The sequence below is a fragment of the Mesoplodon mirus genome (assembly GCF_964341445.2).
Source record: "Mesoplodon mirus genome assembly, chromosome: 16".
Lineage (NCBI taxonomy): Eukaryota > Metazoa > Chordata > Mammalia > Artiodactyla > Ziphiidae > Mesoplodon > Mesoplodon mirus.
This window is the reverse complement of record NC_138992.1, coordinates 17255580-17327668: the sequence shown is the minus strand read 5'-3', so window position 1 is coordinate 17327668 and position 72089 is coordinate 17255580.

The window sequence follows — 72089 nt, the reverse complement described above, 5'->3', positions numbered from 1 at the left end:
TCTCCACTGGCCTGAGAAAATGTCCTTCTTTTAGCTGCAATAAAAAATAAAGCTCCTCCACACTTCCAACAGTCTTTTTTCCCAGGGTTTACGCTAGTCCAGTCTGCGACTAGATAAGACTGGCCTTATGCTAAGTCATAGAGGTGATAAACTAGAAGATGTTATTTCATCTTCTGCCTCACCTTCCTGTCTTACACATAGTAGGGAAAGCCCTAGAGGGGGAGAAAATGAGCATACAGAGGAAAAGATCAGGAGAGACATGATAGAAGAGAGGGGTTGGGAAAGAGTGAAAATATAGAGAAGAAAATATAGAAATGTAGCATGGTTGAGCAGTCAGACATGGGTTAGTCCTAGTTCTAGCAATGTGTGACCCTCAACAATTACTTCTTATTTCTAAACCTCAGTTTTCTTATCTATAAAATGGGTTTCATAATATGTAACTACCTATAATAGCTTGGATTGTGAAAGTTAAATGGTCTTCCTAAAAGATGGAATAGTTGCCATAGCCGGAAGTGGACTCAGGAGACACAATGATTAAATGCAATGTGGTGTCCTGGGTTGTATCCTGGAATAGATGCAAAGAAATGATTGGAAAAAACTGTTGAAATCTGAATAGTCTATAGTTTAGTTAATGGTATTATGCCATTATTAATTTCTTAGTTTTGGTAAATGTACTGTGGAAATACAAGATAGTGACATCTGAGGAAGCTGGGTGAAGGACTTTCCAGAACTCTCTGTGCTATCTTCAAAACTCTTTAAAAGAAAATAGAGTTCTTCTGATAAACACCCTGCCTTCTCTTTGCAACCTGTTTCAGTCCTATTTGTCTTGCAAAGCCCAGCTCATGTTATGTCCCTAGTCATGTCTTGCCCAGCTTCTTCAAGTCATTCCCACCTTTTCCTTCAGTTTCTTTGACTGCTGTATACCCCAAAGCTTGAAGTTCTTCATTTCTATTGAATGCCTGATCCAGTGCTCATTAGAGATTCATCTGGATAAAAGACAGGTGATTTTGAAACACAAATTTATTGGACAGAGTGAAAAGCTGTCAATCATTCATGTCTGAGGTTGAGTTGCTTTGATGGGATTGGAAACTCCCCAATACGTCACTAAGAAAAGTCAGGGTATGGTTAATGAAGGAGCAAAAGGAGGAAGGGGGCACCTGAAGAAAGGAGACCGAGAAGTCCAGAAGGAGGAAGAAAGATGAAGAAAGGACACTGCAGGGCCACACATGTAAACATGGCTAACAGGTTCCCTTCCACATGCCTTTGAAAATAAGTTCAGCTGTGAAGTGTTTTCTAGTTTGGGTTTCCCCAGAAAGTTACCATGCCTCAAGCAATTTCTGTGAGAGGTGATTGCAAGAAATATACTCATAGTGAGGTGGGGAAACAAGACAAGGATGTCAGTTGATAAAGTGTTCAGAAAACCAGTTACCAGCATAAATAGCAGGAGTTTTATACCACTGGAGACCTCTGAGGGTCAGTAATATATGAGCCTCAGAGATTTCCCACCCAGAAGATATTGGAGTTAGAGTATATATACACTGCCTGCCATCATCCATCATCAGCTGTCTGCTTTGTGTGGGGGGCAGGGTGTCCTTTAGGACTCCTAGCTTACCAGGGTGCTGCCATGGAAAGTTCTTAGACAGGGCAGTAGCCGGCTTGCTCACAGAAGAGGGGATACAGATGGGTACCAATAGCTTCTGCTACAGGGAACCAATCGCTTGCTCCAAATTTCAATTCTTCCAGTTGTCAGCTGGGAGAGCTTTAACAAGTCCCATTGTGCCCTTTTCCTAGGTTTGCTGTGAAAGTAAGAGCTTGATTGTGTAACAGCATTTAACTCATGGTCTCTGACCTGAAAGCTACTCAGTGATATTCTTTCCCCACCCAGGCTCTCTTCAGACCATACTCATTCCACCTGTGGCACAGACCCAGAGCTACAACCTCAAAGATCGTACCGGGGTATGGAAACCATGTACACCTATGACTGCATAATTCCAGGCTGATACAGGAGATGTTTCCCTTCATTTAAAAGGGGAAAATGAGGATAGAGGAGGGAAGAAAGTAGCAAACAGAAACCAACATCATGGCAGTTAAATGACTCTTTCATTGGATTTTTAAGGCCTATGTAAGGAATCAGGGAAGTCTGTTTCGGTGAGTATCTTTCCTATGGGGTCTCCCGGGGATCATTCCCACATAAAGAAGGCCTCATTAGCCCCTAAACATATGCATTACATATCCCAGCCTGTGAATCTGAGGCATCAAGATATTTTTAATGAAGTGCATTTATGGTGTTTTGCCAAATGCAACTCATAGAAAAACTAATATATTTTCCATTTCTTGGGTCCTTAGGGACAGATAATGTTATAAACCATTATCCAGAGCTTCTTCTTAAGACTTTCCTAGCTTGACAGCCCTTTCAGTTTTGTAATCTTTTCCTTAAAGTCTGGGTTTTGGTTGTTTATGCACTAGTGTTTTCTGACATCCTCCTTTTCATCCAAAATCCAAGGAGGCTAAAAATGAACCACACATTTTAAACATGAACCTCATGTTGCTAAACTTCAAATAACTGCTACCAAACAATGGAGGATTCTCAAATAACTGAAATTTGGTGAGTAGTTCCTTGAGGAGCAAAGAAGAAACTGTTAAGACATTTATCTGAGAATTTTTTAGCAGCATCTTGCGGGGAATTGTTTGAGGTTTGCTTACGTTCAGTTTCATCTTTCAACCATCCTATATTTACATCTCTATTTGGATGACCCAAAGAAAAATACCAGGCTGTAATCATCAGAAAATATCCTTTTATGCTAACAATAATAATCTACTATTGAAGACAAACAAGTAAGCCAATCCTTTCTCTTTACTTAACTGAGAAAATTATGCTGATGGGCTTTCCCTGGTTAAACCTTGGACTAAACAGGGTTCATTCCACACAAGAGAGGAGCAAGTTATGAGAGAAAAAATAAAGAATTCATTGTACCTAATTAGTTACAAAATGTGAGCCATTTCTCCTTCGAGTGTTTTTTACACCAGCACCTTCCTTTCCACTCTTTTTGCCATCTTCATTTTCCAATTCTCACTGCCACATAATCAGGATATTTCAGTGGATAGTGAACCAATCAACCTGCCTCTATCAAGCAAGACTATTGACTTGATTACTTCAATTCATCATATCTCACTCTTCCTCAGAAATCAATAGCTGTTCTCAGAGGAAAAAGTGGCAACTCTTACAGCTGGGCTGCTTATCCCACCTTAATGTCCACTACTCCCCTATATAAACCTTCACTGTTTTTCAGGCTAATCTCTTTAGAGTCTCCCAAACACATCTCATGATTTCCTATTTCCACACGTTCGACATTTCTTCTTTGCTCTTATTTGAATATCACCCACATATTGAAGGCTGACTAAAATCTCACCTCCATAAACCTCACTGAAGCATAAAAGGCATGCTGAGAGGGAAAGAGGTGGGTAGGGAGAGAGGGGGATAGGAAGAGGCACAGAGAGAAAGAGAGACAGAGAAAGAGGTATAGGTTCTAGAGAAATATTAAAGTGACTTTGAGGCTCACCTTTGCAATTGACAAGCTTTGTGTTGGAAGGGAAAGTTCTTAACTTCTTTGAGTCTCCTTTATGAACAGTTATGAATACTTGATTGAGTTTTTGATTGGAATAAAGAAAGTGAGATGCAAGTTGTCTGGAAAAAGTGAATTGATTTTTTTATTCAACAATTTTTCATTAAGTGCCTCATAAAATTTAATCAATGGGAGCATTGTGGAGCTACTACTGAACTTGACTGTGTGATTTAGCTTCACTGATATTCAGTTATTGAGTAATAACACTACAATATTACTTAGTCATTCCATGCTTAGACATTTACCAAGGAGAAATGAAAATATATGTCCATACAAAGATTGTACCAAAATATTGATTGCAGCTTTACCTGTAATAGCCCCAAAGTGGAAACAACCCAAGTGTTCATTAAAAGGTGAATGATATATTCACCCAATAAAATACTACTTAGCAATAAAAAGGAATAAACTATTGATACAAGCAACAACATGGATGAATCTTACAACATTCATTTTGAATTAAAGAAGCCAGAACCTCCACCCCTAAAAAAAAAAAAAACAGCGCATATAGTATGATTTCATTTATGTAGAATTCTACAAAATGAAAACCAATATGTAGTGACAAAGGCAGACCAGTGGTTGCCAAAGGCAGAGAGTGGTGACCAGGAAGGAGGGAGTACAAAGGGACATGAGGAAACTATCTTGATTATGGTGATGGTTTCATGGACGTATGCATGTCAAAATTTCTCAAATTGTACACTTTAACTTTGTGCAAATTATTGTATGTCAATAAAGCTGCTTTTAAAACTTAGAAAGAGCTGCCTTATTTATTTGGTGCAAATAGCCTGTGGAGCCATGCAAGGAAGAGATATAGCATTTTGACAACAGCTTCATAACCCCCAAATTACTAAGACTATACATCTTTATAGGGATGGATGGTAGGCACAGGGGTTAAAAAAGAATATGCTCTGGAGGAAGAAGGATCTTAATTCTCCTTTAAAATTTTAAGTGAGAAGCCATACACCAGATATTTAGAATTCAGGAAGCCTCTTGGAAAGATTAGAATTACCAAAAAAAATTTTTTTTGTTTATTACAGAGCTTTATAATATATGACCTTCAAATGACATTATTAAATGACTTCCAAAGAAAGTTAAATACTGTTCTCACTTTTATTATTGTTTGAGGGTTTACTTACAATTTATAAAACGTACATCGTAACAGATCTTCCATATTTCTCATTCCTTAACACAGAGGCTCCAAATTCCAGAAAAGAAATGTCCCTATGAAGAAGAAAGAACAGCGAGTAGAATCTACAGAGAGGATTTTGGCTAAACCTCTACAGGAGAATTTTTTTTTAACATCTTTATAATTGCTTTACAATGGTGTGTTAGTTTCTGCTTTATAACAAAGTGAATCAGTTATACATATACATATGTTCCCATATCTCTTCCCTCTTGGGTCTCCCTCCCTCCCACCCTCCCTATCCCACCCCTCTAGGTGGTCACAAAGGACCGAGCTGATCTCCCTGTGCTATGCGGCTACTTCCCTCTAGCTATGTATTTTACATTTGGTAGTGTATATATGTCCATGCCACTCTCTCACTTTGTCCCAGCTTACCCTTCCCCCTCCCCATATCCTCAAGTCCATTCTCTAGTATGTCTGTGTCTTTGTTCCTGTCTTACCCCTAGGTTCTTCATGACCTTTTTTTTTCTTAGATTCCATATATATGTGTTAGCATACAGTATTTGTTTTTCTCTTTCTGACTTATCACTCTGTATGACAGACTCTAGGTCCATCCACCTCACTACAAATAACTCAATTTTGTTTCTTTTTTACAATAGCCAGGACATGGAAGCAACCTAAGTGTCCATCATTGGATGAATGGATAAAGAAGATGTGGCACATATATACAATGGAATATTACTCAGCCATAAAAAGGAGAACTTTTAACATTCAAAAATGTCACTAAGTGTTGTGAACTGCTTCAGTATGGAGTGAATTTCCTGTCCCTGGAACTCTTTGAGGTATGCTAAATTCAGCAAGATAACATCGCAGGGGAATGATGATGTGGGAAAGATCCACAGGGGAGATTGGAACAGGAGGTCTTCTTATTCTGTGGAGATGGTCATCCCAAACCATCACCTCAGCAATGATGCTGTAAAGCTGCAATGGTAGAATTGCAGTAATAGGTTTCTTGTCTATAGCAGAGTTCTTGCAATTTCTCCATAGTAAAGAAGAGGTCCCAGGAGATATGTCATCCTCCTGCAGCCTGCCACTAATTTCCAGGACATTTTCTCCTTACTGTTCATGGCACAGAGTGGATAGTTTTAACATAAGAGAGACATTGTACAAATTGCTCCTCTTTAGCATTCAAGGAAACATACATTTGGCATCTTTCTCAGTTGCAAAGGGGAAAGTGTCCAGAAGGAGTTGGCCAAGCCAACAGAAGACAAGCACTGATCAGTACACTTTCGTGCATCTGTCTTTGGCTTGTTTTACACCAGAGTAAAGGGAAAAGATTCTGTGTGTGCCCTACTAACTACTAACCTTTTCTAAGTGCAAACGTCCCTGGAAAAGAAAACTGAAATCACAAATAATCTGACATCTTTTCCCCTCTTCTCCCTCCCCCATTCCCAGGCCACTTTCTGCCTCAGAGGAGAATCTTCTCATCTGTAATAACAACTTCCAGGTGGGAAAGTTGGCATGTTCAAATCTCTTTCCTCTTCACAACCCCCTACTATATTTACCCCCCCGCATCTGCCTACCCACCTTGAATCTTAATTATCTGGGCTCCCTGAAATATTCATAACCTTAGAATTATTGATGCAGTAATTTTAAATGGGAAGAAAAAAGAGGAAGTATGAAAGGATGGGGCTGTGAAAGAAAAGACAATATCCACAAAAGGATATGTGAACTAGTCTTATTTGCAAACAGTGTCACATAGAGCCCTGAATTCCTTCTCTTGCTGGAGAAGGAATGAAGCAACAGAAAGAGAAATGCCCTCGAATGAGGCTACTTGCTTCTATCCAGTTCTGCTACAAACTGGCTCTGTGACTTTGAGTCATTCCTTTCATCTGTTTGGGTCTCAATTTCCTTATCTGTAAAATGTTGCCTTGAACTAGATAGTTTCCTGAATAATGGAATATTAAGACATTTATGGAAAGAAAAGTAGAAAAGAGTAGACAACAGGGAGGGGGTATTCAGCTACTCAGCAGGGGTGACATTCTATTTAGCAGGATGGTGGAGGAGTTGAAATATTGGCACAAAACTACAAAATTGTGAAAATTTACCAATGTCTCTTTTTCCATGTATGAGGAAATGGCAAGGCATGGTGATGAAAGGGGAAGGGCTTGATGAAGATGCAAAGTAGAGCATTATTAGGAAACTGTAGCTGCTATTGACACTGGTAAAGCATGAAGATGTCTTTGTAGGTAATAGTAACAATTCCAGCTTCATGGCTGTGTTTTACATTGTTTCTGAACTGTCTGTGCCAAAGTTATGATAATTGCTTTATGAAGTAAAACTTACCAGCCTCTCCCAGCCTTTTCTGGGGTAACAATTAGAGGTTTAAATGTGAAAACTTTGCTCTCTATCTCTGTGCATGTGGGGTTCCCATCTGTATCACCCTCTGAACATGTCAGTCTCATAATGAAATACACACACATACATGTCTCACAGGCACGTGTGCGTGCACACACACACACACACACACACTCATAATTCTGGATCAGATTGCTAGCCAAATTCAACTCTTAAATGTCACTGCCTTTCATTACAACTCTACATTTGCTATTCATCTTGTCTTAAGTTAAAAAATAAGCTAAAGCTAAGGCTTCTGACCATCAGAAATTTTCCTGTTTGACTGCTTAGCCAAAAAAAATGTTCTTTATCTAAATGAATCACACCCCAGATCCCACAAAAATCATCAACTCATCTTTGAGCATTTGTGATAGGAATGCCAAGTCTATGAGACTCTTCAAATCTGAGAAATAATATTGCCTTTAAATTATTTTTTAAAATAAGCCTCTGAAATCAAACTGAGGAAGAGAATGATGTAAGGCATGAGGGAAAAGGGAATGAGGAATAAAAAAGGAAGCAAAGATTTCTGCTCAAAAAGAGCCATTAAAATAACCAGAAAGGCAAGATTAAAAAAGAAAAAGACAAAGAAAAAAGCATAAAGACAGGTAACAAACACATAGACGCATTAGCACAAAGCACAGCGCTTAGGTGATGTTTATGAAGAGAGGCTTGTAGAAGTGGGTATGACCTGGCTCTAGTTGGTTCTCCTGTGATTTCAGCTCCATTTCCTGCCACATGGTCACTCCTACACCATATATGCCTACCATCCTGAAGCACCTCCAGGTCCCTCCCCACTGCCCCTTTCTCTATGACGCCCTCTAGGTCCTTTGGCATGTGGATTCTTCTGCCAGAATTCTCTTTACCTTCATGAATGCCCAGAAGAATTCTGCTCATCTGTGCCACTTCCTCTCTGATAAAGACTCCACTCACTAATGAAGGCTCCGTCAATAACTCTTTTCTCATACTCTCCATAGCAATTTCTGCATGGCTCTGCATAAATGCTGACATTTCCACAGTATATTATTATCAGTTGTTCACATGTTGCTGCTCCCCAAACCTCTATGCTCTCACTCTGTCTCTTTCCTGGGAATTCTCATTCACTTCAATCACATCAATGGCCACTTATGAACTGATGCTGACTCATAGACATGTAACTCTGGCCAAGGCCTTACTCATGACTCCCTGGCTGCCCTACATAGATGCATGCTTACTGAGCACTTCCACAGGGATGTGATGGCCATCAGGATTTCACTATTGAACATGGTCCTGTTTATGTATTTATGAGCAGTTTCCTTTCTCACGGAGCCCCAGCTCTCACGGACACTTATTGCTTAAATGAGTGTCTGGCCTGCAGTAGGCACTCAGTATAGATTTTTAAAGTATTTATCCCAACATGAACTCATATCTTTCCTGTGAAGTGTGTATTATCTCCTGAGCTCCCATAACCATTTATCCATTCACTCAAAACGGGAGTCATTTCAAATAAGTCTCAATTTTAGTTCTATCATCTAGCTGGAGACTAAGCACTTCTTAATATTCTCTTACCTCTTTCCAAAATGACTGCCTCAGCACTGGCATTTATTACCCCCTGAAATATGGTAATTATCTCTTAGCTCTCCTTACCAGCAGTCTTGACTCTCTCCAGGTCACCCTCTACACTGCTTCAGAGTGGTTTTTTTGTTTGTTTGTTTGTTTGTTTGTTTGTTTTTGTGGTACACGGGCCTCTCACTGTTGTGGCCTCTCCCGTTGCGGAGCACAGGCTCCAGATGCGCAGGCTCAGCGGCCATGGCTCACGGACCCAGCCGCTCCGCGGCATGTGGGATCCTCCCGGACTGGGGCACGAACCCGTGTCCCCTGTATTGGCAGGCGGACTCTCAACCACTGCGCCACCAGGGAAGCCCCAGAGTGGTATTTTTGAACACCAAATCCTAGCGTATGATTCCTTAACTCTAAACCTTTAAATGGTTCCCCCTTTGCTTATGGGTTAGGCCCTAAGTTGCTGAGTTATTGTGTTTGGAAATGTTAGCTCTAGTCACCTCTCTTGTTTTATTCACTTGGTAAATATCTACTATCTAAATATCTACTAAACCTAAGCATCACCTCCGGCATGAAGCCTTTTTTAAATCTCAGTGTTCCAGGTAGAAAGGAACACTGTCTCCTTTGTGTGCCCACTGGGCTTTGAGTATTGGGACAATGTCCTATTCATTTTTTATCCCTTTTTTTCTAGTACAGTTTGGGCCAATAGAAAGGGTTTTAGAAAAGTGTACTGAGAAAAAAAATTTTTTTAATTTCTTGGCCATGCATATGGGATCTTAGTTCCCTAACCAGGGATTGAACCCACATCCCCTGAATTAGAAGGGTGGCGTCTTAACCACTGGACCACCAGGGAAGTCCCTGGGAAAATGTTGAATTTTAATGGGAAGAGGTAAATTGACAAGGAAAGCTTTTCTGAAGGAGATAAACACAAAGCTGGGAGGATATGAAAGGAAGAGCATGGAGGTATGACTTGCTGCATTATGTGCAGATGATTACAACTCAGTGGACTTGTCTGGAACAGAGAAGTCTTCTAGAGAAGCAATAGAATCAGGATACTGTTAAATCCCCTATCTGGCCCTGTCACCACATCTTTTATAATTTCCCCCTGCTTTTCCATTGCAAAATCAAGATCCTAGACAATTGCAAAAGACAATTAAAATTTCCCCCTGCTTTTCCATTGCAAAAGACAGGTCCTAGGATCTCAACAAAAACTTGGCCTGCGGGGTTGCTGTTGAGACATTGTATTTCACAATGGTAAATAAATCTTTCAGCTAAAGTAGGTGGCAACTTGTCTTTTGAAGGCAGAAAGAGGTTGCTAAAACTTATCTAGCTGCACACTCTTTCCTTACAGCTGTTGATTTTGGTTAGCTGCACAGAATGATTGTTTGCTTTGGCTAATTCTTAATTAATTTTCTCTGGAAGACTTTTCATTTTAGAACCTGTTTTGGACCTACATCCCAATCTGTGGAATGTCGATTAAAAACATGTAAGTCTAAGTAGAGATAGTGAAGGAGTTGATGAATATAACTGTGTATCAAATATTGTGACTAGATTGGAAGAAGACTCCTATATATGGAAAGTGCATTTTTAAGTGCAGATAGACACATTTAATAAGTTGTTATTCATTTAAAAAGGGAATGATTTTATAGCAGCTTTCCCGCAGTATATTCTATGGCAATCAACTGATCCTAAAACTATGAAGCTGTTGTGTTAATCTTCTGGGGCAAGATCTGTGATATCCTTTGTTATTATAAGGTGATACAGACTCAAAAATCAGCTACCATACAGTTTCAAACTAAGGTTTAGAGACACATGGTTTCTTAGGTCTTGTTTGTTTTTCTACCGTATTCACAAATCATCTAACAAAATTTTAAACAATTACTTTCCTTTTTTCCTCACTTTTTTTGCTTGTCCACCTTCCTTTCTGCCTGTCTGCCTTAGTGTCCCTTACTTTCTCCACCTTTGGCACAAAACAGTTCAAGTCTGAAAATTCAGTACCACATTCAATAGGTTATTCCATGCCTCACTCTGAACTCTCTATCTCCATCCCAAGCCGATTCCTTCTGAGTGGTTCCCATATCAGTTGAGGGTGACTCCCTCTATCCACATGCTATCTCTGAAAACCTTGTGATATTCTTGACTCACAAACCCTGTTGGTTTTCTCTCCAGAGCATACCCCAAATGTGTTGTCTTCTCACTGTCCCCACCACCAACATGCTAGTGTAAGCCACAAAGGGACATAATTTGACTTAATTGAAAATCCAAAATAATATGATAAGGTTTATATAAAACAAATTATATGTAATAATTATATTATATAGATAAAATTTTTATATAGAAAAAATTAAAATTGGTTTTTATACTTCTACAACATAGATTCTAAGTTAACTTCAGCATTTGCTAAAATAGACCAATTAACAAAGCTTCATAGATTTAATCAATACTGGGGTTGAAATTATAGCTATACATGGAGATTCCATTAAATTTAAACTTTGTACCTTGTATAATCTTCAAAAGTAACTCAGTCAGTACAAAATAGAGGAAAAAGTAGTTATGCCTCACTTTAACTGTAGCCTTGCCTAAATTTCCCATAGTCATGGTACCTATTGCCCTAATATATCTGCAATGGACTATTTGTGCCTCCTCCCCCAAAATTAATATGTTGAAACCATAATTCCAATGTGATGGTATTTGAAGGTGGGGACTTTGGATGGTGATTAGTCATGAGGGTGGAGTTCTCATGAGCAGGATTAGTGCCTTAAATGAAGAGGACAGAGAGCTTACTCGCTCTCTTTCTGTCATGTAAGAATACAGTCAGCAGTCTGCAATCCAGGGAGACAGTTCTCATTAGAACGTGATGGTGCTGGTACCCTGCCTGATCTCAGACTTTTAGCCTCCAGAACGGTGTGACATAAGCCACCTAGTGTATGATACTTTGTTATAGTAGCCTGAACTGACTAAGACAATTTCTAGGATTGCACATAGGCTTTCTAACACATTCAGTAATAAACTAGGAATTCCCTGGCAGTCCAGTGGTTAGGACTCAGTGTTTTCACTGCCAGGCCCTGGTTCGATCCCTGGTTGGGGAACTAAGATCCCGCAAGCCGCGTGTCACAGCCAATAATAATAATAATAATAAACAACTAAAAGTATAGTAAGTCTTTGGCTCTTACAGACTTGCTTAATAAAATGGGATCTCATGGACCCCAATTTAAAAACCTGCTTAAAACAAATTCCAGGTATATTTTAAGACACCGTGAGAGCAAGAAGAGAGTAGAGTGAAATACTTAAGTGTTGAGAGAAAAACCCCACCAACCTAGAATTCTGCATCCTGTGAAATTACTCAGCCAACGTGAAGGAGAAATACTTTCCGAGACAAAAATTTGGAGGCTTTCTTGCCAACAGACTTGTCTTGTGAGAAATGTTAAAAGAAATTCTTTGAGAGAAAAGGAATATAATATAGGTCAGAAACTGGGATCTACATAATGAAAGCAAGACACTAGAGAAACGATAAGTGAAAGGAAAACAGAAACTTTTATTTTTCTTTTCCTTGATCTATCAGATCCCATCTTGTTCAGAATATTATAGCAGCAATATGTTCAATGATTATAGCTCAGGTATAAGTAAAATAAATGATAGCAATGATCCAAGGAATGGAAGAAGACATTTGGTTTTGATATAATAAAGTACTTGTACTACCCTTAAAACTGTATAGTGTTATTTGAAAGCAGACTTGGATTAGTTGTAATGTGTATTGCAAATTCTATGGCAATCACTTAAAAATATATAAAAAGAAGTATAATTGATATGCTAATAGAGGAAAGAAAATGGAATCATATAAAATGGTCAACTAAAATCACAGAAGGCAGAAAAGAATGGAAGACAAACATAGGAATAAAGAAGAAGGGTAACATAAAAAAACAGTAACAAATATGGGAAATATTAATCCAACTATGTCAATAATTATTCAAAATGGTTTAAATACACCAATTAAAAGACAGATATTGTCAAAGTGGATCAAAAAATATGACCCAACTATATATTGCCTATAAGAAACTCACTTTAAATATAAAGATACATGGAGATTAAAAGTAAAGGAATGGAGAAAAACATACCATGTTAACTCTAATCAAAAGTAAGTGGGAAATGCTATATGAATTTCAGACAGAACAAACTTCAGAGAAAATAAGATCATCAGGCACAAAGAGGGTCATTACACAGTGTTAAAGGAATCACTTCTCCAAGAAGACATAACAGTTTTTAATGTTTATGTGCCTAATGAAACAGTGTCAAAATACATTAGGCTAAAACTGATGGAATGGCAAGAAAAAAATAGATCAATCCACTATAGTAGTTGGAGACTTCAACATCCATTCTGTCAGAAATGGACAGACCTAGCATGCATAAAATTGGTAATGACATAGTAGAATTCAATAGTATCATCAGTCAAGTGGATAATGTTGACATCTATAGACTACTTCATCCAATAATAACAAAACACACATTATTCTCAAGCTCACATGGAACATTCACCAATATAGACCACATTTATGTCCATAAAACACACTTTAAAAAATAAAAAAGAATAGAAATTATATAATACATGTTCTCAGACAATGATGGAATTGAACTAAATATCAACCACAGAAAGTGACCTGGAGATCCCCAAATACTTGAATATTAAACAACACACTTCTAAAAAATATGTAGGTCAAAGAAAAACTCTCAAGAGAAATTAAAATATATTTTGAAATTAATGAAAATATAACTTTATTCTTGTGCTAGAGGAGAATCTACCATAATTTGGCACTAAATTTTATGAAATTGAAATAAGGGGATCAGTGGCTCTTTGGAAGCAAAGAAGTGAAGTAAAAAGGTCTTTGTGCTGGGAGTCAGGAGTCCAAGTCCTAATCTGGACAGGGTGTGCATGAGTCACACAACCAAGGGTGGATCCCATTTTCACATCTGTAAAATAAAGGGGTTTGAACATCAGTAGCTCTTTTTGAAGTCTCACTTTCTGAAATTTTATTACTCTATTTAGGAAAGATTCTAAGAAAGGCGTAACACTTAAATTTTCAAGAATTTTATTTGGTTCAAAGAAAAATGGGTTTTATTAGATTTCTATGGTTTCTGTAACAAATTACTACAAACTTGGTGGCTTCAAACAACAAAAATTTATTCTTTCTTAGCTCTAGAGGTCAGAAATCCGAAATCAGTTCCTCCAGGCTACAGTCAATATGTTGGCAGGGCTACTCCTTGATGGAGGCCCTGGGAGAGAGTCCATTTTATTGCTTTCTTCTGCTCCTAGAAGCTGCCTGCATTCCTCATGCATTCCTCACACGTCACTCCAGCTTCTTGCCTTCATCATTGGATCTCCTACGTTTGTAGTCAAATCTCTCTCTGCTTCTCTCTCATATAAGGATGTTTGTGATTACATTTAGGGCCCACCAGGATAATCCAGGATAATCTTTCCATCTCAAGATCCTTAAATTTTAATCACTTCTGCAAAATCTCTTTTGCCATTTAAGGTAACATTCATAGGTTCCCAGGATTAGGACTTAGATATCTTTGGGGGTTATTATTCAGCCTATAACAAGAGCCATCCCAAGAATCCAATAAATGAAGTCATATTGGACCCAGTGGAGAGAGAGAGGATAGAGGTCTGTTGGCATCAACAGACCTAATTTAAAAGTCAGTAGAAATTAACCTGTCACAGTAGGGTAAAATTAACATCTGATAAAATCTAGTGCTAACATGTGAGTATGGAAAACAGACTTTCTTTTGTAGTAGTTTTGGTAGTGTAAATAGTTATACTCTTTTTTGGGGAGGACAATTTGGCAATATCTATCTAAAATGTATAATAATGTTTGATCCACTAGTTCCACTGTTTTAAACTTATCCTACCAATACATCAGTAAAAAGTACAACTGCCTTTAATTTCAAAGATGCTCGCTGTAACTTTATGGTAGCAAAACTTAGAGAATTCAATATACCATTGCTGGAGCGTTGGCTTATTAAGTTTTGGTATGAACATGCAAAGGAGCACTCTTTGGCTATTAAAATAAATAATGCATTGAAAATATTTACAAGATATATTATTACATAATGAAGTTAAAGTGCACAGAAAAGTGTATATTATGATTCATTTTGTGTAAAAATAAGAGGTTATTTATAAATTGGAATAGGCATAATTTTTTTCTGGGAGCATATATAAGAAACTATCAATAGCAATTTCCTTTGAGAAGAGAGGCTCTAGGGAAGAAAGAATATGTTTCCTTTCTGCCTTATACCTTTCTGTTCAGTTTGACGTTTCTAGCTATGCATATATATATATATATATATATATATATATATATATATATATATAGTACAGTTTTTAAAAGTGCAGCCTCTGATACCAGTCAGCCAGAGTTTGAGGTGGTGCAAATAAGATAACTATCTCTCTGTGTTGCAGTTTCCACAACTGTAAAATAGGAATACTAAGGGTACTTATTCTTAGGCTTGTTAAAAGGATTAAGAAGAAATGCACCTAAAGCATTTAAAACAGTGTTTGCCATATTTCAAGTTCCTAAAATATTATCTATTATGTCATATTGCTTTTATCTACCCAAAGTCAAAAATGTTATGAGACATTTTTGTGTCTTCTGAATACTTTCTGTATTTCAATGAGAGCCTAATAAGTGTTATTTTTTTTTAAATATAGAATAAATTAGCATGAGTCTTGATAGTTTAGGGAACCTTTAGAGGTTTTTGAGCAGAGGAAGCTCATAGCACAAAAGAACACAGATGAAACTTTTCTAGCCTTTGGATTTTACAAAGCACTTTCAGAGATCACTTAATGTTTTAGATTCAAGAGAGGCCCTGCCAGTGGAGCACAGGTAAATTGGAAGACAGGTTGGCGTCAAATGGGCCAGAAGTCGTGTTGGTATTGCAGTTCAGGTATGAAATAATTGGATCCTGACTAGGTGGTGGAAACAGGGGAGATACAATTGGAGAGAATGGGACCTGATAATTAGGGAAAGAAAAGGATGAGTCAAGAATTTCCAGTATGGGAATGTGTTAGGGTGGCGGTATTAGCGAAAAAGAGAAAGTTTGGTGACAGGTAGGAAGGTAGAGACTAGTGTTTGGGACTTAGACATGGGATTGGGATTAGTTTGGACAGAATATTGTTATCGAGAGGTTACACAATTAAAAATTCATAAAATACAAAAGCGAATGAATCAAGTAAAATTTTAGAGCAAGAGAGATCTTTATTATAAAACACAACATCTTTTTAGATGTATCTTGGAGTTGATTATGTTGGTCTGATGCTTTGAAAATCTCAGGTGTCAATATTAGGTGGAACTGTTCTGTTATATAATCAGTAGTAACATGTCACCTGTCATTTAACTGCTTTGAGTCTCACTTTCCTCATACATAAAATGGGGTAATAATACTATCTATTTTATAGGGTTGTCATATTAAACAAGGTAATATTTGTAAAATGCTTAGCTGTGATCATGCTGGATACATTTTAATGGGAGTGACAGTGGGTCCAGGTGGAGGGGTTTATTCTTGCTGCCTTCTGACTGTGTGTAGACTCTCCAACCAATCATCTAAATAGTCCAGACAAATTTCAGTTGTTTCTGTGAGTAGGAAGTCAGGATTTTGAATAGTCAAGAATCACTGTCTTAGACAAAGATCAGTAAAGTGCAGACTAACTGCTGGCTTTTTTTTTCTTTAATTGGAGTATGGTTGCTTTACAATGTTGTGTTAGTTTCTGCTGTACAACCAAGTGAATCAGCTATGTGTATACATATATCCCCTCCCTCTTGGACCTCCCTCCCACTCCCCACCCCCAAGTCCCACCCATCTAGTCATCACAGAGCACTGAGCTGAGCTTCCTGTGCTTTATAGCGGGTTCCCACTAGCTATCTATTTTACACATGGTAGTGTATATATGTCAGTCCTAATCTCCCAATTCGTCCCACCCTTCCTTCCCCCCTGTTTCCACATGTCCCTTCTCTACCTCTGCATCTCTATTCCTGCCCTCTCCTTTCCTTGACAGTTGTAATAATGCAGAATGCTTCTGTTACCTAATATGAACCTGAGTCATTAGCTTCCTGGAAGGGAAGTGTCCACGTGTTAGATGAAAGTTTTCTCACCCAAGGGCTTTCTGTGGAGGCCTTATGGTTAAAAGTGAGCATCTTTTATACAATTATCCAGATGTGTGGACAGCTCAAAGACAGGGACAGTCTTCTGATCCTTGTCACTAGAATTTGGCTGTTTGATCTCCACCCAAAGTTACAGGAAAAGGAACTTAGCAAAACCTGAAGGAGATTAAGAAAAGAGCAGAAGAGAGAATTTTTTCCTCTTTAAAAGTTGACTAAATGTGATCCTTCCCCACCCTTACTGAAGTTTCTCGCGTGTAAAATTCCAAAGAACATTCAGACACCAAAATCTGAGAAAGAACCAAAGAACATAAATCATTCTTTGTTGACAAGGAGATGACTAACTCCATTCCTGCTAGTCCTCTGCATATGAGAAAGCCCAATAAAGCAATCCCAGTAAAGCACTTACACATAGTGTGTTTGCACACCTATACACATGTGCAAATAACTATAAGTATAAAAGTATGAGACCATTCTAGTCCATTCTGTATCTTCTATCTCTGATTCTGTTTTGTCTGAAATGACAGAGTTGGTGAATTTCTTGTGCAGTTTCTGCATTTTTTTCACCCAAATATCAGTGTTCCCTGGCCCCTCGGCAGGCAGGTAGACATCCACATTACTGGTTTTGATGGCACATTTATTTGTCAAAACCAATTATAAAAATGTGAACGTCTGAATATCAATTGACCCATTAAATGACCCGTTACCGTTACTACCAGTAGTGTGTAGGAATGAGAACAAGTTTTATGTTAGAAATCAAGAGACCGAGGTCTCAGGTCTGTAAAACAGGGTTAGTAATTACGTTTGCTCTGAAGCGTGTGATTCCTTCTCCCTTAACCATTCCATTTCATCCCTATCCAAAGCTTAATATTTTCTAATATTTATTTAAAATATCAGCAGACACATTTGAGGCAGACAGATTTGAGGCACACTTTCTTCTTTCAAGTGCAGATAGCATAGATAAAGGATTAGGGTAATGAGGAAATGTGCCAAGACATAGTTTAGGAAACTCTTTCTCAGTATTACCCAATCAACAGAGAGAGTTTGAAAACATGTTTGAAACAGATGTCCGTCGTGAGTACAATGAAATAATATCAAACCCCAAAGAATTTCATGTTCAAATCAAAGAGTGGTAAATGTATATTCATATAAGCCCATATTTTAAAAAGCACATTTTCATCTACCCTTATTCTAAGTCAGGGTAGAAGACCACCCCCATGGCGCCACTCATATCTCAAGTCTGATCGGAGGGCAGCCCATTTATCTCATAGCCACACCACTGGAGGAATACCAGGAGAAAAGAGAGAGTGAGGAAAAAACAGCAGATTTGGGCTTCCCTGGTGGCGCAGTGGTTGAGAGTCCGCCTGCCGATGCAGGGGACACGGGTTCGTGCCCTGGTCCAGGAGGATCCCACATGCCGTGGAGCGGCTGGGCCCGTGAGCCATGGCCGCTGAGCCTGCGCGTCTGGAGCCTGTGCTCCGCAACGGGAGAGGCCACAACAGTGAGAGGCCCATGTACCGCAACAAACAAACAAACAAACAAAAAAAAACAGAAAACAGCAGATTTAGGTGTCATAGTCTGATTAAATGGCAATGATACCTTGGCTTTCTCCAGTTCTTCCTAGTTTTGGAAGTGGAAGACAATTGTAAAAGGAAAAGGGTATGATTTGTTCCTGATCAAGAAAGGCAACTCCTTTTCTCTCTCCCTTCCTTATTAATGTCACATGGTGAATTTATCAGTTTCTTTTTTTTTTTTTTTTAACAGGGGAAAGAACTAAGGATTGGATAATTATGAAAATATGCTCTGCATGTAGATTTTCTTTTTAAGTAAATGAAATTTTAAAAGGTATTTATTTTGCTAAATTGAACACTCATTGATATTTATTGAATGTCATTAATTGTTCAATGCTAATATGATGTGATTTTTAAAAATTAATATTTAGCTTTTAAAAAATGAAATGTTATTAATCAACCTTCATATTCATGGAGAGAAACCACAGTGAGCACAGGCAGGTATGGGGACAGCACTGTATTCCAAAACTTTTTTCTAAGAAAAGTCTATTAACATTTATTAAGCTTTTACTATGAGCCAGAGTTCGTTTTGTTTTTTTTTTTAATTTAAAAAAATTTTTAATTGGGGTATATTTGTTTTACAATGTTGTGTTAGTTTCTATTGTACAGTGAAATAGAGTTCCCTGTGCTGTATGACAGGTTCTCATTAGTTATCTATTTTATACATATTAGTGTATACATGTCAATCCCAGTCTCCCAATTCTTCCCAGCCACCCTCTTTTCCCCTTTGGTGTCCATACATTTGTTCTCTACATCTGTATCTCTATTTCTGCCTTGCAAACCAGTTCATCTGTACCATTTTTCTAGATTCCACAGGTATGCGTTAATATACGATATGTGTTTTTCTCTCTCTGACTTACTTCACTCTGTATGACAGTCTCTAGGTCCATCCATGTCTCTACAAATGACCCAATTTCATTCTTTTTTATAAGCCAGAATTTTAAGTGCTTTATATAGATGTCACTTAATCTTCACAATAGCTTTAGGAGGTAGCTTCAATTATTCCTATTTGACCCATGAGCAGACTAAGATACAAGTCACACAGACACTAAGTGATGGAGTTGAGATCTCAGCATCAGGAGCCCTGGGGAGTATATCACTGACTGAAAATAGAGAACACCATGTTTTAGGAGCAAAAGAACATAGCAATCTTTCTCGGCTTATGGAGGAAGCATGGACTACCTCTCGTTCACTGAATGACAATAAAACTCTGGTTAAAGAGTGTGCTTCTCATTTATTGTAATCCAGGTTTCTCAACCCTCAGAACGAGTGACATCTTGGGTCAGATAATTCTTTGCTGTCAAGGCTGTTCTGTGGCCTGTAGAATGTTTACAGCATCCCTTAAGTACCAGTAGCAACTCCCCCACCAGAGTTGTGACAGCCAAAAAAATCCCCAGACGTTTCTAAATGTCTCCCTGGAGGCAGAATCACCTCTTTCAAGAATCATTGCTTGAATCTAATCAAAACATTCACTTTTCTTTAGTACGTACCTCTGCTGCCAAGCCTCATGTGGTTGACACAGAAAATACTGAATTATAAAGGTATGTGAAATCATATTGATTTTATGTCCATTTTATGAACACTTCTAATTTTCAGAATATTTCAATGAGTACCTTACTATAAAATATATAGGAAAAGCATTATAATCCCATTGGCAAATAAGGACTTTGAAACATATAACTGAAAGGAGGCATCAATTTTGGTACAAAGAACTCAAAACACAGAACAGAATTTGAATTTTACACCTGCAGACTGATTAAAAGGCATTGGGTAAATCTCCAATTTTTAGTCTCAGTTTTCCTCATCTGTCAAATGAGAATTATAATCTTGCTTGTGCCCCTCACAAAGCTTTTGGAACAAGCCAGAAGATCACATACAAGTACAAAGTGTACTCATTGCTGTTGGTTTGCCAATGCTCATCCAGAAAAGTAAGGGCTGAGATGAAATTGGAATATCACAACTAATACTCTCTTTCCTTAGACTAAGTGTGACAAATATGTGGGCCCCACTCCCTTGACTCTGCAGATACTGAAAATTCCTCACAGATCTCTTTCCCAGTGTGACCCCAGAACTTCTCAGAAACACACTCCAGACAGCTATAAATTGCAGTTCAGATTTTGAACTTGAAACCAAATCTATTGCTTCTTTCTATATTACGTAACGCTGTCACTTGATTCTGAATCCTTCAAAGATCAGCTACTTTATACCTTATTATTTACATAAAATGTTAATATATTGGTATTTTAACAGGGAAGTCAGGTCAATTGACAAATCCAACATTTACCTCAGCCTTCCAAATGTACAGCCTGTGATGAGTCCAAAATCTCAAGCCTCATTTAGGACGCAGGCCGGAGCACCATAGTTCTCAAACTTTAGAGGGCAGCTGACACACTTGGAGAGCTTGTTGAGACAGATTGCTGGGCTCCCCTCAGAATCTGACTCAGTGGGTCTTTGAGGGGACTTGAGAATTTGCATTTCTAACATGTTCCCAAATGATGCTGCTATTGCTGGTCCAGGGACCACATTTTGGAAACCACTGCACTAGTAAAAAGACAACTGCCTTAGAGCAAGAAGACCTCGGCTTGAGACATCCTTCTGGTTTTTGTAATTTCTGTAATCTTGGAGAAAAATGCTAGTCCTTCCTAGGCTTGAGTTTAGTGCTTTGTAAAGTGGTTCATGAAGCCTGATCTGCTTACCTTATAGAGTTATTTTGAGGATTAAATTACAACGAGGACATGGGAGATTCTTACAAATGGCAAATGCTCTTGATGAGTAAATGCCTGTTAGTGCCTCTGCCGTTATTTAGAGAAGGTGCCTTTTTAGCCTGGAAGTTCAACCAGCTATTTATGGATCCACTTCCTCATGGGCAGTTGACCAGCTTTCTCTCCTCTCCCACGGCCACGGACCAACTGCCGCAAGGAGCTACATGAAACATGCCAGGTCTCTATGTAATGTTCCCACATATTTGTCAGGCTTAACCAGAGTCTAAGTGAAAGAAATGCTTTCAGAATGTTCTGAATGTTTGGCCCAAGTCATTGTCCCCCTTTGCTGGTCTACAGGGAGTAAAGGGAATCTGTCAGTCAGAGATGAGCTAGGGTGGAACCATCAGCCACTGGCAGTTACTCCTCAGAGATTTGCTTGTGACTCATGACAGCAATTTGCTAGGGGGAGGGGAAGGAAGTCATCTGGAAAACACCCTCAATAAGAACTGAAACGAACATTCTGGGAAAAAGAGAAGAAAAGTGAAAATTAAAAAGAAACAAAGTCAAGTTCCCCAAAAGATCAATCTCGCCAGAATTTTTTCACTCAGAGTAGGAAGAACCCAGATCTTGATATTCTGATTCCAGGCTCTGACACTTATTTGACTGTAACTGTCGCTAATGTGATGAACAGAAACTAATTTATTCCCCAGTCAACTGTACCTTTCAGTTTAATATAATTCTGTTAACTTTCTGTCAATGGCAGGTTTCAGAACCTCATTTTTTTCCAGGAGATAGAGTCCAGTGGGAGGAATAGAATGAAGATCATCCCAAGGCTGTGAAAGAAAATAAAATCAGCAAGATTTGGAGAAACCAAATATGATAATTGAGTCTACAGTCTGCTTATAAAATGTAGGAATATAGCTCTTCCCCTGGCACTGTCTCTGAGGATAAGGCACATCAAGAGCCACTAAGAGAGCTTTTGCAGTACACGGGCCTCTCACTGTTGTGGCCTCTCCCGTTGCGGAGCACAGGCTCCGGATGCGCAGGCTCAGTGGCCATGGCTCATGGGCCCAGCTGCTCTGCGGCATGTGGGATCCCCCCGGACCGGGGCACGAACCCATGTCCCCTGCATCGGCAGGTGGACTCTCAACCACTGCGCCACCAGGGAAGCCCAAGAGAGCTTTTAAATGGTAGCAAAACTGTTCTAGTTGCAGGGTTTACCTGGAAAGTTTGCACTTCTTTTTTCATCTAGAAGATAAGGGGTTGTAACATTCTCTCTCCAAAAAGACCCATTTGTTTCTTTAGTTATTCATTGAACTCTTCTTGTTTAGTTGCTGAAAATACTCCCTGAGAGTTATCTGACCTTTGGAATTCCTTGCAATGCAGAAGACCAACCACCAGGAAAATCTACTCTAGGGTGTTCTGAAACACAATGTAGCATCTCAGATATACTCATGAAAAAATTGAATCAGGTAGAATGTGATACTTGGTTCTCTCTTTTTCTGTGGTTCTTCTCTAAGAAATCTGCTGCCTTTGCCTCCAGATATGGGCATCATCGTTTTCCCCTAAAGTCCCCAAGTTACCAAAGTATATACTGTTCTTGCTTTCAGTTCTTTTCTACATGAATATCAAGGCATGCTCCAGTGACTTTCAAAGTTCTCTCTAACGTAGGTTTTTGTTTGTTTGCAATTGTTCCTACTAGCACTCTTCTCTCCAAAAGCATTGACTTGTCTCACTATGAACTGGAGTGGGACAACTAGAAAAGCAGAGACTCAGAGATTCTTTCTAAAACCTGATTTTCTTGATTCCCTTTTTTGAGGTGACTTCTCCTTCAAGAGACCCCACTATGGACAAATTTGAAGCTTATGCTGGAGCAGTCTTTTCTGTTCCAAGTTATACTAGCTTCCTCAGACTTTAGCACCACTTTTTACCTTCTCAATGTCTGTGGACCCTTCTACTCATCAACCACATGTATATTCCATTGTCCACTAGTTCAGCCTTGATAGCTTTTTTTTTTTTTTTTTTTTTTTTTTTGCAGTACGCGGGCCTCTCACTGTTGTGGCCTCTCCTGTTGCAGAGCACAGGCTCCGGACGCACAGGCTCAGCGGCCATGGCTCATGGGCCCAGCCACTCCGCAGCACATGGGATCTTCCCAGACCGGGGCACAAACCCGTGTCCCCTGCATCGGCAGGCGGACTCTCAACCACTGCGCCACCAGGGAAGCCCAGCCTTGATTGCTTTTAATGTCTAATTTTCTAGCCCGGATGATCATTTCATAAGACCATAGTCATAATCCCTCCAAGTGGAATGGATTTTGGTCTGGTCCCCAAACTAAGGTAACACCTGCCTTAAAATCAGCTAAAATTTATCGAGGTCTATGCATCAAACACTGCGTTAATAGTAATAGGAAACACCTATAGGGTGCTCACTATTGCCATGCCCTGTGTGCTTTGCAACTCGATAACTCAGTTTTTATTATAGCAACCCCATGAGGTTGGCATTCTTATTATTCCCATTTTGCAGATGAGAAAACTGAGGTACAAGGAGGTCAAGTAAATTCCCATACAGTTAGCAAGTGGTATAGCCATGATCTGAGCCCAGAAGTCTCTCTACATAGTTCACAATCTTCACTATACCCCCATCCTGCCTCTCAAAGGGTGAAGCTCTTTATAAGGGTTATCTCAATGAGTCATCATAGCAACTGCATGAGATAATTCCTGTTGTCATTCTCATTTTAATTTGGAAAAGCAAAGATTTAGAAAAGTAAAGCCCCATGATTTATTTAATGTAGAACTGTAACTGAAATGTAAGTACAGCTGATACTAAAGCCTATATCCTTATTCACTGTTCTGTTCTATGTTCATCCATAAACATTTTCCTCTTTACCTCTTTCAGTGACACTTTTAACCAGTGTTTCTCAAACTTAAGCAATGTCTGTGATATTATAAGACATATAAGAAGAAAAAATGTTTTGGATGCCCAATATTGATTTAAATTATTTTTATTATGTTACATAAAGACATGTAAATATAAAACTAGATAAGTAATTTATATGCTTGCAGTTTTTTTATGATTGCAAAATCAAAATTAATTTACAAATTAAATAAAAATACAGCCAAGAATTCAATAAAAAACCAGTTAATATGAATAATATCAAGCATCATTTCAATTGCAAGGGTTCTTTTTTTAAGATTTAGGTGATAAAGATTTTATTTTTTAATTTTTTTATTGAAGAATAGTTGATTTATAATGTTTTGGTAGTACAGCAAAGTGATTCAGTTGTATATTTATACATATATATATATATATATTTATATATATGTATTCTTTTTCAGGTTCTTTTCCATTGTAGGTTATTACAAGATGTTGAATATAATTCCTTGTGCTATACAGTAGGTCCTTGTTGGTTATCTATTCTATATATAGTAGTGTGTATCTTTTTTTTTTTTTTTTTTTTTTTTTTTTGCGGTACGTGGGCCTCTCACTGTTGTGACCTCTCCCGTTGCAGAGCACAGGCTCCGGACGCGCAGGGTCAGTGGCCATGGCTCACAGGCCTAGCCACTCTGCGGCATGTGGGATCTTCCCAGACCGGGGCACAAACCCGTTTCCCCTGCATTGGCAGGCAGACTCTCAACTATTGCACCACCAGGAAAGCCCAGTAGTGTGTATCTATTAATCACAAATTCCTAATTTATCCCTCCCTGCCTCTTTCCCCTTTCTAACCATAAGTTTGTATTCTATGTCTGTGAGTCTATTTATGTTTTGTAAATAAGTTCATTTGTATCATTTTCTTAGAGTCCACATATGAGTGATATCATATGATATTTGTCTTTCTGTGTCTGACTTACTTCACTTAGTAGATAATCTCTAGGTCCATCCATGTTACTGCAAATGACATTATTTCATTCTTTCTTATGGCTGAGTAATATTCCATTTTATATATATACCACATCTTCTTTACCCATTCATCTGTCGATGGACACTTAAGTTCCCTCCATGTCTTGGCTATTGTAAATAGTGCTGCTCTGAACATTGGAGTGCATGTATCTTTTTGAATTATAATATTCTCTGGATAAAAGCCCAGGAGTGTATTTGCTGGATTATATGGTAACTCTATTTTTAGTTTTTAAAGGAAACTCCATACTGTTTTCCATAGTGGTTACACTAACTTACATTCCCACCAGTAGTGTAGGAGGGTTCCTTTTCCTCCACACACTCTTCAGCATTTATTATTTATAGACTTTTTGATTATGGTCATTCTGACTGGTGTAAAGTGATAACTCATTGTAGTTTTGATGTGCGTTTCTCTAATTAGTGATGTTGAGCATCTTTTCATGTGCCTGGTGGCCATCTATATGTCTTCTTTGGAGAAATGTCTATTTAGGTCATATGCCCATTTTTTGATTGGGTTGTATTTTTAACATTGAGTTGTATGAGCTGTTTGTATATTTTGGAGATTAATCCCTTGTCAGTCACATCATTTGCAAATATTTTCTCATAGTCCATAGGTTGTCTTTTCATCTTTTTTATGGTTTCATTTGCTGTGCAAGAGCGTTTAAGTTTAATTAGGTCCCATTTGTTTATTTTTGCCTTTGTTTCCATTACTGTAGGAGACAGATCCAAAAAAATATTGCTGCCTTTTATGTCAAAGAGCGTTTGCCTACATTTCCCTCTAGGAGTTTTATAGTATATGCTCTTACATTTAAGTCTTTAATTCATTTTGAGTTTATTTTTGTATGTAGTGTTAGAGAATGTTCTAATTTCATTCTTTTACATGTAGCTCTTCAGTTTTCCCAGAACCACTTATTGACGAGACTGTCTTGTCTCCATTGTATACTCTTGCCTCCTTGATTGTATATTAATTGACCATAAGTGCATGGGTTTATTTCTGGGCTTTCTATCCTGTTCCATTGACCTATGTGTCTGTTTTTGTGCCAGTACCATACTGTTTTGATTACTGTCACTTTGTAGTATAGTCTGAAGTCAGGCAGCATGATTCCTCCACCTCTGTTCTTTCTCAAGATTGTTTTGGCTATTTGGGGTCTTTTGTGTTTCCCTACAAATTTTAAGTTCTTTTGTTTCACAAGTGCAAGGTTTTGATGGACAACTTTGTACTGAAATGACATTTTCAATGTGACCATTGTAATAATTGCTATGGAAGAGTTGTTTTGAGCTTGGCACTCTTGACGACTATATATCATGTGATAATACAATCTTCCACCCATTGTCTTTATTCCATGTACTGAGAACTTTTGTCTGTACAACGTTATCTGGCCTTCACATGCCCAAAGATATTTGCATAGTAAATCTATCTCTGTTCCTACATAATTAGCCCACAGTAATAAAGACAGTTTAATTTGGTGCTGATTTGTCCATTACACAGGACACACATGGCTAGTCTGTTAACAACTCCTGTGGATGGTGAAGACAAATTTTATCCATTAGCAAACTTTATTTGAAGGTCACCTAAAATGGAAAGGTATCCCTGCATCTCTGAATCTTAAACAGCTGGAACTACTTAAATGTCTTTAAAAAATAAAACAAAAACAAAACAAAACAAAACAAAAAAAAAACAAAAAAAAACCCTTAAAATGCTGTCTCAAAATAGACCTGTAGGAAATACCCAATATACACTAATGCACTCACACGCATACACACAAACACACACACACACGCAAACATCATTTATGGTGTTTTAAAAGCCAAATTAAATTCAGTTTTAATGTGTTTTAAAACATCAGCTCTGGAAGAAGGAAAAAAGTTTTTAAAAATTAAAAGCAGTTTCATGAGTAAATGAACTGAATGCCTGTTAGTTCCATTACCAGCAAAAACAGCAGCATTTAGAGATTAATGTGTATTCTCAGATTTTTGATTGAAAATTGGGTTGCATGTTCTTGCTTCTAAGTGAAGAGAGAAGGGGACCTGGAAAAAAGTCAGGTGGAGGATAGTCATGGGAAGTCAATTTTTCTTTTTACTATACTTCAAGGAAAAGTAAAAACTGCTCAGAAGAACATGAGCTGATATCCTATGGGAATGAACTTCTGTAACCACAGGAGAAATGGAGGCTCCAGAGTAAAGAAAGCTGCAGGACAACTTCATTTCTGGACCTAGGAGCTTTGTATACAGTGTCAAATGACAAATAATATGGTAGTTAAAAGGGTTAAACTTCAAAAAAATTTTGTTTTTATTGAAGTATAGTTGATTTACAATATCGTGTTAGTTTAAAAGGGTTAAACTTTTATTTTGCCCATACTTTAGGAAACTGAGGGAAAGGATTAGAATTCCAAACTGTTAAGCACTCTGTTTTCAACATCTTTAAAACTAGATTTTGATCATTTGTGTATATTAGTCATGGTGGTTTTAATAATGGCAATAAACTAATATCTATTTGCTTTCCATGTTAATATCTTTACATACATTATTTTATTTCATTCTCTTGGTGTCAATAACCACATAAGGTGGGCATAATTAAAATCCCCATTTTTATAGGTAAACAAAGTTAGTCATGAAGAGGTTAAAGAATTTACTCACAGTTAAGCATCTATCAAATGACAGAATCAGGATCAGAGCCTGGGTCTCTATGATCCCTAAACTGGAGTTCGTAATCCCTAGCACAAAGTTTCCTTCCAAAAAGCACTCTCCAGGTAATCAAATCCTAATAATATAATGCACCCCAGCAATTAGCTGTCAAGCCTGCTTATAGTTTTGATGGGAAACCTGAGACCCACAGATATTAAATGAATTCTTTAAGCTTATAAAAAAGTAAAACTGGGTTCCAAATTCGCAATCTAATGCTTTTCCACATATATTATTTTTTGAAAAAATAAAAACTATTAACATTCTGTATTTTTTATCTAATTTAATTCTCACAATTCTGTGTATCCAGTTATGCAGAATTAATTACATTAATTTCATATGTAAGAAAATGGAGGCTGAGATGTTAAATTCTTAGTAATCTCAAAATTAATTGTTTTGATTTTTGTAAAAAAAAAAAATCATAGTTGAATTATCCCTGCTCCTTCTTCTGTTAACTCTGGCCAGGCACTGCTATCCCACAGGATGCAATGAAGGCCATCAAGCTAATTCAGCTCATTGACAGGTTTTGTTCATAATCGAATAACTTCTGGCCAGTTTCCAGTTTACCCTAAACCAGGTTACCTCTCATTGTCATTACCCAGCAGTCTCTGAAGGCATTTGAGTTTGTGAGTTTGTGCTAGCAGAGTACTTAGAAATTAAGGTGACCAGCTATCTCAGTTTGCCCAAGACTAAGAGGAAGAGCGTTCTCAGGACATGGACTTTTCAGGGCTAAAACCAGGAAAGGAGTAGGGAAAGCAGGATAAGATGGTAACCCTATTAGATATCCATGAAGTATTTACTGTTTACCAGGAGGAGCACTGGAGCCTAGCTTTGTAAACACATTCCAAGCATCATTCATTCATTCATATCAATAGACATTTATTTTCTACTCTGTGTCAGACAACTGCTAAGCACAAGTGATAAAAGTAAGAGAGAGAATCTGCCTTCAATGATCATAGCATGTAGGGGAGGGGGATAAGGCAAACTTACAAGTAACTGTAGCCCCAGGCAAAATGATGAAAGTGATGCTGGAAGCTGAAACGGATGTTCTTTGTGTATATTATTCATAAGAGGGTGATATGGCTTGCAGTTGGGAGCCACTTTATAAAACTGGAGTTCCCAGGAATCTCAACTCTCCACTTAAAAATGTAACAAGGTCAGTACAATGAAGGATACACTGCAAATGCCAAGTACAGTTTCTTCAGCTGTTTCCAGGGGAATCCAACTTTTAATAGGAAATCCGAGTCTTTAATAGGAAAGTCATTCTTATAGGGAAGTCAATAATTATGAGATAGTTTCTTAGCCACAGTCACTTCTCACACACATGCAAATGCCTTGATTCATTTTATTTAAGACACAGGCAGCTTAGTTGAACATGAGCTGTTTTTCAGGTGAACCTTTGGAGTGTGTGGGCCTAGGAAAACCTCTCAGTGATATTAGCTGTAGAAAAGTAGCTATGTCAGCTAAGCTATGGAAAGCGTAGCTTATTACCCTTGCGAGGCTGCTACCAAGCTCTACATCACTGCTGGTAATGACTGAGAAAATAAGTCATTAGAAGCCTGGCATACCTATCTGTATAATGGGCCATATTAATTTAACAGTTTCACAAACGTTTATGACTCTAGTTATTGACAGGGAGGGAAGGAAGTATAATATTAATTCACCCTGAGGTTTTGGAGGGGTGAAGAAAGTTGAGGAAGACTTCACAGGAGAAGCTATGCTTGAGTAGAGAATGGATGGTTCAGGAGTCATTCACTAAGATGACGGGAGTAGAACTGTCAGTCTTGACTGTTAGAGATGAGGTGAGCAGAGAGCTATGGATGTGAAAAATGGAATAAGTCTGGGGAATGGAGAGTAGTTCTGTATGGCTAGACCATCTGTGTTAGGCTGGAAAATGCCATCATCGGTATCCAAAGATGTGTACAATCTAATGCTGGGAACCTGCAAATATGTTACCTTACGTGGCAAAAGGGACTAGGCCGATGTGGTGAAGTTAAGAATTTTGAGATGGAAGATTGTCCTGGATTATGTGGGTAGGCACAATGTAATCACAATGGTTCTTATAATAGGGAGGCAGGAGGATCAAAGTGAATGTTAGATGTGACAACAGAAGCAAGAAGTTGGAGTGTTGAGAGGAAGGGACCATGAGTCAAGGAATGCAGGCAGCTCCTAGAAGCTGAAAAAAGGAAAGAGGTGGATCCAACCCTGAAGACTCCAAAAGGAATGCAGCCTTGCCAACACCTTGATTTTAGACTTCTGACCTCCAGAACTGAAAGAGAATACATTTGTTTATAGTGAGTTTGTGATAATTTGTTACAGTAGCAATAGGAAACCAGTAAACCATCCTTTGCAGCTAAGCCTCAGATCCTTGAGAACCTGGTGAGTTCTGTTAGGGTATTTGATGTTATCTCATTGGTAACAGGGAGTCACAAAGGGACTTGAAGGAAAGGGTAATAATACACAGAAATAATCAACCTTTCCAAATTGCCAACCTTTCCAAAAATAGAGCCTGCACAATCCTGACTCTGAAGATCAGACAAGTTCTGTTCTAGCTCTGTCTCCACCAGTTCTTCAAGGACTTGGAAGGGATCATTTGTTAACTTGAACAATGACTGTTGCTGAAATGCTTTTCAATAATTGGTATAAATGTCATAGCCAAGATCAACTTCAGGGATGGGGAATACCAAACCTAGCTGCTTATCTTTGCTTCAAATAGGGGTAAGCAGTAATTCATGATGTTGGCACGAGTTTACTGAATAAGTCAACTTCAATTACAGAAAATGCTGAGGCTTAGATGGGAAGATGTTATGCTGCAACTCACACTAAGAATCTGACTAAATCCAGGACGGTTAGCAAGCCACCTAGCGCTGGTTTCTTTGGCATGGTTGTACCAAGTGACAATGTGGAGTAATGACAAGAAACTAGGACTTTCCTATCAGGATCCAGATGCTCTGGCCCTGGCTTCCTGATATTTCACATTCTAGCTCCTTCCTTTCTTATCCTTCTCTCTCTACAGCCTCCCTTACTTTCTTAGAAGGGAGTATCATCTTATACAGCCTGTGTGGTTTTTTTTTTTTTTTTTGTGGTACGCAGGTCTCTCACTTTTGTGGCCTCTCCTGTTGCGGAGCACAGGCTCCGGATGCACAGGCTCAGTGGCCATGGTTCACGGGCCCAGCCGCTCTGCGGCATGTGGGATCCTCCCAGGCCGGGGCACGGGGCAGGCGGACTCTCAACCACTGCGCCACCAGGCAAGCCCTCAATCTATTTTTAAAAAGCAAGCTAGATTTTGATAGAGATTTATTTGAATCCACAGTTCAGTTTGGGGATTATGACCATTTAAACAATACTAAGTCTTCCAATTCATAAACATGGGAATTCTTTCTATTTATTTAGATCTTCCTTGATTTCTTTTAATAATATTTTGTAATTTTCTGTGTACAAGTCTTGCACTGCTTTTGCTAAATTTATTGCTAATTATGTTGGGTATTTTGGATGGTATTGTAAGTGAAATTTAATTTCTAATTCAATTCAATTTCTTTTCTTGTTATAAGTCTATTCAGATTTTCTTCTAGATATTTTTATTAATAGATTTTATTTTTAGAATAGTTTTAGATTTACAGAAAAATTGAGCAGATAGTAGAGTTCACATACACTCTCACATAGTTTCTTTCTCCAATTATTAACATCTTGCATTAGTATAGTACATTTCTTACAATTAATGACCAATATATTGGTACATTATTTTTACCTGAAGTCCAAGTTTTATTCATATTTTTTTCAGTTTTTACCCAATATCCTTTTTCTATTCCAATATCCCGTTGAAGATACTCCATTTCATTTACTTGTAATATCTCCTTAGACTCCACTTGGCTGTGACATTTTCTCAAACTTTCCTTGTTTTTGTTGAGCTTGATGGTTTTGAGGAGTACCGGGCAGGTATATTTGTTTTTCACAAAGAATGTTTATGCATAGTTTTCAGAATCAAAACTGACTTTCCATGCCTTGCTGTACAGATTAAAGGTAAAATCTACACAGGAGTTATTGCAGGGGCCATTACACAGGAGGCATTTAAAAAAAAAAAGAGCACCTTAATTCTATTGTATCTTGTATTGTTTTGCAATTTCATGAGTGCTCATTTTTTTTACTTTATTTTTGCAATAAATCCGTTGACTTCTTTAAATCATGAACCATAAAGTTTTCCCTTCTGTGTTCTCTGAAGTGCCGAGTTTATGCTATGTGTTCACTAGTATCTGGTGGTCAGTTATTTCAGAAACACTGAAGTTCCTTATCCTACTACCCAAATTCCTTAAGCATCTAGAACTCAGAGATTTATTTCTTTGGGTAGAGAAAACATTGAATAGATTACTCATTGGCTTTTATATCTCAGTGGGAATGAGTTATTCAATGTTATCCTGAGTAAAGATTTTGATATGGTGTAAGTGATAGATTGATTTGTGGACCCCACTATTTCTTCACCTTGTATCGCCATCCTTGCCAAGTGACTTTGCAGTTCTCTTATCATGAGAGGAATTTTACTCATATTGTGGTTCAAAATCCAGCCACGTGACTTGCCTTGATGAACAAAATTTTAAAAATGGTGGTGTGCCATTTCTAAGCCTAGGCTTCAAGAAACATTTGTTGTCCCCACTGACCTTCTTGTACTTCCACCATCCCCATGACAAGGACATACCCAGACTAGCCTGCTGTTCCAGAAGGAGGATGAGAGACATGTGGGGCAGAGCTTCTCCAGATAAACTTTCCTAGTCAAGCCCTGCCTGGTGTAGAATTTCCAGCCAAGATGAGATACATGAGCAATTCCAGCCTAGATTATCTGACCTGAAGCCAACCTACACTTGTGTAGGCTATGGTAATACGTGATTTTTTTAACTCACAACATATTTTGTAGTATTATGCTGCAATAGTTGATTGATTCAATAGCTTATAATTTAGGGCAGCCAAATATTGAGATGGGCAGGGTGAAGTGCCCATCAATAAACTGAAGTGAGCAAGAAGGGAAGTTCAGGAGCATCAGATACAAATATTGTCCTAAGTTATCCTGGTGTGTCGCACCCAGTCTGGTGAAATGTGTGCAGTGGTGGGGGTCTTCTGGTACTGGAGAAAATCTAGCAGGGTCTGCTTAAACAGATATAGCATGTGCCTAATAATCACAAAATGTAATATTTACCGACTGTTTACCATTTAATATTCATTGCCATACGCCATAACAAGCAAGGTACACCTGGACTCATTTACAGAAAGGAATTAACCAAATATACAATTACATTTACAATGTGGCATAATAAATGTTACAATAAGGGTAGTAGAAGTTGCTACTGGATAAATCAAAAGAGATACCTGAACAAGACTTAAAGGAATAGCCGTGACCGAAAATGAAAGAGTTAACCAAACAGAGGGAAAAGCGTGGGGAAAGATAACATTAAATATAAAAGGCATTGGTTATTGAACTCTTACTCTGTGCCCACCACTGCTGTGTGCTTTACTTGTATTGAAGCCTTTACATCAACCATATGAAACCAGGACTTTTGCAGATGAAGAAACAGGCTGAGAGTGGTTGTGTGACTTTCCTAAGGCCATAGAATTAATTAGCAGAAGAGTTGTAGTTGGAACCCATTCTTTCTACTCTTAGCCAGTGCACCATGAGGCGCACTCTCTCTCTCTCTCTTCGAGGCCATGCCGGGAACACCAAGGTTCCAGTCTACTGAAAAGAGAACTCCCTTCTCCAAGTTCATCATCACTTTCCTGTCTTCCTACAGATGGGGATTTCTTTCTGGCTTCATTGCAATTAACCTTAAACAGCTGTGTCACACTGTGCTCAGAATAAGAGGCCAGCCAGTTGGGGTGAGGTCAGATTATGGGTCACAACATCCTGAAAGCAAGAAAAGATCTGTGCAGATGTTTTGCTGTAACATTGGCTCCCAACCTTCCCATGTGAAACCCTTCCAGCCAGAACCACCATTCACTCTTAGCGCTCAAAAGTCAGTGACTATGGTTTCCAACCCCAGAAAGGGAAGCAAGGGGAGTGAGCTGGAGAGTCCATTATTCTTAAAAGCATGGTGTCAAGGCATAAAACAAACAGGCAAATTTCAAAATGCAAAGCCCACCCAACTACAGTTTGGGGAAACTGCTTTAGTGTATGGGAGCTGTGCTGGTAAACTGCTCGGCGCAGCTGGACCTAATTGGGCTTTGGTCTGGGAAGCCTCTCGTTGCTGCAGGCTGCCTGGCACACTGCTCAGAGGTGAAATCCACTGAGACAAGAATATGATTCTGCATTCCATTGGAAGCAGCCAGGGATACTCTCTATGCTAGGGGACATGGAAATATACTAACATACAAAGAAAGGGGCTTTCCACGGATTTCCCAATAATATGCATTTATCTGAAAAGAAAAGTAAGAAAAAGCCCCACTGGCCAAACAGAAAGCAGATCTGTCCTCTGCACAGTGCAGGCACTGTTCTGAGTTCATTCTTATGGAAGAGACACCCATGACGCATACTGTTTTAAATAACTGATTATTTGCTTCTCATTTGAAATGCATAATCTACTTAATGAAATGGGCACTTAATAACCCTCTCTTTGAAACAGAACAATTGAGTTAGTTGCTAGTCAAACATTTCTGTCTCTCACCCTGACCAAACATCCATGAAGTGAAAGAGGAAACTTCTCACTGCTCTTCTAACATAGATGGCTCTTTTCTGCCTTCCTGCCTTTGCATAAGCTGGTCACTTTGTCTAGAAAACTGCTTTCTCACTGTTGAATGCTTAATAATCCTTTCACATAACAGTGGTGGTGGTGATGATGAAGATGAGTGGCCTATGATATTTGTCTTGGTGTGCTCTGTGCCTGTCACTGCCCTAAAAACTTTGCGTGGATTATTTCCTTTATTTCTCAAAAATAATGTGCTCTATTTCTCCCCATTTTACAGACAAGAAAACTCAGGTACAGAAGAGCGTGTTGTCCAAGGCGTATGGCAAGTAAGTGCAAAAACACGGCAGTACACATCAACTAAAAAGGCTAAAATGAAAAATACAGAGCACACCAAATGTGAGGAAGGATACTTTCCTATATTCCTGGTAGGAGTATAAGCTGGTAGAACCACATTGAAAAATTATTTAATAGTATTTACTAAAGTTGAAAATAGGTATACAAGTCATTCCATTCCAAGGTATATAGACCCCCCCCCCACAAAGGGCAAATGTATGTTCATCTACTAAATATGAACATAAGTAAAGCACTAATTCCATTCCAGGATATGTAGACCCAAATGAAATGCAAGTAGGTGTTCACTAAGCAATTTATACATAATAATATTAATAGCACTATTTACAATAGTTCCAAATTTGAATTATTCCAATGCTATCAACAGTAGAGTGGTAAGAGTGGGCATTTTCATCCTCACAACATGTTAAAAATCTCCAAAATCAAATCAACAAGTAGACATTGTGCCCTAAATACAGTTCACTGTTGGTTGGGGTTCCCTTCCCTCCAAAAACTCCCAGCCTTGTAGGAAAGATACACTTATGAAGACAATATTAATGCAAGATTAAGTGTCTTGTAGAATCAAGGTAGTATAGATTCTGAAATGTCAGATTTGGGACTGAATTCCAGAGCCACAATTATTTATGGTGTACCTAATATGTGTGTGTGTGTATATATATATACACACACACACACACACACACACACACACACACACACACACACATATATATATGAGATATGGAGTAAACAAAATAGTTCCCTGGCCATTATCAAGCCTACATTTCAGTGAGGAACAATCATATGAGACATTTTAACCAGAAGTACACTTCATCTCATGCCACATCCCATCCTTTTACTAACTTTCCAGCTGTTTCCCTGAATGCATCACCTGTGCTTACAGTGTCCTTCCAAAATGTATTCAATTCAATAATTTTTCTTCGTCCTTTGAAATTCTATTCAGGCATCACTATTTTGACAGTTACCCATACTACCTCAGAGAGAATTAATCTCTCCCTCTTATACACTAATAGTAATTTTTATACAGCGATAAAAATCCACTTGTTATGGGATATAGAACTGTAAGTCTGTATAAAAGACTTGGACCCTGTCCTCAACAAGTTTACCTTTGGAGAGTTTCTCATTGGTTTGCTTTAGCTGCCTTATCCCAAATCACAAGAACTGACTCTCAAGTTTTCAGGAATTTTGCCAACCTGTTGTTTAACTTAACCACTATTAAAATTTAAATTATATTAACTAACAGTTAAATAAACCATACTAAGAGCAAAGTTAATACTCAAGCTTTATCACTTTCTAATTATTTTACTATCATCTAGCTCCAAGGTTATTCACATTTACCGTATCTCTATGGTGGATATACTACATAATGGCATACTACTGGTCACCTCTTCCCAACTCCATGTTCAGTGAAGTCATGTTGGTGGCTTGAAATTGTCCATAGTAGGAGTACTTATACTACAGAAATGGCAAATGCTGCAAATGAGTTATGATACATTTACTAGCATACCACTCATTCCAATTCAAATGAATCATTTAGAGGCAGCTGTGTTACAACAGACTATGATATTCTCATTTCACATTCAAAATGGATTAATCTTGACTGATACCTAGAAACTTTTCTAATTAGAAGAAAAGGATATTGGAAAAACAACACATAAATACACCACGAGTCCACACTTTCCTAAAATTATACAGAATCGTCAAAAATTTAGGAAGTTGTAATAACTTTTATTTCAAATCCAGCTATTTCTTTAAAGGCAATTTTCATTCTTAACTTGAAGGATCATAAATTCTGAGCAATAAAAAGGAAAATTTAAGTTTTACAGGGTTATTTTCCCCCTGAATACTGCAAACATTCCCCCTCAGATAAGAAATGCTCTGGTCCTTAATTGGTTACCATTTTGAGAATTCATTATATTTGTAACTTGAAGAGATATAGGCTTTTTAACCTTTTCAAGTGCTCATATTTTAATATATTTTATCTTTACTATAACACCGTAAATAAGTTAAAATTCTACTAAACTATACAGACACACTCACATTGTATGTTTTTCAGCATATCTTATTGTTTTCCATGTATTCTGTATTAATTACCATGCTTTGATTCCTGGGGTTTTTTGCCATCTTTCTATTCAATCGTTATAAAATTTTGATAACTTGTTATATAATATTTACCTAGGTTGCTTGCTATAAATATTCAGATATTTAGATTTCAAGGTCTTACACCCAGAGATTCTGCTTCAGAAAGTGGAACCAGTTAACAGAAGCTAGAAGTATGGAAAGTCTTGTAAGAGTGGAGATAAAAATAATCCTCAGTCTAGGCGGTTCTAGAGAATAAGACCCAGTCCACCATCATCACATCTATCTCTACTTGGGAAGCTGGAGAACCAGAAAGAAAGGAATTTAACCTCCTTCATTCATTCATTAAATACATATTTAACATGTACTAGCTAGCACCCAGTTCTACAGGCTAGCATTGCAATGTTGATCAAAACAAAACAAAACAAAAAATCGCTGCATAACTGAGAATTTTAGAGAGATGACTCAAGATTAGGCTGAAGATAAAAACATGTGAAAATAAGAATACATGTCTTAGGTAGTTTCTGGAGAGTTAGCAGCTGGGATGTGGGAGGAGAGAGGGAAGTTATAGAGTAGAGAAAGGGGACAGAGCAACAGGGTTATAGGGCAACTGAAACCAAACCAATCAGTCTACATACATCACAGGTTTATATCTGTCCATTGCCCAGGACCAGCTGGGATTCTCTGCTATGCAGGCTGACTTCCTAATCAGAAACTTGAGTGACACCAGGTACCCCTGAAGGGGAACTCCGAATGTGGCCACACAGGCTGGTCATGCCCCACCTCCAGGCAGCTCCATTTACCTAGGCATGTGACAGTGACACCTTAGTTGTACTATGTGGCAGCTCTGCTCCAAGACAGTCCAATAGCTCACCACCTCCACTACTGGGAGATGATCTCTTCTTTTTTGGATTTATTCTAATCTAGATAATTTTTTTAAAACTTGCCATCTGAAATGGAGAATGACTTATATCAAGACCATATAGTTTCTTTTAGCTCTAACATTCCATGGAGCTGTCATTCTGATAGCATTTGCAAATCCTTGGGGATTTGGAAAAAGAATAAAATGAATCCCACTCATACTTGAAGGCTCAACTCAAGACTCATGTCTCCCTGATACCTCCTCTTCCCCTTATCACTGCCTTCTCCAAACTCCTCTAACAATTATGGTCTGAACTCTCCCAGGCTCAGATAAGAACAAAGTAGGCTCTCAGGAAAAAGGCTACTGAGAATGAGAAAGATGCTAGAAAAAATCAGAATGGAGAACTCTGAAAACCAACACAGGGTGTGGCCAGCAGACCAAAGTGCATGTTTCTGGTGAGTTTGGTGATCTCAGCCTTGGGTAGGAAAACTGTTAGCTATTTAGGAAGGTAAGTAGGAAGGGCAGAATGCATCCAGAAGAGGAAGGTGTCTGTCTACTATGGGTTCCAGCTTTTATTCCAATCATAGCAGAATCATGGCGGGGTAGGATTTGGCTGGGAACAGCATTAAGCTCCATGGGGAAGGGCACTGGTAAGAGATATGCAGATAGGCAGAGTGCTGAGACACAAGCATATGAACACACAAGCGCACACATACATGGATACTAATGAACACACACAATGTAATTTGTAATCGCTTAAGTATGTCTCACAGGTTGGAGTGGGAGGGTTATTTTATTTGTCTTCTAAAAAATAGTGTTTTGTTTTGTCATTATAACCATTCTATCCTTTGTCATAAGATACTTGGGATCAAGATGTTTAAGGTATCACTAGGGTTGTACTTTTATTTCTTTTTAATTCAAAATAATCATTCCAAGTGCATATGAGACCTAGGTTCCTAAACGATTGCAATAGCCTCAGTAACAAGGGGCTATTTTCTTACTTATTTCCTTACTTATGTGAATTTGCAGAGTCCACCAAAGAATGTTAAAATAAGAAAAAGAGGGCTTACTACACTCTAATTATTTGTTTTAGAGGAAAGAATTGATCCAGATGACAGAACAATCTACCAGACAGAGCAGCCAGTAGTAAGAGTCCTTCGGGTGGAGGTGCATTTGCCTCACTAGATAAAGAAAGGAAGTGATAGGAAATCAGTTTATTTTTAACAATCCTATCCTTTCTTCCATCATAACATAAACAACCATCCCCTTTTCTAGTCAGAAGGCACAGTTTTCCATAGCCTCATGAGGCCGCAAATGAGAACCACACTAAATAGCCATTGCTGGCAGAAGATAAGGAGGAAAGAAAGTGTCCATATGAGGTTTATTTATTTTATCAGAGGCTGCAGCTGTCAGGGGGAGACTGTAAAAGCCATACACTATATTCTGGACGGGCTGTCGACTTCAAAGCAGAGGTCCATGGAGAAGAGTCTGGAATCTTCTCACCACCATTAAGCAAAGCCCTGCCAAGTTAAGCAGAACTTCTCTAGTGTCTGTGAAATGAAACACACATGCTGTAGGTTGCAATTTTGCTGGCAGGTAGGTGGTGTTAAGAAAGCCATTGCTTTCTGAGAGGGTTAAGAACTGCCAAGGAAGAAAATACAAGGAGTGCACAGTAGACAAAAGCTGGAGTTTGTATTAACCCTTGGCCCGTGGTATTCCTGGCTTATTTTGCATTGCTCATTTTAGGATATTTTAAGAAAGAGGACTGTGTTTTCTGACTGTAAATACAAGTGCAGCAGGTTGAACCAGGATACGCCAAATATTTTTCTAACTGAGGGAGACCAATGTAGAATTTGGATGCCAGCAAGATGACTAACCAGGAGTTTGTCTCATATTTACTCATTTAGGGCTGATGGGAGTGGAAAGAAACAGCTGGTGTGAGCTATTTCTATTAGGAAGCAACGAGATACAGCATGCCATAGGAGATTATTTTAAACCCAAGGTATATTACTGTCACAGGTCTTTTATAGAACCCTCATACCCAGTAAGCTTCTTTGTCAATGTATATACACATACACAAAGAAGTTTTAACTGGATCTCATTGGTGAGAATTTGTTTTTTGAAAACAAAAATGACAAAAAGCACATTGTGCCATATTAGGCCTTCATGGTGACAAGATGAACTGCTCCTGTTAAGAGTAAAGCGAGGTCTTTATTTTTCATGTGTGATGTAGAACTTCTGAGCGACCCTAACATTTTTCCACTAGCGTTTGGTAACCGCTTCACAAAAGCCTCCGAAGGACTGAATTCTTGAAGACATTTACTTTTCCATTACTAACATTTCCAATACATCCTCCAAATTCAACCTTGTAGTCTCCCCTTCACCAGAGAAAGAGCCAACTTAAATCTTCTGGAGAAAGGCTTCAGGTAGTGGTTTATTTGTATTCCATGTAACATCTGACGCATCTCAATGCAGAAATGCAATTCTAAGGAAGGATCTCTGTCTTCATAGAATTTTAGACCAAAAGCAAATTTCTGAAAGCTTCAAGGTCAGTCTCCTTGTTCATAGGTATATTCTCAATACTTAGCAAATTGCCTGGCACGTAATAAGTGATCACTTAATGTTAGTTGATGGATACTGTTGGCTTTTATCCAGACCCTAGTAGACTTTGTTTCCAATATTGGTTCTCATTATTCAAGATTCTGGCTACAAATGTGAAAGGGTATTGTGTGGGTACTGAGTTCAATAGGCATCAAATATCTGTTTTGTTTTCTTTTCTTTTCTTTGCTAAATCCCTGCTAGTTGGCTTTTGTTGTAGTTGTTTTGGTGGTTATTCTGTTTTGTTTGTTTGCTTTGTTTTGTGTAATCTAATTTTTTTCTCCAAAATAGTGGCATTAAAAAAACACTAGATGTGTTTTTATAAGTTTTACATCCTGATGCCAATTTTCCCCCATTGCCAACACACACACACACACACACACACACACACACACACAGATTTGAGACTCCTATAAGGAATTTTTCTCAGGACCTCAATCATCCTTAGAAATTCAGTTATCTGCTTTTATCATCTACTACATTCCCCTCAAAAGAAAATTTGCTTTCTAAAGCCACTCTTAAAAGCTGGAAAAGTTCCTAGTCTTCCTGTCCTCACTGCTAACATATCTTTAATGATGACATTTCAGTCCTGTGTTTGAAGCTAATTTTTAGAAAGCCCTTTCTGACCACTTTTATGTACAACCTCAAAGAGAATTTAAGTGACTTGACCAAGGTCTTGCATAACTTAGTTCTAGAAATAAGATGAGGATACAGGTTTTTCTGACTCCCAGTTCAGTGTCATTTTCTCTACACCCAGCTGAAGTCTTCCATCCAAGAGAACTAGCACTTTCATAGGAATACAAAAATGGCAATATTAACAATAATCACATTGTAAGATGATTTCTCTAGTGCTATAAATGTCCACCATGTTGCTCAATGAAATAAAATGATGCTAAGTCAAATAGCAGAAGCTGTGCCCAGAGGCGATTAGAGGGTCATGGTATCAATGATGCAACCTCAGATAAATGGTAAAACAAGCGTGAGATTTATCAAAGGGACAAGGAAATACTCAAATAGAAGTGACTTGAGAATTTTAATGGGTTAGAATTTAATGAGCACTTAAGCAACTAAGATATGTCAAAAACAACAAAAAAAGAATTCCACTTTCCCACAAAATACACCTGTTTTCCCATAAATATCATTGCTTACATTGTGACTGTTGTCAAAAATGTACTTTCTTTTCTTCCCTATTGTCTGAATCCTACATTTTCTTCAAGATTTTATTCTGTCCAATGAAGCTGCCTCTGAGCATCTTGGCCACACAATTTTCTCTCCTTACCCCGAGTCTAAGTCTGTGCTTTGACTCTGCTAAAAACCTTTTTTTTTTCCAAAAAAAAAAGGTTTTATTCTCCTGACTAAAGGCCCTCTGCCTTCAACATATTTGCTTTTTCCAAATAGTTTAATACAGCTTAATACATTTCTGACAATGAACTGACTTCAGGGTCGGGGAGTAAAGGCACACAGAGTTAAAGAAGCATGGGACATTCAGGATGTGTCTCAGAGGCATGGGACCTGCATTTATAGTCTGAGTTCTCTTTGCATTTCTCATCCCTCCTTGTAGAAAGTCATCCATGACAAAGAGTGTTCTGTCTGGCATTCTTAAATAACCCAGGAACTTATTTTTCCACAGGGGCAAAGAGTTACTACATATTCAGATGTCAGTCAATAGATGTCAGTCAAAACTAGAAAGCAAAATATTGTTTACAATTATAGTATTTAATGAGTTTGAAATTGGAATACATGGCCAGGACATGTATTTTTTCCCCTAATTTTTAAATGTACTCTTTAGAGGAAGAATGCATTATTTTTTAAGAAAGGGTTATGTATTAGAATGAACAAAACCTGGGACACTGGTAACACCAAGTTCTGGTGAGGATGTGGAGCAACTGGAACTTCTCTCATTCATTGCTGATGGGGCTGCAAAATGGTACAGCCACTTGGAAAGATAGTTCGGTGGTTTCTTACAAATCTAATAACCCTTTCCATACTATCCAGCAATCAGATTCCTTGTCATTAACCCAAAGGAGTTGAAAACTTACATCTACACAAAAACCTGTATGTGGCTATTGATGGCAGTTTTATTCATAATTGCCAAAACTTGGAAGAATCAAGATACCCTTCAGTAGGTAAATAGATAAATAAACTGGTGCATCCAGACAATGGAATATTGTTCAGTACTAAAAAGAAATGAGCTATCAAGACAGAAAAAGATACAGAGGAACCTAGATGCATATTAGTAAGTTGAAAGAAGCCAATCTGAAGAGGCTACATACTATATGATTCCACTATGTGACATTGTGGAAAAGACAAAACTATGGAGACAGCAAAAAGATTAGTGGTTGCCAGGAGTTGAGGTGGGGAGGGATGAATAGGCAGAGCACAGAGGAATTTTAGGGTAGTGAAACCATTCTGTATGGTACTATAATAATGGATAATGTCCTCATACATTTATCTGAACTCCTAGAATGAACAGCACCAAGAGTGATGTAAACTATAAACTTTGGGTGATAATGATGTGTCAATGTAAGGTTCATCAGTGTAACAAATGTACCACTCTGGTGGGATATGTTGAAATGGGGAAGGCTATGTGGGGAGCAGGAAGTATATGAGAAATCTCTACCTTTCCTTGAATTTTGTTGTGAACCTTAAATGTCTCTAAAAAATTAATTTTCAATTTAAATAAAGACAAACACAAAAATTAGTTACATTGACATGCCTCTTAAGCATTTAAGGGGAAGTGTACTGATGTCTGCAACTAACTTTGAAATGCAACAAGTAAATATGATGGATTGTTGGATGGGTAGAAGGACAGATATGTGATATGGCAAGGATAGCACAATACTAATTATTGATGCTAAGAACTGGGTTTATGAATGTTCACTGTAAAAATCTTTTAAATTTTCAGTATGTTTGAAAATATAATCAATGTTGAGAAAAAATCTAGTTATGATGTAAAAAAGCAATGAAAATAGATATTCCCATATTTTATCTACTGATCAATCTATAAGCAGACTGTGATCTGTCAATAAAGTCCATGTGTATGTATGTGTGTGTATGTGTGTGTACAGTGAATCTAAAAAAAGAGGTCCATTTGTTAGCAAAACTCCCTAATATTAACCTGACTCAAAGGACATATTAATATATCAGACTAAAATGCATTCATCTCATTTGTAGTCTGTCTGGTTTATACATGGGGAAGGAAGTTTCTAAATGGGGCTAGGGGGCACATTTTGGAAATAGTAATTTATCTGAAGCTTAAATAAAAACATTCGATGAACAAACGCTTACCTTTTTTCCTATTATAAATGTGATATAAACTGTTTGTAGAAAAATTAGATGATATAGGAAAAGTAAAAAAAGTTTTAAAATACATATTTTTCTGTTTTTTTCTATGTTTTTTTGTTTTTTTATTTGCTTCACATAGATGAACTTGCTTATTTATTTTAAATAATATTTATTTATTTGTCATTACAAAAGCAACACATTGTGATTATAGTATTTTAGAGAATACAAAAAAAAACCTAAGGGCAAGTAAATGTCAGCTACGTCTCCACAAGTCACCTGCAACCATGTATAAATTTATTTTTATGGAAAACCAAAAAAAGCTATAAAAATTAAGTAACAAATGAAAAATAATTGAGAAAAACATTCTCAGTTTCATGTTTCTCTGGATCTAGCCTGTCTAGACTAAGGTACCCCTCCCTGAGAAATACTTGGAACCTAATCTAAAAAGGGGCATCAGACCACTTTTACCGTATTTTACTCATTAAAAGCAAATCTCTAGGTTCAGCCCACATGCAAAGAGATTACACAAGACTATGAATACCAGGAAACAGGGATTAGAGGAAGTCATATCAGATGCTGTCTACAACATATGGTATGTGGTCTTTTATTCCTGAGTCCTTTTTCACTCAGCGTTAATAGTTTCAAGATACATCCAAGTTGTTATCCTATCAGTAGGGATATTTGCTTATATCCCCTCACCTCTTGATTGATTTGAATTGTTTACCATTTAGGGCTTTCTGTGGATGGAATATTTATGTCCCTCTCCCCAAATTCCTATGTTGAAATCATAATCCTCAAGGTGATGGTATTTGGAGAGAGGGCCTTTCGAAGGTAATTAGGTCATGAGGGTGAAGCCCTCATGATGGAATTTACACCTTTATACAAAAAGACAGAAAAGAACTTGCCATTCTCTCTCTCTCTCTCTCTCTCTCTCTCTCTCTCTCTCTCTCTGTATGTGTATATATATATATATATATATATATATATATATATATCCCCACTATGTGAAGACATAACAAGAAGATAGCCATCTGTGAACCAGATCCTCACCAAAACCCATCCATGCTGGCACCCTGAGCTTGGAATTCCCAGCCTACAAAGCTGTGAGAAGTAAATTTCTGTTGTTTAAGCCACCCAGTCTACAATATTTTTGTTATAGCCACCTGAACTGACTATGACTAAGCCATTATGAATAAAGCTGAAATGAACATTCATGTACAAGATTTTGTGTGGAAATATATTTCATTTCTCTTGAGTAAATACTTAAGAGTAGTATTGCTGGGTCATATAGTAAATGTTCTTTTAACTTTAAAAGAAATGTCAAAAGTTTTTCCACGGTTATTCTATTATTCAACATTCCCACCAGGTTTCTTTTTGCTCTGAATCCCCATCAACAATTGCTGTTACCAGTCTTTTACATTTTATTTATTCTAAGGGTGAGTAGTATTATCTCATAATGTTTTAATTAGCATTTCCTTGATGACTAATAATGTAGAGTTTATTTTTGTGTCCTTATTGGCCATATATTTCTTTTGTGAAATGTCTATTCAAATCTTTTGTCCATTTGTTCACCAAATCTGTTTTTGTTTTTTTCACGTTATTGAGTTGTAACAGTACATTGTATATTCAGGTTAAATGTCCTTTGTAAGATATAAGTATTGTGAATATTTTCTCCTAGGCAGTGCCTTAACTTTTCATTCTTAAGAGTATATTTTGGACAACAGAAAATTTTAATTTTGATGAAAATTTTATTAAATTTATCATTTTTAATTGTCTGTTCTCTTTGATGATCTATGAAATATTTGCCTATCATCAGTTCACAAAGACGTTCTCTACTATTTTCTTCTAGAAGGCTTATAGATTTAACTTTAACATTTTTGTTTATGATCGATTTGGAACTAATTTTATATGATGTGAGGTAAGGATCATGGTTTAATTTTTCCACATGGATATTCAGTTGTTCAAGCACCATTTGTTAAAATGTCTATTCTTTTCCTGTGGAATTACCTTGTCATTTTTGTCAACAATCAATTGACCACATGAGTTTATATTTCTGGCTTCTCTATTGTATTCCATTGATCTATTTATCTTTTCACCAATACTTTGCTACCTTGATTACTGTAGCCTTGTAATTTGTCTTGAACTCAAGTAACAAAGTCATCCAACTTATTTCTTCCATTCAGCACCTTTGCATTTCCACAAAATTGAGGTATCAGTTTGTCTATTGTGGCAAAGAAGGAAGGAAAGAAAAAGAAAGAAAGAAAGAAAGGGAAAGAAAGAAAGAAAGAAAAGAAAGAGAAAGACATGAAAGGAAGAAAGTTTGCTGTAATTTTTATTGGAATTGTGTTTAATTTATAGGTTAATTTGGAGAGAATTAGTGTCTTATCAATACAGAATTTTCCAGTCTATGCATATAGTGTCACTATTTATTTTGGGCTTTTAAGATTTCTTTTAAGTGGGTCTTGCACATATTTTATTAAAATTATTCCTAAGTATTTCATGATTTAATTTTTTTCAAATTTTTCATTGCTAATATGTATAAATACAGTTAATTTTTGTATGTTGACCTTGTATTCTGGAACCTTTGCTGAATTTACTTATTAGTTGTAGTAACAGTTTTGTAGATTCCTTAGGCTACACAATAATTTCATCTTCAGTAAAGACAGTCTTACTTATTTTCCTCAACTCAGGTTTTATAGACTGATACTATTTTTCTAATATTATTTTTATTTATTCTTTAAAATATAAAATCTTGTTCAGGATATATATATATATATATATATATATATATATATATATGAAATTTTAAAAATTAGTTTCTCTCAGAATGTGATGATCTTTTCCAAACTGTTTATTCAGGTCTTTATCAGTGAAGGAAATTTTTTTCAGCTGCATTGTTGATTATCTCAACTCATCTAACATCATTCTATTACCTTAGTGTTAATAACTGTAATTCTTAGACTGGATCTGTGTTCTTTGTCTTTTATGGCCATCAACTTCACTCATCCTTTTCATCATTTTTTTTCTTTCCCAAGATTTCTTATATTTGTACTTGTCATCACTGATCTATCCTGGTCAGAGCCTCTCTACCAAATAAAACTTCCCGATTTTTGTTTTACTCTCTACTGTTTCTATTGTGTGTTTTAATGTAACTATCTTTATTTTAATTGAATATTTCACCTTGTTCCTTTATTGTCTAAGTGTAATGTCTTTTTTCTCATTCTCTTTTCTCTTTTTCTCAGATATTGTCTCTGTAGAAATTTTGCTTCTATTTCATAAGGAATCTCTCATATCCTGTTGTAAGATGTTATTTTAAAATTTCTTTTTGCTTTCTATATATTAGAGGTATTAGAGGTATGTCTTTCTTCTGAACCTTGAGAAAAATGTATTTCCTCACTTTTCATGTATTTACTGGCCCCATGGTTTCTGATGTTGGGACTGGTTTTTGTTTTTTTATTTTTTAAAAATTAATTTTGAAAGGAGACCTCTATCCAGACATGATATTTGCCAACAAATCTCTGTGTGAATTGCCCTTGGCTTCTTTCAGTGCTCATTTGGCTGTTAGTTCAAACTTGTGTTCAGATTACTAGCTGGGGTGAAGAGGAGGGTAAGGGGGATAGTTTGATAGGCTTTATATTTGACCTCATTTCCAGGCATGAATTCCTCTGCTTTAACCCTGCTGACTTGAAATGAAGTTCTCTCTAATCCCTAGTGCCTGATTTTTTATCACTCTGCCTAAACTCCCCAGTATGTTATCTTCCCGAGATAGGGATCTTCCCATGTCTGCATTGCCCTGTTCCCGACTAGCTAACTTCCAAAATTGCTTTATTATAGAGACGTAACTCCCAGGAGTCAATGTTCATGGCTTTCTATAAAAGGAAGATGAGGATGGTATATGTTTACAGGTTTGTGTCTGGTAGATTGGGGGTAAAGAAAAGCATAAAGAAAAACACTCTGACCCCCAAATATAGGACTGAATATTAGAGAAGCAACTGCCTGTTTTGGGGGGGGGGGTTTCATAATACTTTAAACAGAATTTGAAGTCAGGTCCATTTGACTACAATGTCCAAGTTCAATACAGTAGACACTGCTTCTAAAAGCTGATTCTTTTTTTTAAAAAAGTAGAAACAGAAATTTTTCTGCCCCATGTATACTAACAGATGCACAAAAGAAAGAAGACACATTCCTAGCCCTCAAATATACAAACATCCATATATAAAATAACAACACAACTTCTGTGGTAAATTTTAGAGTAGAGATAAGGTAAAATATTACATTTTTTAATACAAGTATTAAACCACCCATTCCCATAGTACAGTAAATGCCTCTTTGTACAGTACACTCTAAAGAAATGGGAATTTGGGATAAACAAGAGTTGCAGTACATTAGGTGTGGTCTGATTCATGCCCAGACAGCAGGAGTATCACTCCCCTTGGTCTGGTCACTACAGCCCTGTTAATTCAGCCCCAGATCAAATTATCCTCTTGGCAGCCTCAACACACTGGTGACTCACGTTGGGCTGACAGCCGACTCAAATCACTAATCCCTCTCACACGTGCAGCTGTTTAGTTACATCTCCCCCCATCCTGGCTTGGTGCAGTGCTTCTCAGAGGCTGAATGCTGTGTTTTCATATTCCCTAAAATCGTCTCATTTAGAAGTATGGAAATTTCACACACTGCATAATCAGCATGACATAAAATGAAACAAGCTGAAACTGTTATTAATTTGCTTTTTAAGGTGAAAGCACTAATGAGAAAGAGATGCAAAAAAAATCAGGAATAATGTCAGTTTCCCCCACTTTCTCATGTCGAATAAAATAACAGTTTTCTTCCATCCTCCTCCTTGAATGAAAGGATTATGTAAATTTTCTGCATCCATATTTTCTCTGTAAAGCTTCCAGCTATGGAACTTGGAGGAATTCACAAACATAAGGCAGAGAGGTACTCTACTTCCTCCAGGTTGGTCACCGACGCCACCTCAAATATAATTTTAGATGCCCTTTCTCCCCAAAAGACTGAATTACACTAAGGAGGAACTGACACTTTCTGAGCATCTGCTCAATTTATTTAGGTTTAGGCACTTTATTTATATATGATATTTATATCATTGTCATGACAACCTTGTAAAATACACATGGCTCTGTTTTTTTTGTTTTGTTTTTTTTATATCTTTTTTTAATTTATTTTTATTTTTTTGCTTTATAACAAATTTAATCAGTTATACATATACATATGTTTCCATATCTCCTCCCTTTTGCGTCTCCCTCCCACCCTCCTATCCCACCCCTCCAGGTGGTCACAAAGTACCGAGCTGATCTCCCTGTGCTATGCGGCTGCTTCCCACTAGCTATCTACCTCACGTTTGGTAGTGTATATATGTCCATGCCGCTCTTTCACTTTGTCACAGCTTACCCTTCCCCCTCCCCATATCCTCAAGTCCATTCTCTAGTAGGTCTGTGTCTTTATTCCTGTCTTACCCATATGTTCTTCATGACATTTTTTTTTCTTAAATTCCATATATATGTGTTAGCATACAGTATTTGTCTTTCTCTTTCTGACTTACTTCACTCTGTATGACAGACTCTAGGTCTATCCACCTCATTACAAATAGCTCAATTTCATTTCTTTTTATGGCTGAGTAATATTCCATTGTATATATGTGCCACATCTTCTTTATCCATTCATCCGATGATGGACACTTAGGTTGTTTCCATCTCCGGGCTATTGTAAATAGGGCTGCTATGAACATTTTGGTACATGTCTCTTTTTGAATTATGGTTTTCTCAGGGTATATGCCCAGTAGTGGGATTGCTGGGTCATATGGTAGTTCTATTTGTAGTTTTTTAAGGAACCTCCATACCGTTCTCCATAGCAGCTGTACCAATTCACATTCCCACCAGCAGTGCAAGAGTGTTCCCTTTTTTCCACACCCTCTCCAGCATTTATTGTTTCTAGATTTTTTGATGATGGCCATTCTGACTGGTGTGAGATGATATCTCATTGTAGTTTTGATTTGCATTTCTCTAATGAGTAAAGATGTTGAGCATCCTTTCATGTGTTTGTTGGCAGTCTGTATATCTTCTGTGGAGAAATGTCTATTTAGGTCTTCTGCCCATTTTTGGATTGGGTTGTTTGTTTTTTTTGTTATTGAGCTGCATGAGCTGCTTATAAATTTTGGAGATTAATCCTTTGTCAGTTGCTTCATTTGCAAATATTTTCTCCCATTCTGAGGGTTGTCTTTTGGTCTTGTTTATGGTTTCCTTTGCTGTGCAAAAGCTTTTAAGTTTCATTAGGTCCCATGTGTTTATTTTTGTCTTTATTTCCATTTCTCTAGGAGGTGGGTCAAAAAGGATCTTGCTGTGATTTATGTCATAGAGTGTTCTGCCTATGTTTTCCTCTAAGAGTTTGATAGTGTCTGGCCTTACATTTAGGTCTTTAATCCATTTTGAGCTTATTTTTGTGTATGGTGTTAGGGAGTGATCTAATCTCATACTTTTACATGTCCCTATCCAGTTTTCCCAGCACCACTTATTGAAGAGGCTGTCCTTTCTCCACTGTACATTCCTGCCTCCTTTATCAAAGATAAGGTGACCATATGTCCGTGGGTTTATCTCTGGGCTTTCTATCCTGTTCCATTGATCTATCTTTCTGTTTTTGTGCCAGTACCACACTGTCTTGATTACTGTAGCTTTGTAGTATAGTCTGAAGTCAGGGAGCCTGATTCCTCCAGCTCCATTTTTCGTTCTCAAGATTGCTTTGGCTATTCGGGGTCTTTTGTGTTTCCATACAAATTGTGAAATTTTTTGTTCTAGTTCTGTGAAAAATGCCAGTGGTAGTTTGATAGGGATTGCATTGAACCTGTAGATTGCTTTGGGTAGTAGAGTCATTTTCACAATGTTGATTCTTCCAATCCAAGAACATGGTACATCTCTCCATCTATTTGTATCATCTTTAATTTCTTTCATCAGTGTCTTATAATTTTCTGCATACAGGTCTTTTGTCTCCTTACGTAGGTTTATTCCTAGATATTTTATTCTTTTTGTTGCAATGGTAAATGGGAGTGTTTCCTTGATTTCACTTTCAGATTTTTCATCATCAGTATATAGGAATGCCAGAGATTTCTGTGCATTAATTTTGTATCCTGCAACTTTACCAAATTCATTGATTAACTCTAGTAGTTTTCTGGTAGCATCTTTAGGATTCTCTATGTAGATTATCATGTCATCTGCAAACAGTGACAGCTTTACTTCTTCTTTTCCAATTTGGATTCCTTTTATTTCCTTTTCTTCTCTGATTGCTGTGGCTAAAACTTCCAAAACTAGGTTGAATAAGAGTGGTGAAAGTGGGCAACCTTGTCTTGTTCCTGATCTTAGTGGAAATGGTTTCAGTTTTTCACCATTGAGGACGATGCTGGCTGTGGGTTTGTCATATATGGCCTTTATTATGTTGAGGAAAGTTCCCTCTATGCCTACTTTCTGCAGGTTTTTTATCATAAATGGGTGTTGAATTTTGTCGAAAGCTTTCTCTGCATCTATTGAGATGATCATATGGTTTTTCTCCTTCAATTTATTAATATGGTGTATCACGTTGATTGATTTGCGTATATTGAAGAATCCTTGCATTCCTGGAATAAACCCCACTTGATCATGGTGTATGATCCTTTTAATGTGCTGTTGGATTCTGTTTGCTAGTATTTTGTTGAGGATTTTTGCATCTATGTTCATCAGTGATATTGGCCTGTAGTTTTCTTTCTTTGTGACATCCTTGTCTGGTTTTGGTATCAAGGTGATGGTGGCCTCGTAGAGTGAGTTTGGGAGTGTTCCTCCCTCTGCTATATTTTGGAAGAGTTTCAGAAGGATAGGTGTTAGCTCTTCTCTAAATGCTTGATAGAATTCGCCTGTGAAGCCATCTGGTCCTGGGCTTTTGTTTGTTGGAAGATTTTTTATCACAGTTTCAATTTCAGTGCTTGTGATTGGTCTGTTCATATTTTCTGTTTCTTCCTGATTCACTCTTGGCAGGTTGTGCATTTCTAAGAATTTGTCCATTTCTTCCAGGTTGTCCATTTTATTGGCATAGAGTTGCTTATAGTAATCTTTCATGATCTTTTGTATTTCAGCTGTGTCAGTTGTTACTTCTCCTTTTTCATTTCTAATTCTATTGATTTGAGTCTTCTCCCTTTTTTTCTTGATGAGTCTGGCTAATGGTTTATCAATTTTGTTTATCTTCTCAAAGAACCAGCTTTTAGTTTTATTGATCTTTGCTATCGTTTCCTTCATTTCTTTTTCATTTATTTCTGATCTGATTTTTATGATTTCTTTCCTTCTGCTAACTTTGGGATGTTTTTGTTCTTCTTTCTCTAATTGCTTTAGGTGCAAGGTTAGGTTGTTTATTCGAGATGTTTCCTGTTTCTTAAGGTGGGATTGTATTGCTATAAACTTCCCTCTTAGAACTGCTTTTGCTGCATCCCATAGGTTTTGGGTCGTCGTGTCTCCATTGTCATTTGTTTCTAGGTATTTTTTAATTTCCTCTTTGATTTCTTCAGTGATCACTTCGTTATTAAGTAGTGTATTGTTTAGCCTCCATGTGTTTGTATTTTTTACAGCTCTTTTCCTGTAATTGATATCTAGTCTCATAGCATTGTGGTCGGAAAAGATACTTGATACAATTTCAATTTTCTTAAATTTACCAAGGCTTGATTTGTGACCCAAGATATGATCTATCCTGGAGAATGTTCCATGAGCACTTGAGAAAAATGTGTATTCTGTTGTTTTTGGATGGAATGTCCTATAAATATCAATTAAGTCCATCTTGTTTAATGTATCATTTAAAGCTTGTGTTTCCTTATTTATTTTCATTTTGGATGATCTGTCCATTGGTGAAAGTGGGGTGTTAAAGTCCCCTACTATGAGTGTGTTACTGTCGATTTCTCCTTTTATGGCTGTTAGTATTTGCCTTATGTATTGAGGTGCTCCTATGTTGGGTGCATAAATATTTACAATTGTTATATCTTCTTCTTGGATCGATCCCTTGATCATTATGTAGCGTCCTTCTTTGTCTCTTCTAGTAGTCTTTATTTTAAAGTCTATTTTGTCTGATATGAGAATTGCTACTCCAGCTTTCTTTTGGTTTCCATTTGCATGGAATATCTTTTTCCATCCCCTTACTTTCAGTCTGTATGTGTCTCTAGGTCTGAAGTGGGTCTCTTGTAGACAGCATATATATGGGTCTTGTTTTTGTATCCATTCAGGCACTCTGTGTCTTTTGGTGGGAGCATTTAGTCCATTTACATTTAAGGTAATTATCGATATGTATGTTCCTATTCCCATTTTCTTAATTGTTTTGGGTTCGTTATTGTAGGTCTTTTACTTCTGTTGTGTTTCTTGCCTAGAGAAGTTCCTTTAGCATTTGTTGTAAAGCTGGTTTGGTGGTGCTGAACTCTCTCAGCTTTTGCTTGTCTGTAAACATTTTAATTTCTCCATCAAATCTGAATGAGATCCTTGCTGGGTAGAGTAATCTTGGTTGCAGGTTTTTCTCCTTCATCGCTTTAATTATGTCCTGCCACTCCCTTCTGGCTTGTAGAGTTTCTGCTGAGAGATCAGCTGTTATCCTGATGGGGATTCCCTTGTGTGTTATTTGTTGTTTTTGCCTTGCTGCTTTTAATAGGATTTCTTTGTGTTTAATTTTTGACAGTTTGATTAATATGTGTCTTGGCGTATTTCTCCTTGGATTTATTCTGTATGGGACTCTCTGTGCCTCCTGGACTTGATTAACTATTTCCTTTCCCATATTAGGGAAGTTTTCAACTATAATCTCTTCAAATATTTTCTCAGTCCCTTTCTTTTTCTCTTCTTCTTCTGGAACCCCTATAATTCGAATGTTGGTGCGTTTAATGTTGTCCCAGAGGTCTCTGAGACTGTCCTCTGTTCTTTTCATTCTTTTTTCTTTATTTTGCTCTGCAGCAGTTATTTCCACTATTTTATCTTCCACCTCACTTATCCGTTCTTCTGCCTCAGCTATTCTGCTATTGATCCCATCTAGAGTATTTTTTATTTCATTTATTGTGTTTTTAATCGATGCTTGATTCATCTTTAGTTCTTCTAGGTCCTTGTTAACTGTTTCTTGCATTTTGTCTATTCTATTTCCAAGATTTTGGATCTGGGAAATAGAATCTTGGATCGTCTTTACCATCATTTTTCTGAATTCTTTTTCAGGTAGAGTGCCTATTACCTCTTCATTTGTTAGGTCTGGTGGGTTTTTATCTTGCTCCTTCACCTGCTGTGTGTTTTTCTGTCTTCTCATTTTGCTTATGTTACTGTGTTTGGGGTCTCCTTTTTGCAGGCTGCAGGTTCGTAGTTCCCGTTGTTTTTGGTGTCTGTCCCCAGTGGCTAAGGTTGGTTTAGTGGGTTGTGTAGGCTTCCTGGTGGAGGGGACTAGTGCCTGTGTTCTGGTGGATGAGGCTGGATCTTGTCTTTCTGGTGGGCAGGTCCACGTCTGGTGGTGTGTTTTGGGGTGTCTGTGGACTTTTTATGATTTTAGGCCACCTCTCTGCTAATGGGTGGCGTTGTGTTCCTGTCTTGCTAGTTGTTTGGCTTAGGGTGTCCAGCACTGTAGCTTGCTGGTCGTTGAGTGAAGCTGGGTGCTGGTGTTGAGATGGAGATCTCTGGAAGATTTTCGCCGTTTGATATTATGTGGAGCTGGGAGGTCTCTTGTGGACCAGTGTCCTGAAGTTGGCTCTCCCACCTCAGAGGCACAGCACTGACTCCTGGCTCCTCAATTTGGGATGATGTGTTGTCTATTCATGTATTCCACAGATGCAGGGTACATCAAGTTGATTGTGGAGCTTTAATCCGCTGCTTCTGAGGCTGCTGGGAGAGGTTTCCCTTTCTCTTCTTTGTTCTCACAGCTCCTGGGTCTCAGCTTTGGATTTGGCCCCGCCTCTGCGTGTAGGTCGCCGGAGGGCGTCTGTTCTTCGCTCAGACAGGACAGGGTTAAAGGAGCAGCCTCTTCGGGGACTCTGGCTCACTCAGGCCGGGCGGGAGGGAGGGGCACGGAGTGCGGGGCGAGCCTGCAGCGGCAGAGGTCGGCGTGACGTTGCACCAGCCCGAGGCGCACCGTGCGTTCTCCCAGGGAAGCCGCCCCTGGATCCCGGGACCCCGGCAGTGGCGGGCTGCACAGGCTCCCGGAAGGGCGGTGTGGGCAGTGACCTTCGCTCGCACACAGGCTTCTTGGCGGCGGCAGCAGCAGCCCCAGCGTCCCACGCCCGTCTCTGGGCTCCGCGCTTTCAGTCGCGACTCGCGCCCGTCCGTGGAGCCCCTTTAAGCAGCGCTCTTAATCCCCTCTCCTCGCGCACCAGGAAACCAAGAGGGAAGAAAAAGTCTCTTGCCTCTTCGGCAGCTCCAGAGTTTTCCCGGACTCCCTCCCGGCTAGCTGTGGCACATTAGCCCCCTTCAGGCTGAGTTCTCGCCGCCAGCTCCAGTCCTCTCCCTGCGCTCTGATCGAAGCCCGAGCCTCAGCTTCCAGCGCTGCGCGCCCCGGCGGGCGAGCAGACAAGCCTCTCGGGCTGGTGAGTGCCGCTCGGCACCGATCCTCTGTGTGGGGATCTCTCCGCTTTGCCCTACCCAGGTATGTGGGGAGTTTCTTGCCTTTTGGGAGGTCTGGGGTCTTCTGCCAGCGTTCAGTAGGTGTTCTGTAGGAGTTGTTCCACGTGTAGCTGTATTTCTGGTGTATCCGTGGGGAGGAAGGTGATCTCCGCGTCTTAGTCTTCCGCCATCTTACCCGGAAGTCCCTATGGCTCTGTTTTATGGTGACACAATTAGAGGCACAAGGAGAATAAGGTATTGTCCTAAGTTACACAGAATATAAATGAAGGAGGCAGGATTTGACCATCAAATTATCTGGATTTGGGCTTCCCTGGTGGCGCAGTGGTTGAGCGTCCGCCTGCCAATGCAGGGGACGCGGGTTCGTGCCCGGGTCTGGGAAGATCCCACATGCCCTGGAGCGGCTGGGCCTGTGAGCCATGGCCGCTGAGCCTGCGCTCCACAACGGGAGAGGCCACAGCAGTGAGAGGCCCGCGTACCGGAAAAAAAAAAAATTATCTGGATTTAAGGCTTAGTTTATTCAACAAACCGTGGAGATATTCCCAGGCAATGCAAAGAAAGCAGCCAAGTCTAGGAGAAAAGCTCTAGGGTGAAAAAAGTGAAAGGACATTTACTCTGAAGGAAAGATTAATGAGGTAGTGTGCTTACTTTGGTCTTAGTTTCTAAACCAATGCCAAACTCATAATACATCCTCAGTAAATAATAGAAATTAAAAATTAGCTGGGAAATGGTCAGGTATTTTTAATTTTGCTTGTCAATCCAGTCACTTTCAATTAATTAGCAGAAATGTATAAAGTTCTTACTTTATATTCAATACCTCCTGGGGTATCATGGGGCATGGGGTAAAATAAGACAATATGATTTTAGTGAAACCCAATATGTGTGACCAATATTCTCCAATTTAATCAAGTAGCAAAATGTATAATACTGATTGTTGATGCTATGGATATTTAGAGATAGAACACTTGAAGGATTTGGGGGGGGAAGGTATCATGGAACACATAATGCTCACATGATGTGAGTTTTTGAAGGTTAGTGCATTTCATAAAATGAAAACATCATGAGGAAGGAAGGCATAGGTGCAGAACGTCTTGGGAAAAGGAGAAGCAGAGACATAGGAGTGATAGGAAATGATTGTAAGTTAGGGTAATGTTAACTGTTGTAACAACCAAATGTATAATGCATGGAGGCTCTTACTGGAAGCTTTTTAGAACCAGATACATAAGTGGTGTTTAACATATTTCCCTTCACATTCCATTGACCAGAACTCAAATACGTGATCACACGTAACAGCAACGGATTTTGGGGAATGTTGTCTATCTGTATACACAGAAGTGTTCCAGTTAATAGCTAGCTAGTCTCTGCAGCAGAAATGAACTAATGAGCTAAATGAACTAATTTTAACCACACACACACACACACACACACACACACACACACATTGAGACCTGATCTCTTTGCTTCAGTTTTTTTAATTGTACCATGGAGCTAAAACTCTTGATAGCATGCTCATAAGCTTGATTTTAGGAGGAGCAAATGACAGAATTAATATAAAATTGCTTTGAAAACACCAATAATTTCTAAAGATTTTTCTGGTTTGGGGGTTGCTGTCTTCTCAGATGCCAGCAAATTGTTTTGCTGTAGCCATATTTCTTTGTAGCTACAAGAAGAAGATGAAGGACATAGCAGTAAATTCAAGAATCAATTGTATCAAGGATTTTGCACTGGGAAAAGTAGGGAATTATCCTTTTAAGACTACTTCCCATAGATCCAAGAATTTGACAGCCATATGTTGGGTACTAGTTAAATATTTGTTGAATATATGAATACTGCCTTATTCTCTTAGAACCCAGAAAACCTATATCAATGTCATATGTATAGGAGAATTCTGTGAGTGAAGATGTAAGACAAAAGGAAGGAAGGGTGAGAGAGAGAGAAAAATAGAAAGAGGAAATGTAGAAGGATTGGAGAATGCTGCCTTGCTTTACCGCTGTAATTTTTGTATATATCATAGTATTTTACCTTGATTATTTAAAAAAAAATGTTGTACTGAGAACAGACTTTGAATGTAGAGATGAATAGAAAAATATTTATAATGACTCTCCAAAAGCCATCATCTAGATTTAACATCATGATATGAGAAAGAAAAGTAGGGCAATGGGGCAATTGTCTAAATTAAAAATGACTTAAAAGACTGAACAATCAAATGCAATGAATGGAAACTTATTGGATCATAGTGTGAATAAAACATCCATGAAACACATTCTGAGACAATGAGGAAAAGAGTGAATAAGAACTAGGATGATGTTAGATGATATTGATAAAATTATAGTAAGTTTTATTGGGTGAGATAATAATCTTCTCATTTAGGAAGAAAATGTCCTTACTTTTTCAAAATAAATACTAGGGTGTTTAATGGTAAAATATCATGATGTCTAATAGTCCTTTTAAAAAATTCAGCAAAAAATAATGAAGTAAATATGAACAAATATTACCAGTTGTTCATTGGCTTGCTGAAGGGGCTGGGGCAGTTGTCCTGAACATCTTGGTCTTCAAAGCATGGGATAAAGGGATAAAACCCAGGTAAATTACAAAGCAGAGCGTGGGACAAACTTTACTGGAAAAAGTGAAAATGAGAAAGTGAAAAAAGGTAGCAATGAAAGTTTGACTAGTTCAATGTAATCTAATGGATATTTACTGACCAGTAAAGCACTTATTTTATACAAAGCACTGTTAATCATTCTGGAGAATTCAAGGGTTAGTAAAGAGGTCCCTTCTATCAAGAAGACAAATGATGTCCTGAAAAAGTTACAAAGTGGGAGTTCCCTGGCAGTCCAGTGGTTAGGACTCAGATCCCGCAAGCCTCGCAGTAGGGGAAAAAAAAAAAACAATTTGGAGAAAATATTTGCAAATCGCTTACCAGACAAAGGATTTATATCCAACTCTCAAAACTCAAAAATAAGAAGACACCCCCCCCATCCCCTGAAAAAAAAAAAAAGTTATAAAGTGAAGTAGGAAGGATTAGGAAAGTTCTTCTAGGACAGGGGAGTGGAGGGCGAGGAAGGGCATAGAGGTGGAGAGTTCACCTTAAGTAAACGTGTTCACCATTCATTCATTCATTCATTCACTGAATACTTGTTTAGCCCTGGGAATTCGAGATAAATAAATCCGGCCAATTAAAAAGATCCATAAGGTGTCATATAATCTGAAACCCAGGGCAGATTTTTCTTCTCTCTGAAATTGAGTCAAGTTTTATTCTCAGAATGATTTCTGTATTCATATTACGCTAAGGCTGCTGTAACAAGGTAGCAAAAGCCGAGTGGCTTAAAACAACAGAAATGTATTCTCTCTCAGTTTTGGAGGCTACAAGTCTGAAATCAAAGTCTTGGCAAGACCATGCTTTCTCTAATGCCTCTGGGGGAGAATGCTTCATCCCTCTTTCTAGTGTCTCAGCTGGCTGGCCATTCTCAGGATTCTCTGACTTGTAGATTTCAGTCTCTGCCTCGGCTCTCACATGGTCACCTCTCCCTGGGTACCTCTCCTCTTCTTATGAGGACACCAGTTACCTTGGATAAAGGACTCACTTCACTCTAGAATGAACTCATCTTAATTACATTGGCAACGATCCTATTTCCAAATAAGGTCGCATTCTGAGGTTTAGGACTTCAATATATCTTTTGGGGAACAAAATTCGACCCATAAACACCTGTAATCCTAAAATCAATTACTTCTATAGAAGGTGTGCATTGGGTTTCACTCACTTAGAAGTACAACAATTACTCCTCAGAAACAATTTTCTCAACCTATGATGAACTACAAGTCTCTGGAGGGACTTGTCAGGCCATGACTCTGAGATGAGATGCACAGGAAATATATGTAGTCCCTGATTTTTTGTGGTCAGTGTGTTCTTCTCTTAATTTATATTATTTAAATATAAGAACACATTTTAGGGTGTTATGATGGGCCCAAATTATATAGTACCATACCTGAGTTGATGCTTTAACGAGCAGTCCTCTAGAGCTTCATTTAGCAAAAAATTTGTGCATCTGTTTCATGAGAACTTATCACCACTCCGAGGTTTCTTGGCAACTGAGCTATTTTTACCTGCAGAGAACTAAAGAGGAGCTGGAGGGTATTTAAGACAACAAATTCCCAACTGTTTGGAAATTTGAGTCTGTGTCCTTGTGTAATATCTTCCTGGACAGCTGCCTCTGTTCTAACAGCTCTGGAACCCTGCCTTCAACTGACCAGACCTTTTCTGAAGCCTGCTGCAGAGTCTGTCGAAGTCATCAGGAAACTCAGGCCTCGTATCTACAAGATGCTCATTATATGTTTGTCAGTGAGTGATGCTATGAAGAGACAAGGATGCTTTTTACCTTAGGGACCCTCTGCAGTTTATTTCAATTATTTTTCACACGCAATTACTGATTATTGCCACAGCTGCGTTGCACCACAGACCTGGATTAAACTCTGGCTCAGGGATTCTCTGCTTGTGGTACTCAGAAGGTTTCTTAGCCTCTTTAATGCTCAAATGTCTTCACTGGTAAAATTGTAAAATGCTACCCATCCAGCAAATTTGTTGGGGGAATCACTTGGTATAGGGCCTGAGTATAAGTCAAATCTGGGGAAGGGGAATAGAAAAGTTCTTGCTTTGACTCTTTTCCTTTTTCTCTCCTTCCCTTTCTTGTCACTGTCACTCAATGACTGTAGTGCCATAAGTAGGGTTTTATTTTTAAAGAGGTAGGAGCTTTCTTCCATTTCCATCAGTTCAAGATGATGAGAATCTCCACTGTCCTGGATACCCATGCTCAAGAAGCTGACCTAGGCTTGGGAAGGATAGGTGCATATTTTCTCAAACTGCATCATTATCACCATTGTCACATTCTCATAACCACCATATTGTCATCACCCTCATCAATAATTACAGCTAGCACTTATCAAGTGTTTTCACTATGGTCCAGGCCCTGTCCTAAAGCCTGCATCATTTATGTAGAGCTCACTTAAAGATCACCATACCCTTTTGAGTTAAGCACTATTCATTTCTACCAAAGTTGGAGAAGGAGTACAGCATAGTAATTGGGCCATTGGTCACTAGAGTTAAACTTAAAATACAGTTCGTATGCTGATAACTTCCAAATTTATGTTCCCAGCTTTGACTTGTTTTCCAAATGCCAGGTGCCTATAAGTACCTCTACTTGGATGCCTAATAGAAACCTCAAAAGTAATATGCTTGATCTTCTCTCCAAAGTCAAATCTACCCACAATCTTCCCCATCTCCACTGATAACATTGCCATCCTTCTAGTTACTCATAATCTCAGATGATCCTCGATTCCTCTCTTTCTCTCACAGTCCTCATCCAGGATGCCAGGAAATACTATTGATTCTAACTTCAACGTGTATTCAAAATCTTGTTTCCACGACTCCTATACAAACATCCCAGTCTGACATATATCACTTGTTAGGTGGATTCCTGCAACACCCTCCAAACTTGTTATCCTGCTTCCCTACTTGCGCTTCTGTGGTCTATTCTCTAGAAAACAACCAGAGTGGTTCCCAGGGCTTAAGGAATTGGTGTGTGTGTATGAGATAGAAGAGTGTGGTTACAAAAGGTCAACACAAGTTTTCTCGTCACAATGGAACCGTTCTGTATCTTGACTGGGGTGGTGGACACATGAACTCACACATGTGGTAGAATTCTGTAGAACTAAATACACACAACACACACACACATAAGTACAAGAAAAACTGGGGACATGTGAATAAGATAAATGGGTTGTATCAATGTCAATTTCCTTATTGTGTTATTGTACTATAGTTTTGAAAGTTGTTACCATTAGGAGATGAGGAAAACTGCATAAAGTGTATAGGGTTTCTCTGTATTGTTTATTTTTTCTTTTTTAATTGAGAGAACATGACTAGGCAAGTTGTTTTTTCTTCCAGTTTTATTGAGATATAATTGGCGTACAGCACTGTATATGTTTGAGGTGTAGAGCATAATGATTTGACTTACATACGTCATTAAATGATTACCAAAGTAAGTTTAGTGAGCATCCATCATCTCATGTAGATACAAAAGAAAAGAAAAAAATTCCTTCTGATGAGAACACTTAAGACTCACTTTCTTAGCAACTTTCAAATATAACATGCAGCAACGTTAGTTATACTAATCATGTTCTACATTACAACCCTAGTACTTGTTAGTCTTATAACTGGAAGTTTGTATCTTTTTTTTGTTTGTTTGTTTAAACAGTTTTATTGAGATATAATTAATGTACCATAAAATTCATCCATTTAAAGTGCACAGTTTCATGGCTTTTAATATATTCAAAGTTGTGGATTCATCACCACAATCTAATATTAGAGCATTTTCTTCACCTCCCAAAAGAAACTCATACCCATTAGCAGTCATTCTCTACACTCCTTCTCATCCTAGCCAACTACTAATCTACTTTCTGTCTCTATGGATTTTCCTATTCTGAACATTTCATATAAATAGAATCATACAGTACGTGGTCTTTTTGACAGGCTTCTTTCACTTGGCATAATGATTTCAAAGTTTGTCCATGTTGTAGCATATATCAGAATTTCATTGCTTCTTATTGCCAGATCATATTCCATCAGTGGATATATCATTCATCAGTTGATGGACAGTTGGGTTGTTTCTAGTTTTAAGCTATTGTGAATAATGCATCTGTGAACATTCGTGTGCATGTTTTTGTGTGGATGTATATTTTAATTTCTCTTGGGTATATACTTAGAAGTGGAATTGTTGAATTACATGGTAACTATTTAATTTTTTTTAATTAGTTTCTGCTTTATAACAAAGTGAATCAGTCATACATATACATCGGTTCCCACATCCCTTCCCTCTTGCGTCTCCCTCCCTCCCACCCTCCCTATCCCACCCCTCTAGGCGGTCACAAAACACCGAGCTGATCTCCCTGTGCTATGCGGCTGCTTCCCACTATCTATCTACCTTACGTTTGGTACTGTATATATGTCCATGGAAGTTTGTATCTTTTGACCACCTTCATCTAATTCCCCCTCCTCACTATGACAACCACAAATCTGATCTCTTTTTCCATCAGTTTGTTTGTTTGTGAAGTATAATTGACTTACAACATTATGTTAGTTCCTGATACACAACATAGTGATTTGATATTTTTAAACATTACAAAATGATCACCATGAATAGTCTAGTTACCATCTGTCGTATACAAAGATATTATACTGTTATTGACTATATTCCCCATGCTGTACATTTCATCCCCATGATACTTGTGACTTTGTAACTGGAAGTGTGTACCTCTTCATTTCTCTCAACTATTTCACTCATCCCCTTCTTCTCCTCTCTGGCTACCACTTAATTGTTCTCTGTACCTATGACTGTTTCTATCTTGTTACATTTGTTCATTTGTTTTGTTTTGTAGATTACACAAATAAATAAGACTGTATGGTATTTTACTTTCTCTGTCTGACTTATTTCACTTAACATAATACCCTCCAGGCCCTTTCATGTTATTGCAAATGGCAAGATTTAATTCTTTTTTATGTCTGAACAATATTCCATTGTATATAAATACTACATCTTCTTTATTCGCTCACCTGTCAATGGACATTTAGATTGCTTCCATATTTATTGTAAATAATGTTACAATGGCCATAGGGGTGCATATATCTTTTCAAATTAGTGTTTTTGTTTTCCTCAGGAAAATAGCCAGAAGTAGAGTGGCTGGATGGTATGATAGTTCTATTTTTAATTTTGTGAGGAACCTCCATACTTCATACTTTCTATAGTGGATGCACCAATTTACATTCCCATCAACAGTGTACAAAATTCCCTTTTCTCTACATCCTCACCAACACTTATTATTGATATTTGTTGTCTTTTTGATGATGGCCATTTGGACAGGTGTGAGGTGATAACACAGGTTGAGGTTTTTAATTTGCATTTCTCTGATAATTAGTGAGATTGAGCATCTTTTCACGTGTCTGTTGGCCATCTATATGTCTGCTTTAGAAAAATATATATTCAGGTCTCCTGCTCATTTTTTAATTGATTGTTTGTCTTTTTGAGGTTGAGTTGTATGAGTCTTTGTACATTTTGGATATTAACCTCTTATTAGATATATCATTTGCAAATATCTTTTCCCATTCAGTATTCTGTTGGGCCATTGCATTTCTAGAACCTCTGAGGGATAGGCTGAGGTTTTAGTTGAAACTGCATCTTAGCTCAGTTCTTTTCCCTGTCCATTCCTGCTTTCCTCACTGTCTTCCAGATGGTTTTTCCTAAAAGCATTCCCCTAAAAACCATCTGCAAAAAAAAAAAAAAAAAAAAAAAAAAAATCATCTCAAGGTCTGTTTGCTAAGGAACTGTATGTAAGTCATACTATAAATACTCAGCACTGTTCTAGGAGCTTATCTCTAGACTGTAGGAAAAATTTACAACAACAAAAGACCTCAGTCTTGGACTATGCTAAAAAGTCCAAAAATCTTTTTTAATTTTCATGAGTTGCCACTTGCACTCTTGGAGTCATTCAAAAGGAGCAGCAGAGGATCAAGTGTCAAGGGCCACTGTAAAGAGCATGCTCATTGTGCAAGTGACAGTAGAAATGGTGACCACAAGAAACATCAGCAAGAGCAAAGCAATGGAAGTGACGTTAACATGACAGCTGCAACAGAGCAAGAGAACAGTTTCAGAGGTAGCCTGGGGGGTGTCTCCAGCTTACAGAGCAGCATCATACCTCCTCATGGAAGAAAGGGACTTGGACAGGCACTGCAGAGACTAGGTGTGCAGTAAGAAGAGGAGTTAGTGAAAAATAGAGGGAGTTGGTATTCTAGCAGTCATGTTCATGAGGGTTCACCAAGATACTCATTATTATTGACTTGTGGATTTACTGTTAGAGTCTGGGACAACGTGTGTGACTGACATTTGTGAAATAGTCTGCTCTACCTCTGTCACCTTATGTATTCTGCCCACCATGGTTACCATGCGGAAGAAGGTGACCCTGCTTCATAAGGTATATCTACTCAGATGAGGGGGATAATGAGCTGAGGTGAGCCAGTCACAATTTCTTCCTCAGTGTCTTTAAAATAAACTTCTTTTTAAGTTAAATTAGCTCTACATTGTTTTCTCTAACTTGAATCCAAAGGAGTTCTGATAATGTGTTGGGTTAGGGATACAGAAGGAACGCAATATTCGTGGAGCATTACTGCATGCCAGGCATTCAAAAAACTAAATTTATCAGCTGATTATAGTCTAAGATAAAAGCAAGACATTTAACACTAAAAAGATTCATATTTGGAAAATATGGTAAATGGACATTAATAAATCATTCCAGTTCAGATCGATTCAATTTGGTTACTAAGGGAAGTAAACTTTCCAGATTGTCATCCTCATCACTAGGTGCACTTCAAACCTTCAACAAAGCTCTTTACTGGGCTTTATTTGTGATCCAAATGAGTGATTGTAAATACCCACTCTTCAGACTTTTCAGAATAGAAATATATTTTTAGCTTTTTGTAAAGTCAAACCTTAAGTCACAGTTTAGTAGTCACTCAGTACTGTTGAAGAGCTCTGTCCAAATTTAGCCAAAAGATATTCATGTGACCTAAGCTGGACCAGTCAGAATCTCCCTTGGGAGCATTTGAATTTTGAATGCAGAGCACCGCTGAGACAGAAACGTGGCTGATGCTCACTCCTTGGGGGAGGAGGGCCTGGGAAAGAGTAAGAATCAGGATGAGAATTCTCCTTTTATTATCCAGAGCTACTATGTCTCTACCCTTTTCTTTGCCTGGTTCTCTGGTTTTTCATCATGAGTAACTTCAGTACATTCCTATTCTGCTGTAATTAGCTGGTCTAGTTCTGTGTATTTGAGAAAAGGATTATTTAAAGATGAGGAAATCTTATAATTCTTATAATTCATCTTATAATTCACATCTTTAGCCCCAAAGCTATGCTTTTCACTGTTCTAATTCCGGATGCATCAGTCTTTTATATTCTCTAAACTACATATTGTTAGATATACAGACATCTTTGTAGTCTGATAATCAAAGTAACATGAATGGATTCTATTATTTTAATACCTTGCAAAAATGTATGTATAGAAGTATGATTTCACTTAATGTTGTTAATATTTATACAAGAAAACAATTGTAAAGAGGTTATTAGAGATTGAAAAAGATTTTGAAGAGAATCAATTTGTTTTGAACTCTGCCTTCATGTGCTAATGGACTTTGATGAACTTTCTTGTACTTCTGAGTCCCAATTCCCTCATCCATGAAATAGGGTTATTAAAGCATCATTTATAGACTTGTTTAGTGTTAAATTAAATCATGCATTCAAACTGCTTGTTATTTGGTAGGAACTCAACCATAGTAACTTGTTACTTACTAACTGTAATAAATAACAAGATCAATTATTCGTTCACTTGATCAACAAATACAAATTCCTCAGGCAATAAGCATTGCATGTTGGTAAGATATGTTTACAAAGATGAGTAAGATATTGTCCTCCTCCTTGTGCAGATCACAGCCTATTAGAGAGAGTAAAAGATAGACTTTTAAATAGTTAATTTAGTATATAAGGGCATTGTTACTGAAAAATATGTGTATTTTGGAAATAAAGGATTGAGTCACCAACTCATATTTTGTGGCTATAAGAAGGGCTTCTCAGAGGAGGTTGTGATTTCAGCTGGGGCTTGTAGGATGATGAGACAAAGTGAGTAAAGTTTAAAATTAACCAAGTACTTTGTGAGATTGGGATTGACATATATACACTAATATGTATAAAAGAGATAACTAATAAGAAGCTGCTATATATTAAAAAACTAATAAATTAAATTAAATTTAAAAAATTAATCAAGTACATGGGTAGGAACTAGTTGAATTGAAGTGATTATCTAGTAATTTTTATTCCACTGTACCATTCACATCTGTCAACTTAGTTTGAACAAGAAAAAAATAGTAATAATTTTATCAGTAAGTTTAGAGTAAAAAAAGAAAAAAGTCCAAACGATAGAAGAAAAGAGAAGGTGAGGCTAAAACTGTAAGGACTCATATTTATTAGATTCCAAAAGTTCAGCTGGGTTAGAAAAACTCTAAAGAAAAATTTCCCTGTTTACATACAGATTCTCACCCAGTCATAGTTCTGCCTGTTATCTGGTCTATGAAGGAAATGACTTAAGCATGGAAAGGAAAGATAGATAATACCTATGGCATCATTGGGTTTGTCTCTTGCCAAATAGTATCATTCCCATGTAGACTCTTTCTTAATTGGACTTTGTCCAGGTTGGGCTTCCATCCATGCAGTGGGATATTAGCTCTGTATGCCTAGAAATAATGCTCTGAACAATTTGGAAGGTTGCCATCTAATGGGGTCACAGCAACATAAGAAGCTTCAGTCATGGTCCTGGAAAATCAGTGGAAGCTTTCAGCCCTCTTTACACTCGCTAATATCTCGTTATGTTTCTTCCTACAAAAATTTCCTGAGGGAAGACTTACTGTCCCCAAATCACCAACCATTGCCTAGATTCTTGGCTATACTGGGTGAGACTACTCCTGGATGGGGCTAAAAATTAGGCAAGTAATAAAATATTAGGCCTCTTGGAGGAGGTGACCTAAATGACAGGAAGAAACCAGTCGTGCCAAGTTCATAGAGAGGAGTCCCTTAGGCAAAATAAAGAGCAACAGCTAATGATCCTGAAGTGGGAACAAGCTTGTCTTGGCTGAGAAACAGAAAGACTGCCTGTGTGTAGTGTTAAGGAAAAAGGAAGTTCAACAGGAAATCATGGAAACAGACAGAGGGCAGATCGTGTAGGACCTTATGGATCAGGGCGTCCTGAGATAGAAGACATTTGAAGGCTTCTAAACACATGAGTGACACGCTCTCACAGTGGCTGTTTCCTGGAGAAATACAGAGGGGCAAGTGCGGAAGAATGATAGATAGATAGGTGTCTCTGGCAATAGACACAGGATGATGGCAGTGTGGCTAGGGTGGAAGCAATGAGGATGAAGACAAGTGTCCACAGTGACTCAGGCCCTAATCTGACCTGTGCCATGGGAAAATCTGGATGTCTCCTCCCAATGTTCAGAGCTAATAACGAGAACTCAAATAGGAAGAATTTCTCTGAATTTCTGACATCCTATGAGGTTTGTAGAGGGAAGTTCTTAGACTTTTATAAACAAAGATATTGGGGTGTCCACTCACAGTCAACCAGAACACGGACAGTGGTGCCAGGACTCAAATCCATCGGATGACTATGCCAACTGGCCCACCGACTACACTTTAGATGTTCCAAAGCATTTATTTTGTCAGATGCAGAATTGTCTGCACTGAGCTCTTCTGGAGGTCAGAACAGACAGTGATAGCAGTTGTCCTGTCTGTGTCTAAAGGAGAAGAAGGCCACCTATTTCTAGAGAAAATCTTAAGGCTGTAGCGAAGCCCCAAATTGGGTGAATTAAAATGCATTTTTGAGAAGTAAAAGTCCTTGGTATTTAAGTAAATATTCCAGGCTGGTCCAGTAGTGTGCTGAGTAAAGCGATTTTAGGATGGAAGTAAGGAACAAAGGAAGGGAAAAAGAAGGAACATTAAGGAAGTTAGTTGTTTAAGAAGGAGGGGAGAAGAAAAGAAAACTTTATTAAACCCCTATTATGTGGCAAGTGTTTTCCCTAGGTACTTTTCATATACTGTCTTGATTACACAATAACTCTGAGAGGTGAAAGTCATTAGGTCCAAACTTTTTCTGACCTCCTGTTCTTTCAAAGCGGGTAATATGGCAACAATTCGTTTGGGGGGCAAGAATTTTAGAATATCCATTTTTGACATGTTATTATATCTTTTATTAGTGCTAAAAATTTCAGATACTGTGATGACTATTCAGGGTGACTTTTTGTTTAAAATCTAAATATCAAAAACTCATAAACCTGAGAGCTTATAATTTACAACCCTTTTGGTGGGAATGGATTCAAGTATAGTCTCAATATGTCCAATTTAAGAGTAGAGTAGCTGCCTGGAAATTGCGTACTTGAGGTTTTCTGCATTATAAAGTGATCCCCAAAACACCTGGGTAAAAGAGAACAAAAGGCTAGATCCAGGGTTTACAGACAACTGTGAAGCCTTGACCAAGGTGCTAAAACCAACTGAATTGCAGTTTACTCCTTTGCGATAAGGATCCTGGACTCTCTCCACTCTCCTTCTTTCTTAATACCTTGCTTCAGTCCAGCAAAAATTTGAGGAAGTTGACTTGCACTAACTGAACTTGAAGTTTTCTTTCTACACTCATTCTGCTAATGGCTTCCTAAAACTGGCCAATCAACTTTGATTCCAAAAGATCTTTCTTCCAGGATTTTTAACTCCTTAAAGCCTTCACCGATGTTTAGTTTTGCTTGTTTTGCTTTCTAATTAAAGAGACAGACATATCATGTGTTATCTGGAGAGACAGGGTGTCTAGTTATATGACATACTGTTATTGCCTCTGTTCTTCTGAGAGTGAACATGTATACTATGATTTTATCCTGATTTAGTTAAATTTTATTGCATTTGGTTTTATGACTCAACAATCAACTCAATCCAAGATAGAGAAGAAAATGCAATCTTTCCCTTTGTTTATACAGCAATTGTGCCTCTTTTGAGTCATTGCTGTCATACATTGCCAAAGTTGTTTCAAAGATCAGGCTCACCCACTCACTGTACATTTCCCCAACATATCAGGATTAAACTCTTTGTTGCCCTGAATAGCAGAGCTAAAATAAGTCACTTAGGCTTGTCTTAGCTACAGTGTGGAGAGCTTTCTGACGGCAAATGGGTAAACCAAACTCTTTTGAGAAGACCCTGTTTCTATATCTCAGGGGGGAGACAAAAGATCCTGCAAGCTCCTCCCTCTTTCCCCGTGGTCTTCACATCTGGAGCTGATTACTCAAGTCATAATCAGGTTAAGCTCTGAGTGTTGTTTCTCGATCATGAGTGAAAACAAATCCAACTTGTGGTGTCAGGCATTGTATACCAGCATTGTCTAAACTCTGTACTGCAGGATGATAGTGCTAATCCAGATATTAACCAACATCCTTGTGGAAAGGATACCATAGTTATCAAAGTGTAAAGATTTCTGTACGTAATGGGCCTGTCTTGCTGATTCATAAAGCTCATCAGCACGCTGAAGATTTGTGAGAATTTCTTCAGTGAAGAAACTTGATATCCTCAGTGTTTCCTAAACACGCCTTTTATTTCATGGAAGGTCTCTCATCATCTCAGGGCACTGGAAAAGCAAGCACTTACTCCATTAAGAGTTTGCCTTCTAAGCACGGAGCCTGGTATATAGTAAACTCCTAATAAATATTTGTAGAAAATCAAATAAGTACATGAATGAGTGAAATCCTATAAAGTGAGGATATTTATTTTTATGCTCACACTTGTGCTGTCAATAATTATTTTCTGATAGAAACACATCTAACATCACCTAACCCATGTTTACTGAGTTCCTGCTAAGTGGCTCTATGCTAGGAGTTGAGGGCTGCAGAATTTAAAACAACAATATCACACATAGACAAGAGATAGTAAGTATATGGTGCTAAGGAATATAGGTGGCAGGGGTGCAGGGAAGATTTCAGGAGAAGGTGGTATCTGAGTTGAGTCATAAACAACAAATGAGAGCTAGCCATGTAAAGAGGTGACTCCACAAATATATCTGATGTGCTTGTATAGGAAAGTCCCCACATGTGCTGTATTTAAGCAACTATTAATCGTATATTAATACACATATACATTTTGTGTTTTGAAGACAAAACTTATTATCAAAAATGTTTTTTTTTCAATAGCAGGACTAGCTTTATATTCTAGAAAAACAAGTAACACACGAACAAGTGTCAAAAATACTTATCCAAATTGTATCAAGGAAAACATGAAGCACAAACCAAAATAAGAAATGCAGCATATAACATTTAATTTATTAAGTTAAGAATATGATTTTTGTCTGCGTTTGTAAATCCTCATTATAGGAACTCTAGTGAATTGTCATGTCACCTTTCTCACGACTAAAAAGGAGCCTCCTACCATAAATGTTCCTTTTCTTAAACTGATGAAACTCCACCATCTCTATCTCTCTTTCTGCCATAAGTTATAACTCTATCTGGGGATAAAGGGATTCTTTATAAATGAAAAGCTTGGAGCTTGATTTTTTTTTTAATAGAAATCAGGCTCTGGCTCTTTCTTAAGCTGTACTGGGAGTTTCATTCCCTCACCCATTTATTCAGTCCACAAGATTTTATTGAGTTCCTACCACATGACAAACCATCCTAAGTTCAGAGTATGGGATGTTTATACAACCTCACACAGTTCCTTCTTCCATTGAGTTTATCCTATAATGAGAGAGACAGATATCAAGCAAGGAATCATAGCGGTTAAAAATAAGCACGATGACTTTCAATAGGAGAATATACTAGAGAAACAATCATGGAGAGAGTGCCTGAGAAAATAATAACTAAAGTGAGGCTAAAGGATAGACTGAGTTAATTTGGGAAATTCCCTAGCGGTCCAGCAGTTAGGACTCTGTGCCACCACTGCAGGAGACCTGGATTGGACCCTGGTTGGGGAATTAGGATCCCACAAGCCTCATGGCCAAAAACAAACAAACAAACAAAAAAGAGTTAATTAAACAAAGGTAATAGTGGGAAGGAAGTTTGATTGGGAAGAAGTTTTGGAAATGCCCACAGAAGGGTAGGAGCATGGCTTGATGGAGAAACTCAAAGAATTCCTTGAAGGCAGGCATAATCTCTTATTTTTGAAATCCAAGCAAAGCCTGGCACATAATCACACTCAAAATCTGTTTGTGGAATGAATGTCTTAACTTGGTAGACAATGACAAGGTAACTCTCTTTCTTGTGACAGAGGTATCAGCCCACTGCCCAAATCTAAAAGAAAGTTCAGCCTTCATATCACAAAGCTTTTTCTGTAAGCAAAGTATGAAAAATGCCACAGATTTTCCTTAAAGAAAATTCATTACTTGAGTCCATCCTTTCTTCCTTCTTCTTTCATGCATTCATCTGCTTATTCTCCAAATTGTATTGAATACCTAACTCTCCTGGTCACCATGGAGGATTCAAAAATGATGAAAATGTAGCATCAGCTTCAAAAAGTTTTAGTGTACCAGGATATTATCATGTGCACTGATATTCATAACATAATACAGAAGAAAAAACCAGAGCTGCAAGGCAGAGAAAGAATGAATTATTATGAGAGTGAAGAGGAGTGAGAGATCATTTTAAGTTGAGGTATTTGGGGAAGAAAATGGTAGTAGAATTATGCCTTGAATGAAGGATATAGAAGAATTTTGACAAGTAGATATGGGGAGTGGGAGAGGAAAAGCCATTTCAGGTTGAGAACAAAATGGGTAGAGAAAAAGGGCGAAGTGTGTGCAAGAGGAAGCAAAAAAAAAAAATCTAGTTTGTGTTTTTAGCATAGTTCTGCACAGCACCAGCTACAAGGCAAGATGGGCCATGTCAAAAGTCAAACTGGAAAATGGAAGCTCTGGATTAGCCAGGTTAAGTGCACCTGGTGCAACAATTTTTATGCGCCAGTTCTTGACATTAAACCTTGATATAAATTCTACGTTGGAAACATATTTATGTAGGCCAAGAGCAGGAAAGATGAAAAAATTATCTGTGCAATTCAGAAAAAAACTCCTCCCTAGAAAGGAAAAGAGGACAATTAGAGCTGAATCTGCCGATTTTTAATCTACATTCTTTATATTTATTATAATTTAGCCAACTCAACCATGTAAACCTCATACTAACCTGTAAAGTGAACTGGAAAGCTGAAAAAAAGGCAGGAAAAATATGTTCAATTCATAGACAGGATTAGGTAGATTCAGATCACAGAACAAAATGATGTACTGAATTGTATTTATCCAAATTATACAAATGAATTTTTTTCACTTACCAGGTTACCTAGCTTGGGAAAACACTGCTAGAATCCTCTCAAA